The sequence below is a fragment of the Hydra vulgaris genome, chromosome 12 (genome assembly GCF_038396675.1).
Source record: "Hydra vulgaris chromosome 12, alternate assembly HydraT2T_AEP".
In the NCBI taxonomy this organism is placed as follows: Eukaryota; Metazoa; Cnidaria; class Hydrozoa; order Anthoathecata; family Hydridae; genus Hydra; species Hydra vulgaris.
In genome coordinates, this window is record NC_088931.1 from 44,685,768 (window position 1) to 44,757,856 (window position 72,089).

General features: G+C 28.1%; 2 protein-coding genes across 2 annotated transcripts; one reads left to right on the forward strand and one right to left on the reverse strand.

The window, feature by feature from the left end:
- Positions 1-7,651: 7,651 nt before the first annotated feature.
- LOC100206753 (histone acetyltransferase KAT8) lies at positions 7,652-57,433 on the reverse strand. The gene is made up of 9 exons (XM_065813399.1): positions 57,152-57,433; positions 53,130-53,201; positions 32,462-32,637; positions 31,592-31,810; positions 30,985-31,074; positions 24,050-24,190; positions 16,851-16,944; positions 16,269-16,419; positions 7,652-8,010 (listed from the first exon to the last, which is right to left on the reverse strand). The coding sequence occupies exons 1-9, from the start codon at positions 57,369-57,371 to the stop codon at positions 7,800-7,802; spliced, it is 1,374 nt and encodes a 457-aa protein (XP_065669471.1). The 5' UTR covers positions 57,372-57,433; the 3' UTR covers positions 7,652-7,799.
- A 12,006-nt stretch (positions 57,434-69,439) lies between these two features.
- LOC136088144 (dentin sialophosphoprotein-like) lies at positions 69,440-70,162 on the forward strand. Its single transcript, XM_065811807.1, has one exon. The coding sequence runs from the start codon at positions 69,440-69,442 to the stop codon at positions 70,160-70,162; it is 723 nt and encodes a 240-aa protein (XP_065667879.1).
- Positions 70,163-72,089: the final 1,927 nt, after the last annotated feature.

Here is a 72,089-nt window from a genome sequence, read left to right on the forward strand (position 1 = left end):
ATAAGTGCATAAGCATCATTTCAAGCATAATTTCAAGCATAAATGTATAATTTCAAGCATAATTTCAAGCATAAATGTATAATTTCAAGCATAAATGTATAATTTCAAGCATAAGTGTATAAGCATAATTTCAAATTAAAAAGTGTATAAGCAAAAGAGCATAACATAAGAAAATAAAAAACAACATAAATGTCATTTTACAACAATTTATTCCTAAAATTGCAAAAATATGTCAAAAAGGTTGCAAAATCAGTAAATTTTGAACAAAATTTTGAAAAACGATAGTTAGGAAACAATTAGAAATTAGAGCTTCATATTTGGCAAACAGTTCAATGCACATAAAATGAAGGGCCTGAACAAAATTCAGTGCTATATTTCTAGTAAAAGTTGAAATTTTTGATTTTTTTGGCAAAAGCATCAAATTTTGGAGAGTTGGCTATTGAAATAAAATAGTAAAATGTAAATAATTCATTAACTACTTTAATTTTAGCATATATTTTGGTTCAGGCCCTCCTTCATAATATGTAGAACATGTCCTGAAAATTTGAAGCAAAAAACTTAAGTCATTCAAAAGTTATAACATTTCAAAAATTAAAAATTGCACAATAAAGTGAATTCAGAAAAACAACAATAAACATTTTATAACTAAAAAAAATATCAAAAACTTCCAGATAAGTATTGTTCAAAAGTTTCCAGTTGTTGTTCTTCCTCTTGCCAACCCTTATTAATGACTTTTAAATGTATTCTTCTACTTTTTTTTTTAAAAGAGTCTTTTTATTCATACTGGTAACGCGTTTTTGATCCCTACAAAATGAGGACACTGTGGATTTTACACCATTTTTAAGGTTGACTACTCTCTGAACACCAACAGTTTCCTTATTAAAATAAAATACAGCTGAGTTCACTCCCAACTCAAATAAAGCTTTGTGAATAAAAATGCTTTTGGGCATCTAGACCATATAATACTATTAAGGCCCTCATCAGAATTCTTTGTTTGACCATAAGTGCATTTTTTCAAAAGGTTGTCATCACTCAATTCTTTAAACTCTTTCTTAATGATATGGTATATCCATACTGGCAAATTAACTTTAGGTATGTAAATGCTGTGACCTGAAGAGTTTTCTTTCTTGATTACACTAACTGAAACACGCTCAACATTTTTGTCTTCTTTTAGGGTAGGTGTTTTGGTCCACTGGTTGCCATGAAATGCTCCTTTTCTTTTTAAACTTATTTTTTTGTTGCTTCCCATTATATATAATATTCTAATATTTTAAAGTATATAATATAAAACTGATAAGTTATACTAAATAATAAAAAAGCTTTTTAATTACAACAATAAATTATTAGAAGATAGTATCTAATGAATCATGCAAAAATAACAACTTCCCTACAGTTATATTCTAAACTTTTGTCAAACCATGCTGGCCTTCTAAACTAATGCGTAACTAACTAAATTTGATAAAAAAAACTTAAGTCAAGGCAAAGAGAGAGGGCAATTATAAACATAAGTTTGTGTTGTTAGGGGCCGTTGCTATGGAAAGTTGTCTGGTAAGGTCTAAATAAAGTGAAAGATATCTAAAAATACTCAGGATATATCAAAACAGATTCCAGAAACGTTTACAGCTATGTTGAATTACCATAAAACAAAAGTAATCTCAAAAACCAACTTTTGAGATTACTCCCTCGTAAAAATTTAGTTTTTTTTAGTGGTGAACCACCTTAAAAAGATTTTAAAACTTTTTTGTAATAAAAAAGATCTTATAATATAACAGAAAATCTGATTTCCGCATTTCAAAATGAAGTTTTCGCTAATAGAAAATAAACTCGAACAAAACTTATTTTATTTACTTTGAAGCACGGCACTCTTTAATTAATAGACCGTGACACGCAAAACTTAGGAAAAAATGTAAGGGCCGATATTTCAAAAATCAATATGATGAAATAATATTTGTTTTAAAACACAACCGTTATAAAAAGCATTAAACGACTTTTCTTTAGTATACACCTCATTGTGGAAAATAATACAAGTTTTTTGATCATCACTTAAATTATCAAAAACTTCTTTTAAAAAAAAATTATCATCAGATCTCGATACTTTCGAATTGTGTGTTAATATTCGAATAGTTTAAAAGGTAGTTTAAAATCATCACATAATTTTTTATAAAGTATACAAGAGGTGGCAAAATACTCAAATGCTCTGATGATTACACTAAGACTATACTTATTTGTGTTCACAAAATTAATTTGCTAATTCATAAGTATTTCTTTACTGTTTGGTGTTAAAAGGTTCAAATATCGCGAAATTTCTTCAACTTTAGACCATTACAACATTAGACACAGTATGTACTTTTCTTTTCACACCATTGAAATATGATTCAAACTTTAAATGGCTATCAAATTTAATTAGAAATTTTGGTGTCGCGAAATTAATAAAGCCTGTGGATTATACACAAAGTTTACTATCTGAAATGAAGGCATTAATTTCTACAGAAAATTTTTTTTATCAAAACTTATTTATTTATATTGTCCAAAAAATAAATCAATCTCGTCAAAAGAATTTCGGCTAGAGGATAATGCACGTTTAGTTGATCTTAAAAAGGGTATAGATGTTGGTATTTAACTCAGATAAACATTGGGCCAAATCGATGGTTAATTTTTTTGTCTTCCTCTTTCTTTTACTTTAATTTTTTAAAAATTTTTGGGCTAGTGTAGTTCACAGACTAAAGTGTTGCTTGTCACCTTCAAATTTGCATTAGGAATGTATTTTATCCAACTTATTTTCTCTTCTCCGTCTTTGGAAATCTATAAACTGATATTTTAGATTCGTTTGACTTTTTTTTCTGTGATAAATAATTCGTAGAACAGCCATAAACACAACATTTTTTCACCATTATTTTAACAGACTAAATAAAGTAGATACAGGGTTGTTATCTGTCAAATATGTCTGAGACATATTTTCTGCCGACATAAAATATGTCCCACATATTTTCTATCGACATATTTTGACATAATTTTATGTCTGAATTATTTTCTGCTGACATAAAATATGTCAGACATATTTTCTGTCGACATATTTTGACATAATTTTATGTCTGAATTATTTTCTGCTGACATAAAATATGTCAGACATAATTTCTATCGACATATTTTGACATAATTTTATGTCTGAATTATTTTCTGCTGATATAAAATATGTCAGACATATTTTCTATCGACATATTTTGACATAATTTTATGTCTGAATTATTTTCTGCTGACATAAAATATGTCAGATATATTTTCTTTCGACATATTTTGACATAATTTTATGTCTGAATTATTTTCTGCTGGCATAAAATATGTCAGACATATTTGCTATCGACACATTTTGACATAATTTTATATCTGAATTATTTGGTGCTTGATATTCTTGAAGAAAAAATCAATCTAACAAATTTATTGCGCATTTCAACTTAATTTACAGAGTTAAGTGAAAATAGTTTAACAAATTTGTTGCTTTTTGGCAATCAATTATGCTTCATAAAACTTTTACTTTAAACCCTGTAAGCAAACATCAGTTGTTTCATAAAGGTCTTTTTCTGCCCTTTTTAGCGATGTATCATTTGATAGTATTGACTAATATTGACTAGTATTGAGGCATCATTTGATAGTATTTGATAGTATTGATTAGTATTGGCGCTTTCCCTTATTAGAATGTAAAAACCATCTCAAGCTCAGTTTTTATTACTGAAAGTGGTTTTTATTAGTATGACTAAACTTAAAATTATTTCTTTGATTAAAATAATAATAAAAAAAAAACTTTTTCAGTTATTTTTAATTATTAGTTGATCCTAAAAAAGATTTCATTATGAAAAATTGAATTCAAAAGATTCTATGAAATAAACGGTTCACAGAATTTCAAAAAAATTCGTGCCAAATTAAATAATTCAGACATAAAAATATGTCAAAATATGTCAATGGAAAATATGTCTGACATATTTTATGTCAGCAGATAATAATTCAGACATAAAATTATGTCAAAATTCATTTAAGCTGAAGAATTTGAAATATTTCCCAAAAGTTATATTCAGCTCATTAAATTCATATTAAGAAGACTAACCGGTAATAGTTTATAACCAATTACGAATAATATACTTTTAGTTATAATAGTTATGATTTATTTAACAATAAAATAATTGACAATTGCATTATAACAGCATAATTAACTGCCATAAACTTGCATAAAATGTTTTGAGTGAAATATATATTGGAATAATTATTTTTTTCGTTTTCCTTACGATTTAAAGTCAAAAATTGGGAATATAATTTATTGAATGAATCAACTATTAGTTAAAAATAACTAAAAATGTTTTTTTTTAAATATTATTTTAATCAAGCGAATAATTTTAAGTTTAGTCATATTAATAAAAACCATTTTCAGTAATAAAAACTCAGCTTGAGATGGTTTTTACATTCTAATAAGGGAAATCGCCAATACTAATCCATACTAATCAATACTATCAAATACTATCAAATACTATCAAATACTATCAAATGATGCATCAATACTAGTCGATACTCTCAAATGATACATCGCTAAAAATACTTTGTCAATACTATCAAATGATACATCGCTAAAAAGGGCAGAAAAAGACCTTTATGAAACAAAAGATATTTGCTTATAGGATTTAAAATAAAATTTTTATGAAGCATAACACAGGTCAACAAAAACAAAATTTTTTTCTGGTGCCAAGAAAACAATCTGTTTTTTATGTAGGATTTCTTATTTTGATTTCAAATATGCAACTCATTTGTTACCATCACGTCAAGTTGTAAAGATATTTGGGTTCCAATCTTTAGAATTTGGGGTAAGGTCCCTAATTATGTCGAAAAAAAGTTGTTCAAAAGTATGTCAACCTGAGTCTCAAAAGAAGCGTATTTTCATAGAGATTTTAAAGATGTTATTCGTTTGTAATAAAAAATAAGTATTTTTTGTATTATTGCTGAAAAACATTTTGTTGACATTTTTTTAAGAGTCTTTAGCATTTTTTTAAATAATTTTTTTGCCAAAAAATTTTAAGGAAAAATTTTTATGTTTTTTAAAATCTCTATACTATCTTCTAAAATACGCTTTTTTTGAGACCCAAGTTGACATACTTTTGACAATATTAGGGACTTTACCCCAAATATTAAAGATCTGAACCCAAATATCTTTACAACTTGACGTGATGGTAAAAAATGAGTTGCATATTTGAAATCAAAATGTGAAATACAATCCAAAAAACAAACTGTTTGCTCGGCACCAAAAAAAATTTTTTTTTTGTGTTGACCTTCAATTATAATTGATTGCAAAAAAGCAACAAATTTGTTAAACTATTTTTACTTTGCATTTCAACTTAATTTAACTCTGTAAATTAAGTTAAAATGCGCAATAAATTTGTTACATTGATTTTTTCTTCAAGAATACCAAACAGCAAATAATTCAGATATAAAATTATGTCAAAATATGTCGATAGAAAATATGTCTGACATATTTTATGTCAACAGAAAATAATTCAGACATAAAATTATGTCAAAATATGTCGATAGAAAATATGTCTGACATATTTATGTCAGCAGAAAATAATTCAGACATAAAATTATGTCAAAATATGTCGACAGAAAATATGTCTGACATATTTTATGTCAGCAGAAAATAATTCAGACATAAAATTATGTCAAAATATGTCGATAGAAAATATGTCTGACATATTTTATGTCAGCAGAAAATAATTCAGACATAAAAATATGTCAAAATATGTCAATCGAAAATATGTGGGACATATTTTATGTCGGCAGAAAATATGTCTGAAAATATGTCGACAGATCTGCCAGACATATTGTCGTAACAACTCTGAGTAGATTTATAAAAGAATCAAACAAGCGGAAGACTAAAAAAGCTTTTTTAGTCTTCCGCGATCATTTTATTGAAGTCAATATCCCCCATAATTTTTTCTAAATTTTGCGTGTCACGGCCAGTTACTCAAAGAGCGCCATGGTTTGAAGCAATGGTTATTCTTAACTTTTATAACATCTCAAAGTTCTAAATAATATTTTCATTAGGTTTCATGATGTCATGTTATAACCATCATACAGGTTCATTACAGAATATAATAGAAACAATATCAACTTAAACATTTTTTGTGAAAATAGTAATTGATCAATATTTTTTTTAATTTTATATTTTATAAAATATCTTTAAAATATTTCTTATATGATTAAACTATTCCAAGCCCAGACACAAATTTTTAAATTAACGGTTTCGTAATCATTTCCCCGCTGGTAATTTTCCCATTTTTGAGAAACTTTGTGATTTTTAAAATTCTTAAGGCATTTCAAAAAAAACTTCCTAGAGAATTGTTAGTTTTACAGAGTATTTCTTAACGGGTGATGCGGAAGTTATCGGACAAAATAAAAACGTCAATAACTTATTTATAAATAAAAAAACAAACTACTATTATATTTTTTTTAAATAAAGCATTTATCTTTTAATAAAAATATATTATTTTTTATATGAAAAAACACCACCATCTGTAATTGATCTCAATTTTGCTCTGACGCTTTTCATATGCGACTGTAAAAAGTTTAAATCAATTTCTTGTAGTTTTAGTTTAATGCGATCAATCAAAACTTGCTCTGTTGAAGCTTGCCAATCTCCCTCGTAAACCTTCTGTGCCAAATGTCCCCAAAAATTTTCAATTGGTCGTGCTTGAGGCACATTTGGGGAATTGGATTCTTTATCAACATTTGGGGAATTGGATTCTTTATCAACGTAATATAGATTGATGAATTGGTCGCTACAACCTTGGAAGTGCAAAACAATGGCTCGAACATACCACGGTCAGATATGGCTACCCACATTAATAATTTTTTTGGAAAATTCTCTTTTTCTATAAAACGAACACTTTCTGGGCATGTCTTTTTGTTGTTTGTTTAGTATCCAGAATTTCCAGGCATGTTTCTCCCTGCAAAACAAAAGTATTTTTCGCCATCGATGACTAGAAGCGATTTTGTGTTATAGAGTTGGTTAACTAGTTTCCTGCTTCTTTTCTTTGCCTTTATTTGTTGTTCTTTAGTGTATATTGGAGTCTTTTCACGTTTTATATATTTAATATTCATTTTTTTTAACTGACGACCAATTGTCGATTGATTTAATTCGAATTTAATATCTATTTTTCTCTGACTGACCCCTTTTCGATTGTTGACAAGTCTCGTTAATTCGGGTTTCTTTTCTCTAGTCCAGGATGTTGGACGACCAGGGCGCTTTCTATCAGAAAACGATTGAACAGTTTCAAGTCTTTTTAGGTTATCATATATTGTACTTCAAGCAAATTCTTCCTTTTCAAAATGATTTACGATTTTTTTTTTTTTTTATATTAGGTTTATTTACAAAAAACATTTTTAGTCGCTTTCGAAAAGATTCTCGTTCAGCTGCATTTAACCTCATTTTAAATAATTGTGTTTCAAATAATAAAGTTTATATTTTATAGAACGTTTATGCCTACGCATAAAACCACAAAAACTAATTATTATGCTCAAATAATGAAATTAGGATTTGTCCGATAACTTCCGCATCACCCGTTAAATATATGGACAACTTTTGCACAACCAAACAATATGAATTAAAATATCATTTATACAAAGTTTATTTCTTACTTCTTATGTTTGTTTCATCACACTTTACAGTAAATTTAATCAAGCTAAAATGAGATAGTCGTTATTTAAAATATAATCTTGCGCAAGCTTTATAACGTAATCATATAATGTAACCATATGACGCACTATTTTTTCATTTTCTTTTTGTATGGCGGAGACCAAAGTAAGCAAACACGATCTACAGTAAGTGGTGGTTTTTTTGACGGAAATGTTTTTAAATGATCTTCAATAAGCCTCGGAGTAACACATATGACGTGCTGACCTTTCCAATATTTCACCATATTTAAGGATTGTAATGTACCAATGCAATCTTCCTGTGTAATACTGGTTAAAACACTAAAGTATATAGAAAAGCAAATGTTTTATACACCTACATGCATTCATATACAAATATTATTATTATAAGTACATAAGTTACAAGTATTATTATACTTATGAATAATACAAAAATTAAATTAAAAAATTAAGTAAACTTTTAATTTGGGTATCGTACTATGGGTTACATGTAGTGCATCCAATACCGAAATCATTTTTCAATACCGCTAATACCGGTATTGTATTTTTTTCCTGTTAAACACGTGCTCTACGTTAAAGCGAGTGACTTTAACGATACTTAAATATATAATCTTTTGACACCGGTATTGAGCTAACACAATACCAGTATTTTGGTATAAAAAAGCCCTGTAATACCGGTCTTCCGGTATCAGTACTACCGGTATTAGATGCACTAGTTACATTATTCCACTATTTTGTGATTTTCTGTGTTAAAGTTTAATTACGCTCTATTTGAAAATTGTATTTCAAACTGTTTATATTCAAAACAATGATAAAGATACCAACTAATTTAAGCTATTTATTAAAAAAAACAAAAAAACAACAACAACAGCAACAACTTTTATCTATATTTTTTGTACTGTTTTGTTTCATTTACTTACACTATTGTAAGTAAATGAAACAAAAGAAATAGTTTACATAAAGTAAAATAAAAAACAAACATAATACAAAAATGATAAGTAGACAGAGCTGGGCATCGCTTCCAAAGTTTTAAAAGCAAAATTTCTTTTGGCGTTAAATACGCGCAAAAAGTAACCATACATCTTTTTACTTCATCTGTTGTATCGTCATCTGTGCTATATTCATGGCAGATGTAGCTGACAACTGACAGCTTGTAATAGGGATGCACAAAAGAATGTAAACATCGTTCAAATGTACACCTTATAGAACTGGATTGTTTTATTCATATACAGCAAAACATATAGATTATTATGTTCTTTGATTGATAGATATTTTAACGCATCATACACGGAGATTATACTGGTGGTCAGAGTTTGAACTCCGTCCACTTTCTAGAAATTTCCTCCGAAAAAATCATTGCAACTTTCTAGAAATTTCTTCCAAAAAGAATGGCGTCAAGTTGACCAGTTTAGGATCCACCTACTCTCTCTGTTTTTCCTACTCGACTAAACCAAACCGGTTGAAGGCACTAACATAGTTTGAACAATTGTCTGTAGTTGTTGCATCAAACTGAGGATTAAAAAAATCTAGTTAAAATACCAAATTTCAATTGATAGAAACACTTTTAGCATAACAAAATATTTTTCGGAACAAGAAATAGCTATTTGTTGACAGTTTTAAAATAAATTGCTTCTACACACTCTCTCGTTAATACTAAACTTCTAATGCAAGTAGGACATGGCATGCGAATTGTTTCCCAGGACTACTTTTAACATCTTGACACTTGACTCGTTGAATTTGTTTTTGAGAATAAAAACTACAACTAAAAGAACCTCGCCGTTAAACGAAAATATTTTGAAAAACTGAAAGTAAAAAGAACGAGAGTAAGCATTATTTTACATGAAGAAATATCATATGTAAAGTAATACATTGAATATATTGCGTTGTTTATAATTTATCACTATAAAAAATAGTAGCACTAATGCCGCTTTTTTAAAGTTTTTAAATCAAATTGAAAACATCTGAGATTATTTTGATAACAGGAAACTTTTGTTATTTTGAAAGATTCGTTTTTCTTTCACTTCATTTTCAGTAAAAGAAACAAAAAAAAGAAACAGTCTGTAACTTAAACAACTTCAAATAGTATTTTCAGTAAAAGAAACAGTCTGTAACTTAAACAACTTCAAATAGTATTTTCAGTAAAAGAAACAGTCTGTAACTTAAACAACTTCAAATAGTATTTTCAGTAAAAGAAACAGTCTGTAACTTAAACAACTTCAAATAGTATTTTCAGTAAAAGAAACAGTCTGTAACTTAAACAACTTCGCGGAGTAGCGTTTAAAATTTTTTTTTAAAAGCGACCTTGTTGAAAGAGCAACCAAATAGAAAAAACTCCGTAACCCAATAGAAAGTCCACTTGAGCGGAGTTGCGGACTGAGTCGCGCTACCGCCCCACTCTGTAAATAGGTATCTACTATTTAAAAATCTTTTTAAATATTTATATTTCAGAGTTTAAGGCGCATAGCTTATATTAACACTTTTAAAAGCCGCACTATTGTCATAATGAAAAATTCTTTTTTTTCATTTTCAGGGCGCATTTTATAAGTTATTTTTGATACCTTGCCCTGGTGCAAAATTTAATTTCATTTTGCGCCCTAACGTTGAAAGTCTAAGATCAGCTTGATTGACATTTAAATGACCGAAAATTGGTTCAAAAAAGAGATTGGTATTGATAGTTGATCGATCCTACAGTTACTTAATAAGAAGTTCTTTATGACTTGAAATTTTGACTAGTTTATTATTTTATTAATTCCAGGTACTTCTTTAGAAATAATGGAAAGTGTTCTTGTGGTGGAGTTGTACATTTTTTTCCCCATGAAATTGAAGCAGTTTTTCACTTTTAAGTAGCCTATATTGTTCAAATCAGTCAAATGCGCTTTAGCTTAATATACAAATGTAGTTTAAACGCACAAATACTTTTATCTTCTTGATACAGTTTTGAAACATTCTAACCACCGTTAATTAATTTTTACTTGTTAACAACAAAAGCGTTATATCTCATAACAAAAAAAAAAAAGAAAAAAAAAAAAAAGTGAAAATCAGTCTTAAAAATTAAAAAGTAATTATTTCAGTCACTGATAAAAACAAAAACTTTCAGTGTAAACAGGCTTTAAAAATCATCAACCTAGTACATCTCGATTTGTCGAAAACATAGTTATAAGAAAGATATAGTTTGGAAGCAAACAATAGGGCATTGTTTTAACTCTTTCATACTGTTTTTTTTCGTTTCCGGACTTCCGAACATGCACAGAAAGATTGTTGTTGTTAGAGTTTGCCTGTTATTCTATCAAGTTCTTTTATATTTTCATTGAAATTGCTTTTTCTTCTATGCCTGGTAAAAATTGTGCAATATTTGGTTGTTCAACTTTAAGAAGACACAAAAGTATCAGCATTTTTAAAGTACCTACCCCAACTAATGATGCAAATAAAAAATGGTGTAATGACCTTATTAATGTAATTATTCGAGACAGACTTATTGATGATTCTTTGAAAAAATGAATTAATTTTTTCAACCTATATATTTGCGAACTCTACTTTACCGAAGATTAACTTTGGGTATATTCTTCTAGAAAAACTTTAAAGGATAGATTGCCAACATTAAATCTCCCTAAGATAAGTAATCCATTGCAGCGAAGTTCGCTATCCATTACAAAATGTGAGGAATTTCTAGTAAATCAAGAGTTGATTTCTCAAACTACAATGCCATGTTACAAATCTTTTGATGATTTTACTAAGCGTACTTTATCTCTCTATTAGTGATTTGTGAAAAATATCTTTGGATGATAAATTAGCAGTAATTACTTGTAATTCGCCAGAACATGTTTTACCTAAGTATGAAATTTATGTTGATGAGTTTTTAGATCATTGTATACGAGTTGTTGGTTTGATGTTACCAAAAGATCATTATCTGTACCTTCAACATAAAGGATCTTTTTTATATGTTTCATCATCAAAATTTATTATTCATAATGAAACTTTTTTTTTTGTCAAGGTATTGATGTAAAAAATTTAGACTTAATCAACCAGAATTTTAAATTTAAAAAACATGTTATACCTAAAAAATTTAATTATTTGGTTTTTAAGCTGCTTTCTTATAAACCTAGTTTAAATCAAGATGAGTTCTATTGTTCACTTAGTTATAATATTTTGTTACAACCCGAGAGCTGTAGTACTTCATGCCATTCTCTGCATCTTAAAATCACTTATGAAGTAAACATAAAAAAAAAAAACTTCAATTCAACCTGCAAAGCTGAATGCTCCTCTTAGATTTACCTCCTCAGAACGAATTAAATTAAGTTTGCAACAACAGCGTTTAAAATGCAAACAGCTGGAAAATCGCATAGAAGATATGAAAACAGTTTTAAATTCAGAAAGAGAAAAAGTGAACTTAGAACTCAACCAAGACCAAAAACACTGTATTCTAGTTTTAATTAGAAAAATATTTTAGACTTCATGAAGCTATTTTGGAATGAGCAGCAAAAATATATTAAAGCTTCTAGTTCTTGTAGTCTTAAGTACCATCCAATGATAATGAAATTTTGTCTTAATTTAGCAATTAAATCTTCGTCAGCATATTCTGACTTGCGCTTTGATAGTAAAACTGGCTCAGGATATTTAGTTCTTCCAAGTTTATGCACCTTGAGAGACTACAAAAATTATATACATACTTCAAGAGGTTTTAGTCATTTAAGTCATTAATGATCTTGCAAATAACACTTTATTACTTTATTATTTTGTTTGATGAAATGAAAGTTCAAGAAGATTTAGCTTGGAATAAATACTCCGGTGAGTTAGTTGGATTTGTAGATTTAGGAGATATTCAAACTAACTATGCAACACTAAAAAATGTGAGAGAGATAGCATCTTATGTATTAGTATTTCACGTTAAAAGTATAGTAAATCCACTTTTCTATAGTCTAGCTACACTTGCCACAACTGGAGTGACATCATCACAACTTATGCCAATATTTTGGAAAGCAGTTCGTTATTTAGAAAGTATAAATTTAAAAGTCATTGCTGCAACTGCACATGGTGCATTTCCTAAAAGAAAGTTCTTTAAAAGGCATAAGAAATTAGATTGTGGTTCAGAGAAAGACATATATCGCACTAAAAACTTGTTTATTTATGATAACAGATTCATTTTTTTCTTTGCAGATGTACCTCATCTAATCAAAACTTCTCAAAACTGCTTAAGTAATTCTGGTTCTGGATGTAAATCACGCTATATGTGGAATAGTGGATTTTTTCTTCTTTGACATTTTCCAAATTTTATAATTTTTATAAGAGAGAGGTTTAAAACTTGTTCCCAAATTAACTTAAATTAAATTGTGATCACTTTCACATAAACTTAACACCATATTCTGTTATGAGAGTACGTCTTGCATCCCAAGTATTGAATGAAACAGTAGGAAATGTTTTAAAACAGTTTGGACCACCAGAAGCAGCTGGAACTACAGAACTTTGTTTAATGATGGATATATTTTTTGATTGCTTAAATGTAAAAAACAGTGTTGAATATATAACAAAGAGAAAGGTATTTTTAAAGCCTTATGAATCAGTAGACGATTCAAGATTTGCTTGGTTAACTTCTTTCTTTTTAATTGTGGAAGGAATCTATAGATGAGCAAGAAGGAAGTTTTAACGAGAAAAAATGTTTATTTCTACACAAACTTATGAACGTTTGCAAATTACAGTGCATTCATTTAAAGAAGTTGTAAAATTTTTACTTGAAAATGGTGTTAAGCTTGTTTTCTCTGAAAGATTCTGTCAAGATGATCTTGAAAACTACTTTGGAAGGCAACGTGTAATCGGTCGCAAAGATAATCCATCTATCAGAGATTTGGGCTTAAATGACAATACAATCAAGTCACAGTTTTCAGTTTGTCCAGTTACTGGTAATGTTCAATGTAATGACAGTAATATTATGGATATTGAAAATATTCCTTACCGAAAAAAAAAAGAAGGTCAAAGTCATTCAAATTAGAAACCAATATTGAGTGCTTCTATTTCACATTTGATGATAAATAAGAAAATAAAATAAAAAAGTTATTTTAAAAGCATTATTTGTCATTTATGATGGTATCTATAAAAAATTGGCATAAAGGCAATGTATTTCTCTTCAAAAAATATCCCTGAATAATTGGATTTTTTTGATATAAAAAAGGGTCTTCCATTAAGTACTCTTGCATACTTAATACAATGGGGTGGATATAAAAGTGGTGGTGGGAATTTTTTTAATGTTTTAAAACATATTTTGGTGAGTAGATTTTGTAATAAATAATCTGTACATATGTAGAGATAGGGTTATTTTGTTTAAGTCTCACAGGGAACCAATCAAGGCAGTAAAACAAAAAATTCTCTAAATTTAAATTTTTAAAATTAAATCTAATCTATTTAATTCAGTTTTAAATTATATGAATTAGAGTGAAAATGAAAAGTGAGTACTTGAGGTTGCGAACAGACAGAGGAATTTATGTAAACAACAATAAAATTATAATAACAACATGCTAAACATGCAAGAGAAGGCCTAAGTACTAACTTAATACAAATACCTCAAATGTCTTTGACTAATTTTTCTTTATTTTTAAAACAATGATCAAGTTTAAATTAAAAAAAAATTTTTGTTTTAATCTTAAAAACAAAAAGTATTTATAAACATAAATAAACATAATTAAGTCATAAACATAATCAATAGAAGTTTTTTTAAAATGAAGTTTGAAAATCGAAATCAAATTGCTTTTCATGAACTAAAAATACTTTTCAATCAAATACAAAGAATAAAAGCAACTTTTAATCAAATACAATATAAATAAAACAGTATAGTGTAGTATTATATAATACAAAAAACTAACCCTAAAGTTGATTTTTATTAATCTAACAACACAACAAATTTTTTAATAAATAAAGCATCTTAATCATATTATTAAACAGAGTTTAAATAGTTGCTATGCCATTGATGTTTTAAAAAGATATGTGGCTATGAAAATAGCATTTTATGTTTAACAAACTAATTCAACAAACAACTAACTCAAGTTTTTTCTTTTTCATTTTATGTTTCTCAATAATGTCTCTGGCATAAAGAAATTAATGAACTCTTAAAAACAATGTAAGTAAGTGCTCTAGCAAATTCTTAATAACTTCAGTAGATTCTGGATCATTGGAAACTTGTTTATAAAAAGAAAGTACAATAAAATTTGTTGACATGGACCTAACCAGATCTACAGGATCTAGTTTTGAAAAAACTTGTGTTTTTCTGCAAAAAATATTCTTGCATGTCAGAAATAGATCTTGAATTATATTGTTCACTTTCAATAAACCTTCTCTATCACTAATATATATTAGAGTCTGAGTATTATCTTCTATAACTCCGCAGTGCAGCAAAATCGAAACATACTGTTGGCTATACATAGATGAATTTTTACTACTTTGAAATTTAGTATACAACTTTTGAAAAATATATCCAACAAGATAATGTAAACTCTTTCTCTCTATATCAGTAACTTCTTGAGTTGTATTTACAGTTTCAACAAAATTCAGTTTTACACCAGTAAGAAGATATTTCAATGAGTAGTGTGTATTACCTAAACTTATATCGCATAAGTGTGAAGCTAGTAAATTTTCATTTAACAGTTCATAATACTCTTGATAAAATAAATCATTATTGCAGTTAAATTTTTCTATTATTGGATTTAATTTTTTAAAAAGATTTTCAGCATAATTTATTGATAAATCAATTTCTTAGATAAAAAGTGCTTTCTTATATCAAATGGAAGACATATGTCCCTTTCAAATAAACTTGCACATTCAGCTATGCTTTTCAGTTTTGGCGTGGATATTTATTTGAAAAACTTTCTGTATTATTATTGTTTAAAGAACAACTATCAAAGTTCTCGAATATACGGTTGGATGCAGTGTGTCTCTGATCGTTTTGTATACTTTTGGACACTGATTACATGCATGTTGCTTGAGATTTTCTCTATAGATATTAACCTCAGAAACAATAGAATCTATATCTGTAATTATTTCATTGTTTAAAAATCTTTCTTCAACTATTTTAAACAAACCTTCCAAATCAACATTTGCCTCAAAGTCACAATTAAAACTTGCCATTTTTTAAACTTATGCAGGCTTGCCAGGTCGCCCCATAGTTTTCAAGTTGAAATTAAAAAACAATAGAAGCGGTCCATGTTTCCAGATTATGAATTCTTATGACTTTATTATATATTTTATCATAATTTCAATAGTATTTAATAGCATATTGAATACTATTGAAATTATGATAAAACAGCTGTTAGAAAATGTGCATTTGACCACAAGCCACGCAAGAATGAAATTCTTCATCAGCCAACAAAGAAAATGGGTTGATAAATTTTTTGTATATGTCATGTTTGTCATGTATTCTTTACTATTTATTAGTTCTAATAAATAGTCAAAATTACTAAAGAAAAAGAAAACGAGTTGTAGTTAAACAGTTAGTTTTTGTATATGTCATGTTTGTCATGTATTCTTTACTATTTATTAGTTCTAATAAATAGTCAAAATTACTAAAGAAAAAGAAAACGAGTTGTAGTTAAACATACCTCAAATCCTTTATTGATAGAGTGCCTGATGAAGTTCGCAAAACATCTAGTAAAACCCATGTCCAGTAACTTCTGTAGCTTAATTTGCCAAGATCAGATAACGGCTTTTCAGGAGAGCCAATCAGTCCTTCAATTTTTGATAACTCATAGCCTAAAATGTTTTTATACAATCAGCCCTTCAATTTTTGATAACTCATGTTTTGATAAAATGTTTTTATACAATCAGCCCTTCAATTTTGGAACTCATAGTCTAAAAATTTTTAATAAATTCAGCTCTTCAATCTTGGATAACACCTAGCAGAAAATATTTTCATACAATCAGCCAATTTTTATAAATAAAAATACTTAAAATAAGTTTTTTGAAAATTGTAATTTTGTAAACTAATTGAAAATTTTTGATAATACACAGCTTTATTTTTTTTATAAAATCAGCTATTTAATTTAGGATAACTCATAGCCTAAAATATGCAAATTTATAAAAACAGCTATTTAATTTTGGATAACTCATAACATGCAAATTTCTAAAGAAAACTGAAACTAAATATTATTTAGTTTCAGTTTAATATAGCTAATACTACTTACTAAATGCAATTTGAAATTTTCCATAACCTTTTCGTTGATATGGTGGCAGTGTTAAAATACAAGCGACATTGTTACCTTCAGGTGAATCTTTCTCCTAATTATATTTAACTTTTATATAAACAATACACACACAGAACAGTGTAACATTTAAAATACATGGATGCAAAGTTGGAGTGTGCAGTCTGTTTTGATCCTAGTCCGGTGTCCCAGACATCAATTAAAATTTTTATGACTTAATGACTCCAAGATTTTTTAAACTTCTAAAAATAGCACAAACGTAATAGTTCACACTGCATACAGAAAGTCATGCAGCATATAAATTGTTTACAATTGCAGAGTGTTTATGATATACTGTCTATGGCATGTGCAGCTTAAAGAATTTTTCTGACTGACTCTTGTCTGACAACTGTAGTCCATACAGAGACAAATAAAAAACTTAGAGGTAGAGAATGGAATTGGGAGTAAGGAAATGGCGAACATGATAGAGAGCTGACCTTAGCAGATGCTAATTTTGCATGGAAGCCAGTAGTGAATAATAATCCGGTGAATGGAAACATTTAGGAACAATATTGCAATAATTGTTAGCAATAAATTTGATGTTAATTTGAAGTGAGATTCAAGATTGACTAACTGTTCTAAGCAATTTAAAAGCAATAACTTTTTGTCATGATTGGAGACTGAAGTATCAAGTTGTGATGTAAGATTTTCAGGAAGATAGAAACTCGTACCACAGAAAATACTGAAAATAATGAGTGTTGTCCTTAATCACAATATTAAAGTTGTCAAGGACAACTTTAATACTGCAATTAGAAAATAAAAAAAATTTAAAAATCTTTAAAACTTTCCCAGATACACTTTATAAAACACGCTTATATGGTGTACCTCTCAAAAACCTAGCTAATAAAAAAGAAAAACTATTGGATGATAGGTGTTAGAGTGTTTTCCAGAGTTTTTCAAAATTATTTTGCAAGAAATAAGATTTAACAGATATAACTTGACTTGATCATTGTATGACATCCTAAGCAATGAGGTTTGCAGTTGCCTTAGTCCTGCTTATTAACCATAGATCATCCAGATCATATATTAAAAATCCGGAAAATTGTTTAGGTAAAATATCCGAAAAAATCCGTAACATATTTTCCCTTTTTTTACTCTTAATATTGCTTTCAGCTAAGTTGTTTCAATTTATTTTTACAAACTTTTTTTAATTTTTGTATAAGTGATGAGTGAAAAAGCTTAAAAAACAAATATATTACAAAAATATACACCTAAACTAGTATGTATGGAAAACGTTTTGGATATCCGGAAAAATTAAAAGTTGAGAAAAATATCCGGAATTCCAGAAATATCCGGAAAAAGATAATTCTTGATTAGCCCAAAGTTGTAACAGAGGGGTCCTTATACAACTTCAACAATGCACACCAAAAGCGCTAACAGGGACGCTATCTATGGCAACATAGCACTGTTAATACTCATAATAACATTTTACAGTTGCTGATGGAATCAGCTTTTCTAAGAGCTACCACAGAGTTCGGGAAACTTTACTAACAGAAGGCCTCAGAAACATTGAGTTGTTGGAAAAGTAATTAAAAAGAGAAAAATACTCATGCTATCTGATCACATTTCTTTAAAAGCTTTTTATAAACTTGTTTGTTTAACAATTTAAGAGTCTTCAGGAATAATTTTAATCAGTTGTTTTTTTAGGGTATAGATAAATACCTGGAATTTTGATCAAAATAGTATGGTATTTTTTCCCCCTAAAAATTAATATAACCATTGTTTTACAAATAGAAAATTCAAACTTTGTTATTTAGATTCCTAATGAAGTTTACTAATGTATATATATTCCAAATTAAATTAGAATTAATCATTTTATATATATCGAAAATTTGTACAGAACAAAAAAAATAACTTTCAACTTAAACTTTCAACTTTAATCCATAACTTTTCATAGCTACAATTTTACTAATTACAAAACTCTTATATACCTACAATAGAGAACATCAGAAAGAAAAACTCTTATATACCTACAATAGAGAATATCGGAAAGAAAAACTCTTATATACCTACAATAGAGAATATCAGAAAGAAAAACAGGCAGATGAAAGTGAGACAAATGAAGTAGAGCTGGGTTCAGATAAAATTTTGACTCATTTCATAATTTTGATTTTGGGCCAATATCAAAAAAGAACAACCTTAATTCAAACTTTGACAACAGCAATAGATCTGCATGCTGGTAGTATTAAGCAATACTTTAGTAAATGTTCTGCAGTGTTATGGGCCTACATATGTATAAATATATGTATGTATGTAGGTATGTATGTAGGTATGTATGTAGGTCTGTATGTATGTATGTATGTATGTATGTATGTATGTATGTATGTATGTGTATATATATATATATATATATATATATATATATATATATATATATATATATATATATATATATATACAAACACACAAACACAAATATACACACAGATATTATGCTATAAAAGTATCTTCTATATAAATGATCGTAATAGCAAATATCATATCAACCATATCTATCGGTAGTTAGTGTAAAAACAAAAGAGTATAAAAAACATTTTGAATACTTTTAAAAATTATTTTATTTCAGCTAAAAAATGTATAATGTAAACTTTTTAAATATGTCAAACACCCCCCAAAAAACTAGAAGTAATTCAGCTCCTTAACCGGAAATAGTAAAAGAAAATAGACACCATACAGGTTTAAGAAAAAAAGGAATTGCTGTCATTTGATGCTAATTTTATCTCAGAAGGAAATACATAGTTTACTATTGATCTTAACAAAGTTAAGCAGGCATAAGGAAAGATTGGAAAAGCGTTGACTTCAAAACTTGAAAATAAAATAAACAATGTTTCATTCTTTTTGATAGTAGAAAAGATGACATTATACTGTGTGCAGTAAGGTTGTCTAGGATATGAAGTGGCAAAACTTTAAAAAGTGAAGTTACTTCACATTATACTATCAATAATATGATTCTGGAGTCTCACCTATAGCCTCTGAATGTGAACATGAGGTACACATTTTGAGTTAATAGTTTTAAACTTTTACATTATAAAATGTTACAATTTTAATTATTTTATAAAAATGACAGTAATATGGATTTAATCAAAATTATACATTTAGCATAAAATTAATCAGATACACCAGGCTAAAAAAAACCCGATTTAATGTATCACAATCATACATATGCAAAAATTATCAATAAAAACATCTTTACTCATTACCATAAACTGAAACAACTACAAGTACTCTGTCGCAAAAAGCAGTTGTTTGTTTGAAATGCTGTAGATAACCTTTAATTTTTCCAAAGAAAAAAATTGATATTAATGATGAATCATACATTTATTTAAGCAACACCATATTTCTGGAAACGCTGGATTCCATATTTTTGAAACACCATATTTTTGCAACACAACATTTCTGGAAACGCTAAATTCTACTCTTCTGGCATAAATGGAGCACCAAATGATGTAAGGTTAAAAAGAAAAGACAAATTTAAGCCAAAATTACTCGTTTGGATTGCATTTTCGACGAAAAGAATCTCTCATCCTTACACCGGGCTCCATAAGAGTGTTTTCAGCAGATCCATGATCTTTCAGCAGATCTTAATAATTATGATAATTATCTTTTGGAAAAGTTGCTGAGCTATTGCGAGATTTCTTTAAGCACTATGACAACTTTGTGTTTTATGCTCAACAATCATTTAATTTCAGTTTCCAGAACTAGTATTGGTTGATCTTTATCCAGGACCATTAACTATTCATCTTTAAACTTTGCAAACAGATTGTTTTCAGAGCCTAAAATGTCAAAAACAATATCTTCCATACTGCACCATTAACAAGTTCCAGTGATAACGACAAACTAGATAGAGTGATTTTCTATCTGGATGTGCTCCTATTAACTTTATAAACAGCTTCTGTGGTTATACCACTATTTCTGACTTTTGTACCAAAACTAGAGCTACAACTGTCTGGCAAATCCTAAACTGTTTTTATTGTCTCTATGACACTTTCTGTAATTTTCGAACAGTTAAACATTCTTGTTTGCCAAGGTGTTAATCTTGATTTATCAAAATCATCAAAATTACCTGCAGCAGCTTTTAATAATGCTAATAAAATCATTATAGTTTGTCTGACAGCTTAGGAGGATCAGCCAACTCCTACTTAAAACACCCCCTGCCTCGGGGCTCTTGGTTAACTAAAGGCTAGAGATGGTGCCTCAATAAAAATACTCATCGTCAGATGTTAAACACATCCGGCTACTGTCTCGTAGAAGACCTCCTAGACAACTACTTAAGGGGTAAACAGATCCTATCTATTGACCAGCCTCACACACCTTCATCTATTAGGCTGGCACAAATGTATTTATAATACATTGTTTTCAGCTAAAGATGTTAAATGCTGGACCTTCTTGACTCAATGCACCGGTTTCGCTTGTGTCTATGTTTTTATGACTAGGCAACTCATTCTATTATCTCCTAATGAGTGTAAAACTCGGTTTTATGGTTCTGAGGCTTACTGGTAGTCAGGTTTCCCGAACTCTGTGGTAGCTCTCAGAAAAGCTGATTTTATCAGCTTTTCTGAGAGCTACCACAGAGTGGTAGCAACATGGCACTGTTAGTACTCTGATAGTTTACAGCTGTAAACTATCAGAGTACTAACAGTGCCATGTTGCGCATGAATGGTGTCCCTGTTTGTACTTTTAGTGTGCATTGTCGAGGCCACATTTGGAGCACTTTGCTATCGCTTAGGGTTTATTAATAATAATGGGGCTAGCTTGAACTATTAAAAAGTGTACTGAGTTCGATCTATGCATTGAGTCAAGTTCTTTAACAAATTTAAAAATGATTAAAGTACCAAAAACTATAAAACACAAAAAACCATCATTATCACTAAGTTCTCTAAACTTATCATTCACTAATATTTATGATCTTCAAAGTAACTTTTCTTCGGTTGACTCTTATCTCTTGCAAAATTTGCCAGACCTACTTGTTTTTTGTGAGACTAATTTGAGTTTGGCTGTCTCATCTTGTGATCTTAGTGTTGATGGTTATCTTCCTTTAATTCGTAAAGACTCCAATAATCACATGCTTGGCCGACTAATCTTTTATGTGCTTTTATTTAACACCACTTCACTCCATCGCCTTTCTCTTTGTTCTATATCATTCTCCTTTATCTCAAGAATGCACTCTATTTGATGTTATTTCTGATCAAATTGACCAAGCCCTCTCTCTTTACCCATCAGCCAATATTGTTATTGTTGGTGATTTTAATGCTCATCACACTGAATGGCTTGGCTCTAGTGTCAGTGACTCTGCAGGCGTTAAGGCCCACAACTTTTGCCTTTCTCAATCTCTAACTCAAATTGTCAACCTTCCAACTCATTTTCCAGACAACCCGAATCATTTACCTTCTGACTTGTCTTGTTTCTGATTCTAGTCAGTGCTCAGTTTCTCCACATTCAATCTTAGATGCTTCTGATCACGGTTTGATCTCTCTAAAACTTCTCTCACACTTCTTCATCATCAGAATGCTCCTATCATCGTACCTCTTGCAACTACCTTAAAGCTGACTGGGTCTCTTTCCATGATTTTCTTTGTGATGGCCCTTGGGTAGAAATCTTTTGTCTTTCTGCTGATAAATGTGCTTCTTACATAACTTCTTGAATTCAGGCTGGCATGGAATCTTTTATTCCCTCTTATCGAAGTCTTGTTTTCTGGCATGCTGGAAAGCAGCATCTATTATCCTTATTTTCGAAAATTCTGGAGAGCGATCTGACTCATCTAACTACCGTCCCATTAGTCTTCATCCTATCAAAAGCAAGGCTTTTGAATCTTTAATTAATAAACCCTTAATCTCCTATCTTGAATCTAATAACTTACTTTATGACCATCAATATGGATTTTGATCTTCTCGGTCTGCAGCTGATTTGCTAACAGTAATAACCGATACGTTTTATCCTAGATTAGATATAGCTGGAGAGGTTAAGACTATTGCACTTGACACTTCTAAAGCTTTTGATAAAGTATGGCATGCTGGTCTTCTCTATAAGCTTTTTTATGGTGTACCAGGTAACATCTTTAAGATTGAATCCTTCCTTTCCAATCGTAGTATAAAAATTGTCCTCCATGGACACCACTCTTCTTCATATCCTGTAACTTCAGGGGTTCCTCAAGGTTCTATCATTGGCCCTATACTCTATTTAATTTACATGAAAGATCTTCCAGATGTTCTCACATCTAAGGTGGCATTGTTTGCTGATGATATTTATTTTTGTCTTGATAAGAAGCCAACAGATCATTTGTCATCTTAGAAACCTTTTACTTGAAATGTGTAAGATTAAAACTTCATAAATGAAAATAAAGTGTAAAAAAAACATCAAAGCAAATCAAAGATTCACCAAGCTTGGCACCTTTGCCAAATGTTATTTTATAAACATATTTTATATATATTTAGTAGTTATGCTTATCAATGATTCAACACAGGCTGCATTTAAAGTAATTCCTATTTCACAAGTTTTCTATGCAAATCTTGAGGGATTATGAATGTAGGTTCAGAAGTACAGTTTTTCGCTAAATTATTTCTTTAAGGAAAAAAAACCTGAAGTCCTATGAGTCTATAAATTTTGACCCTGAAGTCCGGTGTACCTGCAAATCGATAAAACTTTGCACCCTTGATATAACTATTTTAAAATATGTATATACTTTTATAACACATGCACACACAAAAATTATAAAAATACATATTAAATTAAAAACAGTATAAAAATACACATCAATCAAAATACACATCAATCAAAATACACATTAATCAAAATACACATCAAATTAAAAACAGTATAAAAATACACATCAAATAAAATACACATAAAACTAAAAACACTATAAAAACATACATCAATCAAAATACACATCAAACTAAACCTAAAATGTATTTTAATTGATGTGTATTTTTATACTAAGAGTATAAAAATACACATCAATTAAAATACACTAAAATTAAACTAAAAATAGTATGAAAATAAAAATCAATCAAAACAAACATCTAACTAAAAACAGTATAAAAATAAATATCAAATACGCATAAAACAAAAAATAGTAAAAAATACACATCAATCTAGGACTATCGTTTAATGAACTAATTTTTAATTAAAATAAATTAAACTACCTTTGAAAAATATCCCACCATATGCGCCCCTTCTTTATCAACCTCTGTCAAAATATAGAAAAGGAATGGCTCAACATCAAAATAAAGCGTTTTGTGATCAAGAAACAGTTTAGCAAGTAGACATATATTTTGGCAGTAGATCTAAAAATATTAAACACTTTTTTGGTTAAATATCTGATACTAAACAAACAAACAAAAAAAAAGCAGAAAAAATAAATGTTTTTATAATGAGAAATATCTTTATAAAAAATAAGAGAAAAAGTTAAAACAACAATTAAAAACCCATAAGAAAAATGGTAAAGCTCAAATAATTTTTTAAGTTTTCAGGAAACACTCTCCTAACAAAGCAAAAATATTTAAAAATTAGGAAATAATATATATATATATATATATATATATATATATATATATATATATATATATATATATATATATATATATATATATATATATATATATATATATATATATATATATAACATCAAAAAATACAGTTTCTCTCAATAATGATAATTTTATTAAACGAGAAAGGTTTGCTGGGTTATGGATACCAGCATCATCAGCTTGTAAAATATGACAATTTTTTAACCGTTATAGTTTATATAAAATTGTTACTATTGACATCAGCGGTTAAATGGCTTAAAAAATGTATTGGTTTTTTTTAATTAAGCAACAGATTTTTTTTAATGATAGTAATTGTTCAGTGCTTTTTTAGATTTCAGATCCATATTTAGCTGTAATTTCTTAGCTGTATTTATTAGCTTTATTAGCTGTATTTCTGTATTTATTAATAGCTGTATTAGCTATATTTCTTGATATTTTAAAATAATATATATGTATGTATGTATATATAAATATATACATACATACATACATATATATATATGTATATATATATATATATATATATATATATATATGTGTATATATATATATATATATATATATATATATATATATATATATATATATATATATATATATATATATATATATATATATATGTTTATATAATTTTAATACAGTTATTATACAAAAAATACAGTTTCTTTCAATAACAATAATTTTATTACATAAGAAATTTTTGCCGAGTTATGGATATCAGCACCACCATCATAATTATCGTTAAGGATATCAGCATGATATAACTTGGTGATAAAATCATTTTAAAGTTTGATCAATTAGAAGTCATTTGGCATTTTGTTTAGTTTTTTAATCTAAGCGTGAATTGTTTGTAAACTTTATATATATATATATATCTATATATCTATATATCTATATATATATATATATATATATATATATATATATATATATATATATATATATATATATATATACATATATATATACATCTATATATATATATATATATATATATATATATATATATATATATATATATATATATATATATATATATATATATATATATATACATATATATATATATATATATATATACTTCTTATCTAAGTAACAGAACAATGGTTACATACATAATTGTTGTCTCTACGGAAAAATATATTTGTTTTTGGAACATGTCTGAGCTAGTTTTTATTACCAGAAGATAATATAAATCCTATGTATAGATGTTAAATCCATCATAGGTACTTTGAAGTAAGGCTGGGTTAGCTGAAATGGCTCAGGAATAGATTTTTTACGTTGATGTCTAGTAATATGACTAAAATATATAGATATGATTACACACATAATTGCTGTCTCCACTGAAAGATATGTTTGTTTCTGGAACATGTCTGAGTTGGCTTTTAGGACCAGAAGATAATATAAATCCTATGTATGGATGTTTAATCCATCATAGAAAATATGGCTAGGTTTATAGAAAACATGGCTAGGTTGGCTGGATGTGGTTCAGGGATAAGTTTTTTACGCTGGTTTCTAGTAATATGATTAAAATATATAGATATGGTTACATACATAATTTCTGTTTTCATTGGAGAATATTTTTGTTTCTGAAACATATCTGAGCTAGCTATTAAAACTAGAAGATAATATAAATATGTAGTAAGTGACTGGGGCCCTGGCTCTGGCTAAAAACGAGACTTTTTGCAAATCCCGCACCGGCACCGGCAAAATGATAAGATTTAGCAGGGATTGATAGCCGGGGCTAGAAAAAATATATATAATAATTTTACGCTTATATTTACTATTTATTAAATACTGACATACATTTATATATTTTTAAACTCAAATTTATTTTCAACAAGATTGCAACCAACCACTATTAAGTTATGAGTTACTTTAAAATAGAGAATAAGTTAAAATCCTAGATAACGTATAACTAAAGACTTAAAAAGTTGTAAGTTGTATAAAAAAGGAAAATATGAAGATAAGTAAGATTTTTTTGATGCACAAGGGAAAAAACTGGATTAATAAAAGTTTTTTTAGCATGAAGGGACAGATACAGTAAAAGGATGCAACTTGTTGAATAAAAAGCCAAACAAGAATGAGTTTTGGTTTATCGTTACAGAGATAATAGCTTGCTTGAGCATTGACCATAATTGTATTTGAAGAAAAAAGAAAGAAATGCAATCTTACAACAATGGGAGAGTGGCTCAAGCTTGGCAGATAAAGCAGGTCTTATTACATTTACGATGTGCTTTTAGACTTAGTCTGAGAGTAAGAGGGTTGTTATTCGTCAACATAGGAATGCCAACAACATTGCAATATTTTTTGCAGTAAATAAATGAGTTTTATTGTCTAACAAAAATCGTAGATTTTAAGTCCAGATTTTAAATCCATAAGCCACTGCAAGCTTTAGGTTGTTATAGAAGAGAGATCAGATTTAAAATCGGCTACTTGTTCTAAGCAATTAAAAAGTGAAGTTTTTTAGTCGAGACAAGAGTGCAAAGTTGAGTCGTCAGCAAATAGAGCCACTTTAGATTTCATGAAGATCGTTATTGTAGATAAGAAACAATACAGGAGCAAAGATAGAACCTTGTGGTACCCTTAAAGTTTCTTCAAATAAAGGAGAGGGTAGACCTTCAAGAATAACTTTACTACTTCAGTTAAAGAGAAATGACTTAATAAGCTTAAACCTTTATATAAAGAAACAGAGTGAAGACTAATCATAGGATAATTAGAAAGGTCAAAGTATTTTATAGAGTTTTGATAAATTGGAACCACTTATTTAGCTCTTTTTAAAAGTTTAGCAAAAATTGAAGAGAGTTCTGGAGAACACTCTTTTAAGTTTATTATGGAAATTTATTATGGGGCACAAACTGTAGAAGTCTTTAATTGAGAATTAACTTTAGCATTGAAAGCTAGAGTGATTTGGATGTTTAACAATGGGTTAATCTGTTTAACTGTCAGGAAGAGTATGGCCATTACATTCAAGAGTCAAACTAGAGTAAGAATTCTTTGCAAATAACTCTGCTTTATTCTGGGGAGAAGAAAAAGGACCAGGCCCATGAATTAGAGATTAAATGTTAGACTTGCTTTAGTTAATGACATTGTTGATGACTAACCAAAAGTCTCTAGAACCTAACGTCTGAGATAAGATACAAGATTTAGTAAACTGAGAATAACTGAGCTTAACACCAGACAGCACTTTTTTACATTGGTTTCTTGCAATAATAAAAGGACATTTGTTCTTAAGAGAAATGTTCTTGTAAAAAAAATGATTGTTTAATAAAGCAACTGCTCAAAATGGTGAAAAATGTGGAGTAGAATGATGCTTGACTTAAAATTGAAGAGAGTTAATAAAAGCTTCCAAACTTTTATTCCATAAGAAATAAAAGCTTCCAAAATGCATTTTATGCATATTATGGATTTAAACATATGTTTGCTATTTATTTAGATACTAGCATACAATATCCTTTCATTGTTATATAAACTTTTTATTATTTATTTGGTTTAGGATTTGCCAAAAGAGAAGATGATCAGATGGATGTGTGGTGTGACTCTAGCAAGACAAAAAAATGAGGCATAATCTGAGACAGATTAGAAAAAACTTATTGCACAATATTTGTTAGAAAAGATTAAAGTAAATTAGGTATCGGCATGTAGAGAGGTAGCAACTTCAGTAGAAAATGGTAGTGGTAGAAGTAAGAAAACTTTAAGAGAGTGCCTTACATATTGTATGAATGAGCTTTAGTTATGAAAAAAAATACCCTAGATTGTTGATATTAGAGAACAGCGTAAAAGAGGAAGGCTAAAGCCTCATGATGATGGTGATCTTGATGATGATCATAATGACCATGATGATGATGACGATAATAATGATGATTATGATGATCATGTTGATCATAACGATGTTTACATATGCATATATATACAAAATATAACATGAATTTTGAATAAAAAAAATATATTTTAGGGTGTATAAACGTTTATGCAGCCTGAGTCACAAACCCATCCCGAGCCCCGGTTATATTTTATCAAACTCGGCCCTGGCCGAGGACAAATATCAACTCCAGTCACTTACTAATCCTATGTATGGACGTTAAATCCATCATAGGTAATTTGAAGCATGGCTAGGTTAGCTGGATATGGTTCGGGGTTGGATTTTTTACGCTTGTTTTTAGAAATACTTGACTTTATTATACTGGAAAATTCAATACCTACTTTAACAACCATTGGTATGTGTGTATGTATGTATATCATATACAGAATGTTATTGAAAAATAACATATTATGTTAAATTGCTTTACTTGTTTAAAAGCATGCATTGTTAAAAGGTTTATTGAAATTTTAATAAAATTTCATAGCGACAAAGTTCAAGACAGTGATATGTATGTATATGCATGTAAAAAGGTTAGTTTTTAGGTTTTCAGCTATTATACATATAAATTTTTCATTTCCCGCCCAATGTAGTTTTTGACGTTAAACATTGCAGTGGTTTCGTTTACCATTTTTGGCATTGTTAATATGTTTTATTTAAAGTCTATTTTTTGATTGGTTAGCAACATTTGATCTGTGACAGCGTTAAAATGTATGGTTTTGTTGTTTTTATAATTCATATATGTTTCTATATCTAATCGGCTTGGGTTTATTTATATAATAAGTACCAATTTTAGCAACTTGTTGTATTTTTAATAGAGTTTTATCTAACAGTATTTATCACATTAGTAGTGAAGTTGAGTATTTTGTGGTTTTCTATTCGAATATATATTTTTAATTATTCACCTCCCCAAGACCCAGAGGGTCACTACAGTAGAGGAGGCTACTTTTTGTGGTTGCAACCCTCTCTCAACTCTATAACTCCGAAACACGAACCTTGACGAATAAGGCCACTGTGAAAAAGGTGATTTTTTTGCTGGTATTTTTTTGGCAACACTGGTTTTGACAGATCATGTGTGCATCGTGTCTTGTGTCATTGTCAAACTTGTTCAGTTTGGTCTATAATTTAACCATGAATCGACTTACGAACGAACAACAGTTGCAAATTATTGAATTTTACTATCAAAATTTATGCTCGGTTAAGAGAGTGCATCGCGCACTTCTTCAAATTTATGGGCAGTTTGGTTGGCCTACTGAGGGAGCTATTAGAAACCTTGTGACTAAACTTCGAACCTAGTTTACATTATTGGACATTAAACCACCATATGTAGAGTGAGGACAGAAAGAAATATTGTAGCTGTGTTCGCCAGTGTTAGTGATGACCGTGAAATGTCGATTTGCTGCCATTCGCAGCAATTGGGCCTCTGTTACTCCATTACGTGGAAAATTTTGCAAAAAGATTTGAGTGTAAAACCTTATAAGATACAGCTGATGCAAGAATTAAAGCCACACTACCTCCCACAATGTTTAACATTTGGTGAATGGGCGCTGGCAATGTTGAAGGAAGATCCACATTTTTATCGAAAAATTGTATTCAGCGACAAAGCTCATTTCTGGTTGAATGGATACATTAACAAGCAAAATTGCCGCATCTGGAGTGAAGACCAGCCAGAAGCATTGCAACAGCTACCAATGCATTCCGAAAAAGTCACTGTTTGGTGCAGAATATGGCCCAGTGGCATCATCAGGCTGTACTTCTTCAAAGACGGCAATGGCCGGAACGTTACTGTGAATGGCAATGATTACAAACTTTTTTTTTTTTTTTTTTTTTTGTTATTTCACCTCCCGAAGGCCCAGAAGGCCACAACAGATGAGGAGGCTACTTAATTGTGGTTATAACCCTCTCTCAACTCTATAACTCCGAAACACGAACCTTGACGAATAAGGCCACTGTGAAAAAGGTGATTTTTTTGAAATAAAAAAAAAAAAAAAAAAAAAAGGTGATTGTTTTATTTAATAAAAATTTGTATTTAATGTTTACTTATGTGTCCTGTTTTGTTTTAGGTATACTTTAACAATAAAATTACTGTTGACTACGATTTGTGTATAAGCTTTTTCTTCCTAAAATAAATCTGTGTTTATCCTGAACATCTGTTCGCTTTATTTGTTTTTATTACTTATCCTCTTTTATATAAAAAGTTTTTTCAAAAGAAATGATTCATATTTCTCTGTGGGCTTTCATTCCTCAGTCTAGTTCAAACACTGCAGATTACCTGCATCAAATATAAAAAAAACAAAGAATAATGAAAGAAAAGATTGCTATGCCAAAACCTTTTAAATTTAAATTGCTAAGTCGATGTAGCGGCACTCCATTGCAGCAGCAGACTATAAGATAATCAATGTACTGAAGGCTTTCATCATTGATAGTATGTGTGTGTCTATATATATCTATATATATATATATATATATATATATATATATATATATATATATATATATATATATTTAAATATATATACATACTATCAACGATGAAAGACTAGAGCCACACATTTATATAATTATATGAAAAAAATATATAAAAAATTTGTTTCCTTATCAAAATAAGCTATCAACCTTTATTTAACAAAAAAATTTCATCAGGAAAACAGATAAAAAAATTCAGAAAATAACAAAAATAGAAGTTAAATACTTTGTAGTCTTTACCATCAACCTCATAAACAGAAATAGAATCTTTGCGATAAATTTCTCGACCAGGTGGTTGGCGCAACTTACACTTTTCCTAAAAAGGAGGTTAAAAAAACCAGAGTTTTAAATAACTTTTTTTAACAACTTTAAGGTCTCTTATTTACTAAAAATTGCAGTTATAATGCTTACAACTACAAATACAATGGTTTACCGTTATAAAGATTTATAATTATGTGTTTGCAATTATAATAAGTACTAAATTAACAAGTTGGATTTAAGTTAAAACAATAGTTATATAATGAAGTTGTTTTAGAGACTTCTTAAACAACCAATGATTATATAAGTTCCTGAATCTATTTTATATATAGTCTTATTAAGTCCCACTCATGTCCCAAATCAACTGCATTTTACAACTTGCATGTAACAATGCATATAAATTATTTATAAATTGCTTATAAACTGCATATAAATTATGTATAAATTGCTCATAATCTGCATATAAATAATTCATATAACTGCATATAAATCATGTATAAAATCTTTAAAAATTCTAATGTACAAATCTAATTTAATTGATTAGTTGTTTAGCAAATAAAAGTGTACTTTATTACCAAATGACGCCTGTATGTTGCTTCGAACTTCATATATTTAATGCAATATTCACAAATAAACAACTTTTTTTGTTTTGAATATTCGTCAGGATATGGACTATAATACCAAGTATCAATGTCATATTTTCCCATCTCAATAGTGTCTATATATTTTACACGTGTAATAGCTTCATGTTCTTTTTCCAGTGCTGCTGTTGTAGGGTCCATCTCTTCATAACTCTAAACTAGAACACTCCACAGGAAAATTCTTTTTGATTTAACAATTTATTTATGAAAAATAAATGTAGACAAGGTATTTATTAATCAATAACAAATATGCAAACATACATAACAAAAAATTTCAAATAAATTTGTATTTTCAATATAATTTATTTCTTAAATTATTTGCATATGCATAAAAAAAGTCCACTTTTTTTATGAAATGAACCTTTTAACACTATTTTTTTTTAATTTTAATAGAAAATAACTTAGTTTTTTTATATATTTACAACATATATACAAAAGAAAGTTAGGAATTTTAAAATAAGATATCCAATATGTAATAAATATTTGATTTATTATTGAATATTGACCAGCAAAATATTTACATTGAAAGCATACAAGTGTGCCAAATATATAGTACATTCCAGAGAAACTACACAGTCCTATAAGTTTGAGCTTGCATAACTCAAAGCTAGTTACAAAAACATGTCAGAGATTCAACCCCTCATAAGTTAACCAAGCAGTTTTATTAGTGTTATTAATAAAGTGGTTTTATTGCAATTTATGATTTTGTTTTTTTATAAAGGCTATAATGTTTTAGCCATTTTTAAATTTATTTTTGCAAAAAAAAATTAAACACATAACTATTTAATAAAAAAGAAAACACACCTTTTGGACATGATTAATTTCATCATGTTTTCGTTTTTGGTTTCTTGTGATTTTACGATCAATGTTTTCTCCTTCAATTAACACTAAATCAACATTTGGTTTTATTTCCTGTTCAGGAATAGGTCTTGTTCGATCAACACGGTCTTGAGGTACCCATTCATCTAATCTCCTATTACCTAATACAATAATAAGCTCTAAAACAATTTCTGTTTAAGTTTGTACAAAACATTTTTATATCTCCTGTTACCTAATAAACTGCATATATTTCTTTACATATATATAAATATATATATATATATATATATATATATATATATATATATATATATATATATATATATATATATATATATATATATATATATATATATATATATATATATATATCAGGGGCTATTCTAGACCATTTTGGCATCAACCGTATTTGGGCGCCAGCCAAATTAAAATTTGAGGACCTTTTTTTTACTTTTTTTTGCGGCAAATATTGTTTTTTTTTTTGGCAAAAAAACGCTGATTTTCCACAGGAAAATTCTTTTTGATATTTTGGTAATAATATTGGTTTGTTTCCAATTGTTATTGGAAACAAACCAATATTATTTATTTTCTTTTTTTTACATTAAAAAAAATTTCTAAGTTAAATAGTACTAAATTTGTACTAATGACACTGAACCTAATATGCCCATTAAAAAATTAACTAACAGGATAGGCTGTGAGAGGTAGCATCTATGTATATAAGAGATTAATTACTATTAATTATTAAGTATAAATAAATTTTTTTTTTAAATATTGCTTTTTTTTAATCATATTTTTAAAAGATTAACCTGAATTTAGAGTAGTAAATATATAAAAGTACAAATATGATTTGTCAAACAAGGAAAAATTTTATTGTATATAAAACAAAATGTTTATGTTGCAAAACATATTTTATATAAATTTTATTTTAAATGTAAAACAAAAATTACTTTATATATAAAAACTATATTATATTTAAAAATAATTATTTTGTATAAAACAAAATATTTATGCATCAACACACAGCGCCATGGCTAGTGGGTTTGAGGCCTAGAGGTCAAAGCTGCCGCCATTAGCGAGAAACCGCCGCTACTTGCAACTACTTTTTACAACTACCACTTGATTGGCGGCTTAGTAGTTGTGTTATTAGCAACTACTAAGACGGCAATCAAACAATATGTTCAGCCACAGCCAATTTCAAAGTCACTATTGATGTCAGGAAAAAAAAGAGAAGAGTTTAATAACCTAAAGTCCTATTGTATAACTTAAAAGCAACAAGTTATTTGGAGCTCCTTTTTTGTGTGAGTAGCTTTTCGATTAGCTATGTAAATTGTCTCTGAGATAAAGTAATAACAAAACACCCCCTCCTTTATATAATTACATCAACGTCCGCCACTTCTTTCATATTTAAAATACTACATTTTTTATTCTTGGCATATAAATTTTTTTTTTATCGCTCTAACAATTTTCAACTTAAATTAGCTAAATTAAACACAGAGTTTGTATTACTTAGTAATGGATCGAGAAGAATTATGTATTTCACATAACAGTTTTTTAAAATACTTGAACATTAAACTGTGTAGCTCATTTAAAAAAACATCCACAGATTCATCATTAGTATGGAAATACTATGGTAAAATATTGACACAAAATTGTAAAGTTATCGACGATGAACATTATTACAGTAGCCAATGTTTTTTGATAGAAAAACAAAAAGTCGAGTCCTCAGGTGCAGGACATTTATTGAAAATTCACAAGGTTAGAATTTGTACATCAAGCAGTAATTTGAAAAGTCATCTATTTCTTGTTCACAAAATATTAACAGTCAAACCGGCCATTGAAATGAAAAATGATAAACCTTTACGTAGATGGTGCTCTATAGCTACTTCATCAAAATATGATTTATGTCGTGATCTTGTTCTTTGGTTTTCTACAGATATACTACCATTTTTTGATGTTGATAATGAAGGATTTAAAAAGTTTTTGAAAAAACATTGGGTTAAAACTTCCCACAGGTTCTACTGTGAGTCAAGTTGCATTACCTGATATGTTTAAATCTTTAAGGCGATCTGCATTGGAAAGTTTAAAAGATATTGATGCAGCAACAATTTTATTTGATGGTTTGACTAACAAGTACAAAAAAGTTAATTATATGGGTCTGAAATGTTCCATTATAAATGAAAACTGGCATAAAAATTTTTTACTCTGGCTTGTTTGCCTTTAGAAAGTCATACAGGTGAAAACTGTCATAATTTTATCAAAGAGATTGTTCAAGAATTTTTTCAGAGGCCTTGTAGAGATATGAGGCTGCATACTGTGCACGATGGTGCAGCGAATATAATGAAAACATCTAGACTTTTAGACTCAACGGATCCACAACATTGTCTGGCTCATATCTTGCATTTAATATTGACATGTGATGACATAAACAATTGTACTTAAACAAAATGTTTGTTAGAAAAATGCAGATGAATAGTAACCTGCCTGAACTTCAAGTCAACTTTACTTTCAGAGGAATCACACCGTGAAGCAGACATAAAATTATACATTATTCTTCGAATTCTTGCTAAAGTGAAAGACATTGATGATTTAGAACAGCAATTTCCCATTCAAATTTATGATGAAGCAAACATGATTGAAGCAAACAATTAAGATATTGCTTGTAAAGAAAAATTTGATGATAATTTCATAAAAAGTCAGCATAGAAGTCTAAAACAGAAAATAGGCACAAGATAGAACAGTGCTCTCTTTATGATAGAATCAATTGACCAGTTTTAGATCCTGTAGAAATTTTACTTGAGAAATGTGGTAGAGAAGACCTTTGTTTAGATAATGATGAACAAGCCTTGATTTCAGAATTGGTTAAATTTTTAAAACCGTTTGAATTATTTACCCATGTGGTCAGTGCTGGAAATTCACTTTCTATTTTGCCATTAGTTAAACACAAAATACTAAAGCTTCTTTCAATTAATTCTTGTGATTTGAATGAAATAAAAAACTAAGAATATTGCTTCAAAAAAATTGGCCAAAGACTTACGTTGTCAACTTCTGCAAAAATATGCTGTTTTTTAGATCGAGCCACAAAAATTTTATATACAAGATGAAATAAAGGAAAGTTTGTTGGAGAATGCTTTAAACATAAAAGTGAACCAAATGGGTTTAATTCAAGGTATTCTATGTCTATGCAACTAATAACATCAATAAAAGAAGTTTTTGTTTTGGAAAAAATTACTGAAACACAAATAAATTTTGTTATAAAAACTATTAATTTTTTTATGTTATATAATTGTGGAACATGGAGTAGTTATTTATAATTGTTAGACATTTTGAAATATATTATTAACTCATTGAGTTCATCAAGTATCATTTGTTTATTATTGATATCACATTTTATTAAATTTATTTATCTGTTTTTAGTTATATCAGAGTCAGAAAATGCTAAAGATTCAAAAACATGTACTAGTGCTAAGCGACAACTACTTCAAGAAATGAAGAAAAGTGTTACTTCTGCAGAAAAAAATTATCTAATTGATTCGGAAGTAGAGCAGTTTGTCTCTCATACACCTACAACAGATGAAGAAGTGGATTGTTTATTGTTTTGGGAAAATCATCATGCAAAGTATACACACTTAGCAGTGCTTGCAAAAGAGTATTTTAGTATACCAACCTCGAGTGTATCAGTGGAGTTCATGTTTTCATTAACTGATTTTGAATTCAAAAGCAATTTAAGTTCGTCCAACATGAACATGACTCTCTTTATTCATGACAATATCAGTCTAATTTGATTTTTAATTTTAATTGAAAAATAAAAACTGTCTTAATTTAAACTTAAATTTGTTTTCTTTTTGTCGAAAACAATACTAATTTTATTTCAGAGCAATTTGCACAACCAGAAGCCAGCAACTTTATTGGTCAGCCAGTATCAGCTATTTGGTCAAGTTGCTAAGCTTTTAGCCATATGACATAAATGTCAGCCACCAAGATACATGTTCTAAGCATGGCTTCAAACTCTATTGAGGCCCTCTCCCCCCCCCCCTTAAAAAACAAACAAACTGTAATTAGGCCCCAAATTCTTAAAATATTTTCTACTAGCTACTACTAAATAAATAAATAAAAAGTTCTTTAATTTCTAGAGGGCCCTTATTTGCAAATAGGCCCCCGAAATTTGCTCTCCCCCCCCCCCCACCTAATTGGAATGTGTGGGGTGGTGTAGCCACGGCTTTGGTAACATATATTGTGTATAAAAATTATATTTCAATACATTTAATTATTTAAAAAACCTTTTTGTTTGATATATTTTAGATGTTGGACTTTTATTTTACTTTTTTTTGCTAATGTATTTTGTTGAAACTTTCAATGCTTAATGCTTTTTTAATAACAGATCTTAATAATATTTGTAATTATGCATTTCCCATGGAATTTACTTGGCAATAGTCAATGTAAATAGCAAATGATCCTGGAAAAGATAAAAACTGTGGTGGTGATGTAGAAGAAAACACTGAAAAAGTTAACATCAGGGCAATGAATGTAATTATCACATTTTTGCAAATTAACAAACATAACAAACAAAAAATAATAACAAAGGAAAAACAATCAATTAACATAAAAACTTTTGACACTGTTGGAATGTGTGAGATTTATAGCATTAAAGACACTATTTAAAAATTCTCATAATTAAAAAGATTTTTTTTTAAGAAATGATGAACTTCAATATTGATGAGTTTGGAAACAAGTTGGTTTTAATTTTAGAAACAAAACATCAATATAATAATAAACAAGGCTTCCTTGAATGTTTTTGCATGCATAAAAAAATAAAAGCATTAAAAAATGAAATAATTGTCAGAAAATGCAAAAACATTTGCCAATGTTTTAGTGCTTTTGTGAATATTAAAGAATGTTTTAGTGCTTTTGTGAATATTACAGTGATTTACACTTGATACTTTTGCATTTTATTTAGAAAATTTAGTTATTTTTTGCTTCGTAATAATTTTTCGTTGGTTTGAATTTACTTTAAATGATTTTAAAAAAATTGTGATTATTTTAAAGGATTTTTCATTACAAAAAATCCTTACATTTAAAAAATAAAAAAATAAAAAAGTTTGATGTATATTATTCTATATACTTATATACTAAAAAATTTTTGTATTCAAAAGCACTTTCCTTCAATCAACACAAAATTGGTCTGGTCAACAAGTTCATTCAGTATTCCATTGGTCTCAAAATTAATGGAAGAAATTAAATAACAAAACGTCTTATTGGTAAAATATTACCTTGCAATAAAATTTTAAAGTTTAAATTAATTAACTAGTAATGATACATGCTACAATGCAACTTGGTTGCATGAAACACTTTAATAGTTAAGGTGACTCATATAGAAAAAAAAAAAAATTTTAATAGAAGAAATTAGAATGGTTCATAAATATTTTATGTATTATGACATATGAAACTCAAAATTTCATAAAAAACTGAAAAAATTATATTTTTTTAAAACGTTTCAATAAAGTCAGAGGCAAAAGGTGCAAATTTGAAAAAATTCAAAATACTGTTTCTATATCAATTTTGGTTAAAACTCAATTTTTTGATTATAGCTTTGTTATATTATTATCATTCATTTCTACTAAAAGTATGAAAAAATAATTAAAATATAAAAAATGGGACACAATACTTAAAAAAATCACAAATTTATACATAAAAAAAACATCAGATGTTGAGTTACAAAAATTTATAAAGCTATTCTTGATCATTTTAGTACATCAGAAACATCAGAAATCTTTATGATTAAGAAAAATGCATTGAAAATTTCGGTGAAAAAGCTTTTCTTAATCTCGAGATATCATGATTTGAAGTTTCAAAAAAAAGAATGAAATTAAAAATTTATAAAAACTATGAACAAAGTTTTTCAATAAATAGAAATTACAAAAAATGAAACTGAAAAAAATGTTTAAGTAAAGTAATAATAGTATTTTATGCAAAATATTTTCTGAACTAATGATAAATTTTGCTTCGAATAGTATATTAAAAAGGCGCTATAGTAGTTTATGGTTCAGCTTGTTTATGAACTGGTTGGTTGACTTGAAATTAACAATGTAGCCAAGAAGCTTGTTCCAAACTAATAAGCTTGGTAGAAAGAGGTAGAAAAAAATTATGACTTTAATTACATTGAATATTTCTCTTCTTAGATTGCTTTGATGCTCAGCTGTTGGTTGACTTTACTGAAAGTATATATCTTCCAATTTTTTTTCAAATTTAAAGTGTTGGATTAGGTCTCCTCCTATATAATACTATTCTAAGGTTGTAAGATCTTACAACCTTAGAATTATCTTGAGCCTGTATTTATAAAAATGTTTTTTTAAGGCATGAGAGATTTTTGCTACCTTTGGTTGATTTTATTTCAAGTTTTATTATATTGTGTTTTGGTGTAAAACACCACGCTACAACTGCGTAGTCCAAATGTGGTCAGATAAAGGGGTCCGTATAAAGATATCTCTCGATGTAAAGATCTTTTATGAAATATTTATCAATTGTTGGCTTTAAAATATCTTTCATCTTGTTGGCTCTTGCCACAGGTGTGGTAACTTGCTGTTTGAGTTTTAGGTTTTTTGCAGTACTTTGGATACCAAGATCTTGTTCATTAATTGTCAAGGTTAATGACATTGTCGTTTGCATATCTAGGTAATTGGTGTATAGGTGCATTGTTCTTGTGGATCTCTGTGTCCTGTACGCATTAATGTACATTTATCTACATCAAGACCCATGTGCCACTTACATTTTGCAATTTTTGCAAATAAACTTACATTTATAGTTAATGTCAGTTTGTAATGCGTTGTAGTCTTCTTCCTCATGCATAGATCGAGTTTGAGCAAATAGCTTAGTACCTTCTTTAAAAAATTTTGATGGTCTGCCCTTCAGGGTTTTTTATATGCCACAGCTCTTGTTGCACAGAGTACCATATTGTATACATTTGAATATATATGCCTTGAAGATTGACATTTTGTTTACTAAGATATCCAACAAGACATTTTGAATGATTCCAGCTAGATACTATGCATCACTATGCATTTTACATGACTTCAACTAGATACTATGCATTACATACTAGGAAAAACTAGTGTACATTTATAAATTCTCATATTGCAATTGTTTTTGTATATTTGTAACTATGTCTTTTTTAACTAGAAATAAACATTTGAAAAATTAAAATAGTACAAGAAACTTGAAATATAATCGCTGAAAATTATTTGAAAAAGTGAAAAAAATATATGATTTTTGTATAAATTGGTTACTCCCAATGCACAGTGGATCAGATGGTAGACAAAACCTTAAAAATAAAATCTTTACTCTACTCAAAACCATATAACAAAACATATTCATAATATTCTATATTACTATTTAAAAAATTGCTTTGAGTATAACAGTATCTTTTAAAACCGCTGAAATCAGTTGCAGTTCGATGTACTTTTTTTTAATAAAAAAAAGCATGAAACTTTTAATTTTTATTCAAAGTTATAGTAACAGTAACTTTTAAAAGACTATGTACAATTAGTTTATATATTTAAATTATTTAACAGTATAGCTTTACAAAAAAATATAAAGATCAGCATTTATAATACACTAGCTGACCAGACCCATAAAAATACGGGTCTTATTAAGTTTATTCTACACCAACCTCCTATACTTTTTATTTATTTATATATCCTATCAGTCAGGACTCATAAAAATACAGGTCTTCACCAAACCGACTATTTCTATACTTATCTATTCCACACATTATTCCATACTTATTACTTATATATACTTCAATATTTTTTAGTAAAATAACTCATTATAAAAAATTGCTCTAAGAGCGGAAAAATTAAAAAACTGCATCTTTTTGGCATATGTAAAGCTTATAAGAGATTTATAAAATGATTGGTTTTACTCCTTGGCACAATTATTCCTCGACATTGTGGTTTTGTGCGCTGTCATCTGTGTTGTTTCGGGGGGTTCAAATCCATCCCAAAGCGTAATAAATTTTGAAATTTTTTCAATCTTGCTCTATACATTTATAGCAAAAAATTATATATACCAAAAATAACTTCTGATTGTTAAAATAAAAATTTAAAGTTTTCTCATACAATACATATATTATACACAATCATTCAATATACATCTGGCAAGCTTAACTTATGCAAAAGGCATTTATACTTAAATTAACCCTATTAAATATAGCGGAACTAAGATGATGTAGTTTTAGCAAACAGAAATTTTCAAGAGAAAGAAAAGTCATGACAAATCTAAAATTGAAGTTTTAAATTTTCCGCTTGGAGAAGACATATTTCATATTTTTTCAATCTCGCCAATTTCTTTAAATACAATAGCATAAATACAAAAATTCAAAAAAAAAACAGTTTAAGTAAAACAGACTTGTAATTATTAGAAAAGTTTTCTTATACCCTGTATAAAACGTTATATAAGTGGATTTTTTACATTTGCATATAACATATTTGTTTATTGTTATGTTATATAATAGATGCTATGCAATAAAGCTGCGTTATTTATAGAACCCGCTTGAAAGTTGTTGATTAATTGCAATCGGTATAAGAGTTTATAAAATGGTTTCTTTTTCTATTACATGCTTAAATTCGATATATTTATTGCAAAAAAAAAAATGTAGCAAAAAAGACTTTTAATTGTTAAAATAAAATTTTAAAGTTTTTTCTAGCTACATAATTTTTTTCTTGTTTTTTTGCCACTGCAACAGCACCTTCTGGAATAGCAGGACTGTCTTAATAGATTTTTTTTATTAAGTTTTAGACCTTTTTTTTTCAGACCATCCACAGTTTGTTAGGACTAACTACATGAGCACATTAACTATATAAGTATCTCAATCATGACACATGCACAAGAAATATCTTCCAGTGTTTTTAGGTTTTTAGAATTTTGAATCTTTTTTAAAAATTTGCTTACTTTTATTTGTTATAGTGTATAATATCTTTATATATGTTATGTATATAATATCTATAAAACTTTAAAAGTGTTTTTTTTTGTATTTCAGAAAAATCAAAAAAGATTAAAAAAAAAAAGCCAGTGGTAGGATTCCAACCACAGCTTTTTGCTTCAGAAACTCAGAGCTAACCACTAAACTGTGAGCTAACCACTCAGCCACACAGGCATGTTGAGTGATGTACATTTTAAAACTTTTTAACAAACCAAAGTCTTTATAAAACGAAAATAAATGCTAAAGATCAAAATTAAGGAGATGTTGCTGCAATGCAGTTTTTAAGTGAAAAGTAAAGCTGTAAAACTTGATATACGTTTTAGTATGTTTTAACATTACATAATTTGAAGTTAACATAAGTTACATATTTGCATACACTTTCATTCATGTTTTCATATAAAAAAAGTGCTGTGACTCTTTCTCGTCATTACCTCGGTTGCAATGGCTGACAAGGATATCCTGTTAAACAGGCCTAAAGGGGCACTAATACAACTACTACTACTACTACTACTACTACTACTACTACTACTACTACTACTACTACTACTACTACTACTACTACTACTACTACTACTACTACTACTACTATTACTAAAACTATTCTGCAATAATATAGATTAGGATAATATAGATTTATAAACTGGCTTTAAAATAATGAGCTTTTAACATTAAATAAGCCCTCCCGCGAAGCGCGTGCAGTTGCACGCCTTGTGTGTCCATGCTAAAAGTAATTTGTTTAGACAACTTGACCACATTTTTATATAGTAAGCGTTTTAAGAATTCGAGGCAAAATAAAGCTATAAGAAACTAGAGAATAATAAATAAGCAATATTCGAATAAAAGAACCAAAGACTATATGAAATAGAAAGTCTAAATAAAATAAGCTAAAAAAAAATCATTAATAAAAAAAAGAAAATTGTTGTCAAAAAATGATATACCTAAATATTAACTGTTTTTGTTTCCTTATTTTTAGAGCGTTGGTATTGTATTTTCCACTACCAAAATTGATACAAGTCGAGGAAAAAGTAGATAAGAATATAACGAAAATAAAAATAACTTTTGATTTACAATTTTTTTGCAACTTTTTTCAGTCAGTATATAAAGGAAATACTTTATATTGCGGTAGAAACATGGACAATTTTTAAATTTGTTTTTTAAATGTCTTTGCTAAACTTTACTGTTTTTATCAATGGACAAGAAAGAAAGAAAACTAATTGCTACTTATTTGTGAAATTTTTTATTTTTTTTAACAAGTTTTTTATGTAAAAAAATGAAACCATGCTGGTTTCATTTTTTAACATGAAAAACTTGTTTCTTATGGGCTTGTGCATTTTTAAATTACTGAACTTTCCTAATGAAATTTTTAGAAGCCTATTTAAAACTTTTATTTAAGTTTTTAAATACATTTTTTTTAACAAAGAAATTGTTATGTTCATCATCTCTAGTAATTCGTATTAACATTGGAAATAGGGCAATATAAAAGAAACTAATTCAGACACACAACAAATTTTGTAAATACATTTATTCAAGAAACTATATTATTCTTTTATTTAACTTATTCCGTCATTAACAAAATATATTAATCAAATAATATTTTTTACAAATAAATAATAATTTATTTCCTTATTTTCCTATTATATAAGTATTGAGAAAAAGCGTCAAATATAGCAAAAACTTTATTAAAAAAGAAAAGACATAAAAATGAATAAACGTAATAAGCGTAAGAAAAAAAATTAACAAAATTTCTTATAGTTCTAGCGTACATAGCAAATTAGTTTCTTAATTATATGGACTGATAATCATGAATAAATTGCATATCAAAACTTTCAATTGTTGTTAAATTGTTATAAAAGATTTTTTAACTTGATATTTCGTTACAATTTTGTTTCCTTATTTAAGAATTGTTTTTTTTTTCTTAGTAAATAAGTTTAGCTTTTTGCTAAAGCAAGAAGTGCTTGGACTAGTAAATGCAATATGTATACAACCTATTTGAACTATTTACTGTTTGCCCAATAATATAATATTATTTTTTTAGTAATAATACGAAAATCTGTGACATTCATGGACTACAACAAAATTAACTAATTCCTAATGATATATCATTCCTTTTATTGATATTAACTCTTCTAGTTTAATTCAATATTTTCAAGTGTAGATATTGAATTAGAGAATTCTGAGTACAAAAACTTAATTTTATAAAAGTATACCTTAAAAAGTGGATGGCTGCAAACAATGATAATACTCATTTAGAGAAAAGGAATAAAAATTAGCTAGTTAAATACCTACTTACCATACCTACATACACCAATATACCTACCTACATACCATACCTTACATACAATACACCTACCTAAATACCATACCTATATACACCAATATACCTACAGTACATTAAATGCTACATCATTAATTTATGAAGTTGAAATCCCTTGTTACTCTTTTAAAAAAACTTGTAACAAAACAAAAAACAAACAAAAAATACAAAAAAGTTGCACCACCCTTGGCTTTTATAAGCGCTGCACTTCTATTCGGCATACTTGCATAGTATTTGGAAATAAACTGTGTGATATCTGGATTGTGATACCATACATGATTAATGCGTTTGATTAGGTCATGTTTGTTAGTTGTGGTGACCTTGTTTACTCTGTCTTTCAGATTGTGCCATATCCCTTCAATTGGGTTCATATCAGGACTACTTGCTGGCCAGGACTACATGCCGGCCAGGGCAACACTTCCATACCGATGTCAACAAAGTAATCCTTAATAATGTTTGCTGTATGGCAGGGTGCCCCATCTTGCATGTAAATGCAATTCCCATCAGGAAACCAGTCCTCTAGTTGAGGAATCAGACAAATTCTTGTCACTTTCTTGTACTGTTTCGCATTCATCATGCCATCTACAATGTATAGACTCCCCGGTCCTTTACAAGATATCACGTTCCAAATCATGACTTTAGTCAGATGTTTGACCTTCTGCGCTAAACACTGTGGAAGAAACTTTTCTCCTGGTCATCTTCTTACATAGCGGCAATGGTTGTCCAATATTTCCAGTGTTGATTCATTCGAAAAACATACCATAAACACACACATATACAGTGAATTACACAGACTACCATTATAGACTTACAATTGTTACAATTATTCTCATTCTAGTAATTCAAATTTCTAGTTATGTTAATTTCATTTAATTTGTTTGTTGCTAATCAAATTTAAAAATTATTTTGCTGGCAGTATGGAAGTACATTTAGACAACTCACCATTTTTCAGTCCTCTGCTGTCCACGTGGCAAATTGTTTGGCCCATAATAATCTTTTCTTCATCATTGCAGCAGTCAATTTCGATTTCTTTCTTGGTCAGTATGCCCTCAAACCAGCTTCAATTAATCTTCTTCGCACTGTGCTGCTACTAATCTGAACACCTAAAGTGTTCATTTCAACCATCAATCTGCGTGATGTCATCTTGTGATTAGATTTAGAAAGTCTTGCCAAAGCTCGATCATCTTGTTGTGATGACATCTGCTTTCTTCTGCATTTTCCTTTACGTTTTAGAGTACCAGTTGAGCCATGCTGCATGTTTTTTTTTATGCTTGACATGATGCTCTGAGTCACCCCACATTTTAAAGCTATTTTGTACATGAAGTTGATGGTCTAGTTTCAAAACCTCAAATCAAGTCATTTCTGGTAGCCTAACTTCTTGCAAAATGATCCCTGCCTAATTGCAAATAACTGAAAAATTTAAATATCCATAACGAAGAACATTACTAACGTATTTTTTTAAATTTTTAAAGTACAAATCTAATATGCAGGCACTAAAATCTCACAGTAATGCCCCAGGTATGATATTAATCATAATACTTATTTACTATAATGCATTTTAATGACAAAAAGTACAAGGGTCATTCCATGCCAAATTGACCAAAATTTTAGGATGTGAATGTTAAAAAATGTGAATGTTAAAAAGTAAATGGATGGGGGAGGGGGATAGGACAGGAAAGAGCTAGGGCTATTTAAAAATTGAGTTTAATTTAGGCTTAATTAAAGACTTATTTTTAGTACTGATTATGAAATACTTTTAAATTCATAAATACTTTGTATTACAATTTATAATACAAACTAAAGTACAACAATAACTTTATTTTTATTGTTTTTAATGTAATTTTTTTTTTTTAGGTAGCCATTATGGAAAAAATGTGATATTCAAGAATTCAATGTCAAAGTTTTTTTAAAGTTAGTCTGGAGTTGTATACAATAAAAAAACTAGAAGGTTTTCTGAAATTTTGTTTATAAAATATGGAGCTTCAAAGTATGAACAAATCATGTTTTTGCTACTGAAGTTTTTATTTTTGGAAATATCAGAAATTTCAAATGACCATATCTAATGAACCATAGAAAATTTTATGCTGAAATTTTCAGGAATTGCCTTTCTCATGGATAGTAACTAACCCACTAAGTTTCATTAAAATCTGAGGGGTCCATGTTAGACCTTGGTCCAGTTGGCATGGAATGACCCACAAGTAAAGTTTAATTTAAAATTTTTTTGCAATTATCGTAATAATTTGAACAGTATTGTCCAAGACGAAAAACCGCACACGTTTCCTGGGGAGGCTTTAATATTAATAATTACAACCGCTTTAAATTAAGGAAATAATTACTTAAATTACAAGAAAAAAATTCTTACATAATTCTTTCCTTTAAAAGAAATTATTATTTACATCAATGACACTTATCATACTTATTGACAATATAGATGAGATTTTATTTGATGACACATTACTAGAAAAGATTTTTACTGCTCCTCAAAGGACTTTTCTCCCTTTTTTAAGATTTTCCTCTGACCGGCCCTAACTTTTTATTTGTCAATCATTTCAGTTATCATATCTAAATTTATATATATATATATATATATATATATATATATATATATATATATTATATTCATGTAGGTATCTTTATAAAAGCTTTACAATAATTTTTTTAACATTTTTATGCATTTTGACAGTAATTTTTATCTTGGAAAATGCTGATATTTTCATGCAATACATAAGTCAAACCCTGTCCTACTGCCATGTGAGATTCACTTCCTAAGCAAAAGCTGGAAGGAGTTTGCTTCTTGTCATCAGTACAATTTAAAATCGGTTATGCCTATAGCAATATATGCATATATGCATATATATATATATATATATATATTTGTGTCTTTTATATAGATGGAGATTCTGTTTGAATGTTTAAGTGTTCGGTTTAAATATTTAAAACTGTTTTGATGCAGTGTTAGCTCATTAACTAACTAGACACTCTAACTTTAAAACCAATGCTCACCCTTATTTTTAGTATTCTGTTAGATGTAATATTTTTCCTAATCCATTTCCAAAATATCAGGCCCAATGTTTTAGTACTGATTTGGTACTGTTTGCAAGATGTAGCTACTTTTAATTACTTCAGGTCAGGTTCATAATCATCATGATTACCCTGCTAATGGTATTATGTAACCCAGTACTACCTGCCCCATGCTGCCTTGTAGAGTGTACTCTATCACCTTTCTCTTTGTTCTTTATCCTTCTCATTCTTCCCAAGACTGCACTCTTTTAGATGTAATTTCTGATCAAATTGACCATGCCCTCTCTCTTCACCCCTCTGCCAATATTGTTGTTATTAGTGACTTTAACACTCATCACACTGAATGGCTTGGCTCTAATGCCACTGATCTTGGCTCTAATGCCACCCTGCTAGCACTAAAGCCTATAACTTCTGCATTTCTCAATCTCTTACTCAGATAGTTAACTTTGTGAATTGTTTTTCTAACAATCCTGTTATTTACCATCACTCCTTGATTAATGTCTGGTCTCTGATCCTAGCTTGTGTTCAGTTTTTCCTTTCTCTCCTTTAGGTGGTTCTGACCATGCAATGATCTCTTTAAACCTTTTTCACACTATTTACTACTACCCTAAAACTGACTAAGATTCTTTTGGTGATTTTCTTCATGACGATCCTTGGGCTGAAGTCTTTTCCCCCTCAGCTGAAAAATGTGCCAGGAATGGAAGCTTTAATTCCTTCTCGTCGGTTCCAAGTCAAGCCTCATTCTGCTCCATGGTTTTCACCCTCTTGTGCAGCTGCTATATCTAATTGTAACCATTTTTTTCATCTTTTTGAAAAAGAACAACTCCTTTGAGAAAAAACGACTATTCATTATTGCAAGAAATCAATGTAAAAAGGTGCTGTCAGATGCTAAGCTCCATTATTTTCAGTTCACTAAATCTCGTATCTTACCTGAGAAGTTAGGCTCTAGAGACTTTTGAAAAATCTTCAACAGTGTCGTTAAAAAAACTAGGTTTAACATTGCATCTCTCATTCATGGGCTGATCTTATTACTACTCCCAAGGAAAAGACAGAACTATTTGCAAAGAACTTTTCTTTAAATTTGACTTTTAAATATTATGGCCATACTCTTCTTCTATTCCAATTAAACAGGTTAACCCATTATTAGACATTCAAATCACTCCAGCTTCCATTGTTAAAGTCATAAGGCTTGTGGTCCAGACAACATTCCTATCATAGTCTTACAAAATTGCTCTCCAAAACTCTATTCAATTTTCTTTAAAGTATTTAATAAGTGCTCGACTGAGTGTTGTTTTCCTGCCTGCTGGAAAAAGGCATCTGTTGTTCCAACTTTCAAAAACTTCGGTGAACATTCTGACCCCTTAAATTATCGTCCGATTAGACTTCTTTCTGTTATTAGCAAGGTCTTTGATGAACAAATTTTCACATCCCATTTGGTATCAAATAACATAGTGTCAGAGAATCAATATGGTTTTTGATCCTGCATGCTCTAAAAACTTTTATTTGTTTAGTTTTTTTTCCCCACACCTCAATCCTTTGGAACTCCCTCCCATCTTCATGTTTTCCTGATTCATACAACCTTCAACTTTTTAAGTCTTCTGTATATATATATATATATATATATATATATATATATATATATATATATATATATATATATATATATATATATATATATATATATATATATATATATATATATATATGTATATATATTAGAAAATATTTTAATGTATACCAATTTCCAAAATTTTAATTCACTTGTATATATATATATATATTATATATATATATATATATATATAAATATATATATATATATATATATATATATATATATATATATATGTATATATATATATATATATATATATATATATATATATATATATATGTATATATGTATATATATTAGAAAATATTTTAATGTATACCAATTTCCAAAATTTTAATTCACTTGTAATAATGGAAATACTGCCCGCAGAGCTTATGCCAACAAAAAATCAACTGCCGAGATATTGAAAGTTGATGAAACTTTAATATATTATTTTTTATATTCTTTTAGTCACTTTGTCTTCGGGATATGAAATAGATACAACAAAATTTAAAAGCTTTTGCTTAACTGCACTAAAACTATATACCATGGTACTATGGCATATAGTATTCATGGTACTAGATACACTTAAAATTCAGACAATGGCTTCAGAAAAAAAAAAGTCAAAATACAATATAAACTAAGGATTACAAAACTGCAGGCAGGCAGGGAAAGAATAAAAGGAAAGTAGATTAACTAGCAGACAACAAGTTTGAAGTTTCCTTGAGCACAGACAGTGACATCCTGCTAGATTCTGACTTTTATGCCTCTTATGAAGACCAGGAAGATTTCAAAAGAAGTACAATTAGTATTTAACTCAGGATCACAAAAGAACTGTTGTAAGTGTTTCTTTGTCTGAAGCGACTTTTTACTTGGCATCTTAAAGATTGAAAGTATCAAGGGAAAGGATGAGGTCATTGCTATTCAAAAAATCCTCTAATACTATAAGCTTTCAGATCAGACCATTGGTGAATGTGCTGACATAACAGTCAGCAACACAGACAAGAATAAAGGAGCCATAAAGAATATTGTTGATCGTGCTTTGGGAAGGCTTTTTTCTCTGGCTGATGTGCAGAAACTACATATTTGAGTGTCATGTCATGAAACTTGTTTTTGACACGAGAAAAAGTCCAAGCAAACAAAAAGAATGTCATTTGAATGGTCACAAGATGCTTAAAATGACTGATAAAATGGCAATGGTCAAAGAGCTAGGCATTCATTTGCAGTAGAATTCTATACCATAGCACTTCAGAGAAAACACTTTCCAGAAAAGCAAAGTCAAGTATCTTTACCAGCTTCTGGTTTATTTCCTGAGCACACATATATTTAATTTATCCTTCAAACACCCAGGATCTCACCATGATCAGGGTGTTTGCAAGCCTGATGGCACCGCATTTAACACAGAATTCCCAATTGGTTTAAAATTTCTAATGCTTCAAAAGATCATAGAAAAAAAATTTTATATCAGGCTCAGATTTATGATGTTACGCTAGACACATAGAATACATAATAGTATGCACGACGTAGAATATATAATAGTACACCCAACAAAGAAATAAATTAAGTTGATCAGTTTTTATTTTAATGTGGAATAAAGTGTTGTCATTATCAAGCAAGATTGTTCATTCAAAAGTTAAAAAAAACTTTAATTTGTTTTTAACTTTAATTGACATCAGTCTAATTAAATCTAGTTTAGATTTTTCAATATGTTTATGAAATTAGAATTTTTATTTATTTTTATTTCTCAAAAAGTCTTTATTTACATTTTTACTTACTTTTTACTTTACTTAACCTTAAGTTAGGAAAGTTACAAAAACTTTTGCATAATAATAAATAATAACTAATAAACTTTAAAATAAGTTATTAACGTTTTTATATTAAAAGAATTAAAAATACTTTCAGTTAACTAAATTTGCTGATAAAGTACACCGATAATAACAACAACAAAAAAATCAAAATTGAAACTTGCAATGAAACATACCCTTTATGTTATATTTGCTTAAAACAAAAAAGATGATTTATACATAAATTTTTATAATATTTTTCTATTTTATTTTCAAATGCAAAAGTTTAATTTACAGAAACAATACTTATAAATACAAAAATCAATTTTTTTTTAAATTTACAAATACAAAATTTACTTAAATTTTGTATTTGTAATTTTTTTTTTTTTTAATTTAAATACCTAGTATGCAAAATATTTAAATGAAACTCCCTTGCCGCTATCGTGAGGTGAACGAATCTAACTTTGTCCCTTTATTGCTTATTTAAACTAATTTTAAAATAGCATATTGCAACGAAAGTTCTTTTAACTAACATTCTATTCTATAGAAAATTTTTTCATTTAAAAGCTATCGATTTAAATAACTTTTTTTACTGCTGACAATATTTTAAAGCCTTAAATATCATATTTAATGCAATTTTAAATCACTATAAATTTATTTAAAATTTACACATAAAAATTTATTTAATGATAAAATTATAATATAAAATTAGATAAACAAAAATACGAACATCTATGTAAAATAGTTCAAAAACTTTTTTAAAGCATTTTTTTACCATTAGTTTTAAGAAGTTGTTTCAGCTATTTAAAAAGTTACAAGAGGATCGCGGAAATCATAAAAAAAGTTTTGTTACAAATTTAATACTATCAAGAATTTTTTTCTTTACATTAATAACTTTAAAATGAAAATAAATATAAAAGACAATATATGTAAATAATAGTTAAAACTTTTTAACTTTGCAAACAATTGTATTTTGTTCTTGTTTTTTTTTTTTTAGCACACCTAAGTTCCCAATATTGCAAAAAACTGTATAAAATTTTTCCCTGGCTAACAACCTTGATGAGATCAGATTTATAAACTACTGTCTCTACCTGCTGGTGCTGCACATCACACAGAACTATCGCCCAAATGATTCAGAGACAGTAGTACCTGCTATTCTCAAGTGAACAAACATTGCTAAAATATACTTTGTGTTTTTCATGAATATTCAGGTCCTTTGCATTGACTTTAGAACTTTTAAGAATTTAAAAACTTTTTCAGTTCCAAATGTTGAATGACTTAAAAGTCTATGCTACAAGCTACACTTGATATATATCTTTTAGCTTGTTAAAAAGCCTGGAATCCAGACAGCCATTGTTCCAATGTCATCTTTTGATAATTTTTTTAATAAGCAAAGTTGCCTTATATTTTCGCCTAAGTTACCAGGAAAAAACTTTTGTTGTGGAGAGTAAAAGGCATAGCAGCTAGTGAGACAGAGTCTTTAAATCATTTTTATTTGTTTCTACTTGTTTTCAGCCATAAATGATTGGCCTGAAAGTTACATTAAGTTGAACCAAGATTTTATTGAAAGATTTTATTAATTGAGATTGCATAAAAACACTTTCTTTACCTTAAAGTTGGTTTTAAAACTTTTCACTGAAAGCTACCTATACATTATGATAATGGTTTCAAAATAAAATTTTCGAGACATCCTAATAGTTATGCTATAATCACAAGACAATACCATCCAATTTGAAAAATATTAGAAGTGACATTAGAGGCCCAAAATAAAGACTCTAAGAACTTTTGTGAACTTTTTATCAGAAACAACCTTGAGAAAGGATACAAACCAAGATTTGATCTATAGGCTTCTTGTGTACAGTGATCCTATTATAACATCTCTAAGAAAATTAAAGTTAAGTAACAACCAAAGTTTGCACAAATTTCCCAGAGAAGTTCTAGATTTGCTGAGAGAAAAATTCAAGCAATGGATTTAAAAAATAAAAAAAATTACATATTTATATAGAAAAATGATAATTAATCTATAGACTTGTTAATAATGACCTGAGCGCCTGATGATTTGATAATAAAGTTTTAAATCTGTTGATAAATTTTTATTTATTCTTGAGTGTGAAATTATATTTGTAAAGTTTATTCTACCAGTTTTTTTTTAATGTTTATTCCACCAGTTGAGCAGTAATAATTGCTATATTACTTTTGTTTACCATTATATTTTTAACACCAGTATAAACACATAGAAGAGTTTATAATTCAACTCCACATTCTAAGTAATAACTTGGAGTTAGAAATCTTGTAAATTAAATTTCTAAATACCCATATTTAGATGTTTAATTGGATATTCCAGTGATATAACCACTGAAATATACAACTTGTTTTTGGTTACTCGGATTGCTCTGTGGATATGGACAGTCAAAACAATTATTTTATTATAGATTTTAATTAAGTAATAGATAATATTAAAAATGATTTAACAAACTTTATAAAACTTGAAAAATACGGATTTATAATTTTTTTAATTTTAAATTAGTTAAGTTCTTAAAATAATGTAATAACATTATTTTACCATTATTTAGAAATTTAATTTATAAGGTTTCTGCTATTTTGTGTCCCTACATGTGAAAATTGCTATTTTGTTGTTTGAGTCTGGTTAACACATGCCCAAGTTAAAATCACATCACAATTATCAGAAGTTATCACAATTATCACAATTATCAGAGTTTGAGTCTGGTTAACACATGCCTAAGTTAAAATCACATCCCAATTATCAGAATAAAAAAAAAAAGATTATTTACCGGAAATAAGAAAATAGAAATGAGAGGTTACTTTGCAATTATCAAAATTATCAGTCACCTCCATTATCAAATTCATCCCATTTGATGATAACTTTTTCAATTTTTCCTGATGTCTTTATATACTAGTCAAGTTATTATTATTATAAATAAACTCATTTAATACTCTTAACTTACATCCTTGATAGTGAACATAATATTCTATCAGTCCATCAGCTTGCTTTCGACTGTGTATTATTTCAGAAAGTTCTAAAAAATAAACATGGTTTATTTTGTGATTTTAGTTTAATTAGTAAAATTATATTATAATCACAAAACTTAATACAATTTTTTTCACTCATATAAAACAAGATTTTGTTATAAAAAAATTATTTTTTTTATAACAAAATCTTGTTTTATATGAGTGAAAATAATAAAATAAATTATCATTCTTGTTCGTATAATGCCGATACTATCTATTGTGCAGATTACACATTCAAATTAAATAGAATGTACATAGATATTTATGTAAAATAGTTAGACAGCTTTAGTCACTGCGCTTTAGCTAATAATTAACCTTTATAACTAAAATATTTAGACTTTTCAACTTGTTGTGTTTAAAGAGTGAGAAAAATACAAGAAATGGAGTTTATATCAAAGAAATTATCAAAATTACCCAGCTATCCAAACTCAATATCTTATCCACACAACTGTTATGAATAAAGAAAATAAATCACAAGTAATTTTTAAAGTTTTTTTATATAAGAAACTATATGGTTACCATTCAAACATCAAATAACTGAAGTGGTACTTCAGAATTCTTTTAAGTATTTATTAAGTAAACATCTTTTAAGTATTTTACTCAAAATCTTTACCAAATAAAGATTGCATAAAATTTGAAATACTGAATTTGATATTCAAACCTTGTCACCATTTGTCATTGTTGTACTTGTTACATAAGTTTCAAGATGATTATAAAATAATAACTATGTGAATGTATACAAAAAAAAATTGACTTATTTTTTTGTATATATTCATATCTTTTTCAAAAAATCTGCTGACACGTGGTACCAAAATTGGTACCACGAACCAGGTTTGACTGATAATAGTAATCAATACGTTCATCTTATTTAGTAATCTCTAAGTGAGATGAATGTCAAAACTAATATTGAACTTCTTTTATTACCATGTGCAAAAATCAGTACTTTGTAAGTACCAATTTCTTTGAAACTACCAATTTCCGTACCAATTTGAAAACAGAGAGAAAAAAAACAAACTTAGAATACCAAAAATATGAATGGTGAAACACTAAGAACCTATTCATGATCTACAATACAATGTTAACAGATTTTTATCATACATATTAATAATTCTATATTGTTACAAAACATACACATTCATTTAAACAGGGGTCCTACCCTCATTAAAAACAACCCAAAAAATCTCTTGGAGGTGTGATTCTATAGGTAAAAGAAATCACTTAAAAGCAAAAATTAAAATATTTTAATTATGTATGCACGAGAAATTTGTACTTAAGGTTTCTGCCTTATTGCATTAAAAACTTCATCAATCAAATGTGTTTCCATTACTAAAGATCACAAAAAAAACCTTTTTCTTTTATCTTAAATGTTGCAAACATCTCCAACCAACATTCCTTTAGGGCCAAGTTTAATTTTTCTTTTCTTCTTTAATAAAAATTGAAATTTGACTGCAAAAAAATTGAAATATGTTAGTGCCAAATTTTTGTCGCTGAAATAATGTAAGCAAATAAATTGACATTTTGTTAAAAACTTGTCTTTGTCAAAATGCCTAATTCAGCAAAAACTCACAGTGATTACAAAAAATCTGCTTGCTTTTTGCGTTTGAAGAAAAGTGATCACTTATTAACTGATTTTTTAATTGAAAGAGCCAAGAATATTTGTATATGTAATTTTGATTTCAATTATGAGAAAATTCCAAATGGCATTTGCAATTCTTCAGAGACTTGCCCAAAAACATAGTGAATTGCAAGCAATGCCTTTTTATAATTTTTTCAGAAAGTTTCAATTTATAAAAAAAGCTTGCTTCGGAAAAATCTCATAGGCAAAATTATGTCAAAGAATTTCAGAATTCAAGCATTCTTACCTAGCTCTTGGAATTTGCCACTTACAAAAGGACAAGTCATTTTTCATCACTTTAAGGAATTTACTAAAAGAATGAAACTGGGCTGGAAGTTTTCAGTGAGGAAACCACTGAATCGATGCATGCCAAATTCAAGATCTACTGAAAAAGGTATAAAAAGCAACTTTTTTATTCTGATAATAGATCATCTAGATCAAATAGTTTAAAAATTAATTTAAAAACTTTGATTCATAAGTAAAAGTTTTTAGAGCATAAAGAAACAATTACTGAACAGATTAACAGGCCAATTTAGCAAACACCACATTTATATAAGCACCTACTAGGTGTTGCTTTAATTTAGGTTTATTCAATGCGAAGTGGAACAATAATCTCTCTCTCTCTCTCTCTCTCTCTCTCTCTCTCTCTCTCTCTCTCTCTCTCTCTCTCTCTCTCTCTCTATATATATATATATATATATATATATATATATATATATATATATATATATATATATATATATATATATATATATATATATATATATATATATAAATATATATACACACATATATAAAATAATATATATGTAAAATAAAAGCATGTAAAAGTATTTTTCAGATTGAAAGCAATACTTTATGATGTAGTATTTTCAAAATAACTTCAACTCTATAACATTTTAAATATTAGCTTATGATTATGTAATTTTTTCATTAAAGCAAATAAATATTTAATGTGTTTAGAACTAATTAATAAAGATTACTATATCTGAGCTCTTTGTGTTGTATTGATAAAGAATTGAATAAACAGAGCCAACTTCTTAAACTTAGTAAATTTAAAATCAAGTTTAAAACTTTAAAATTATAAGATATAAGTTAAATTACTTGTTACTCTAGATAAACGTCTTACATTAGCAGCACAGATTGACTCTACAATACATGAATGTAATGGCACATTAGGTGTTTTAGAAAAAGCATCCTCAATACTCTCGAAATAACTACTACAAATCCCATATACAGTTCTCGAAATTAGGGTCGGCATTTGGCAATTTCAACTTAATTGATGACCTTAAAGTGTTTGAGGTCAGCAAAAAAATCGCTGACCTTGTATCTATATTTTATGGTAAACCATTGTATCAATTTTTGTTTGCCAACCTGATGCCAATCTCTAAAAGTTTAAGGTTAGCAATAAATTGCTGACCTTATTTTTCCTAAATCTGAGGTTGCATATACTGTTCTCAGTAGAAGTAAATACTCAAAAATTTAAAAGTGAGTCACTCACCTTTAAAAATTAGATGTTATAGAAAAGAAACCAGCAAGAATTATATCTTATGTGCCAAGAAATACTCATGCTAAACTATACACATACTGAAAATTATACACAACTACATATCTGGAAACTGTTATCCAGCAACAAAATATAATGTTTTATATTTTGTTGTTGCTAAATTATCATAATTATTTATAATCACTGATTTACAGTTCATGATATGATAAGCTGAAAAAGGATTAGTAGCCAAAGGATACATCAAATTAAATAATTTAAAGTCAGCACATAGCTGAGGACAAGATTTAAAACAAAGTAATTAAAGGAAAGGTAAGGGAATAATGACATAAAATCCAACTCTTATTAAAATAACGAGAGAGAAAAATAAACATTAATAAATTTACACAAGTAAAAGCCACAAAACTACACATGAAAGAGCTAAAGCATTAATAAAATATTCACTTAAGTCAATATAGAAAAATTAGTCTAACAGTTGTAATATCATAAGAATATTACTTTTATAATATCAAATTCAGGTATGTATTGAAATTCGTAACGGTATTTTTTAATTTTTTGATGGAGTGCTGAATCAAAATTTTTACTATTTTTGACAGAAAAAAATTAGTGGTAATAATGTATAAGCAAATATTTTGTTTTGTGGTTTTTTAAAAGTAATTAAATTAATTCTTTTTGTAAATAAATTTCCTATCAAAATAATTAAAGCGCGTACAAGTTACGCACGTTTTCTAAACTTTGAAATTTTTTTAAAGAAATGTTTTGTAAAATTTTATAATTTTTAGCAAAACATTTGATTCACCGCTCCTTGTTATCAAATTTTAAATCAACTATTAACTAACGCCATTCCTCTGAATCACTTCTTTTTACAAAGCAATGCTCGCCATTGTGCTTTTTGTAGGATAGTTTCTCATACTGATTTACTTCATTTGATGTGTCATCTTTGTGAGTAACATAACTAACATCATGACTTAGCATAGGTTCAGATATTAATAGTACTTCTTTTATATTTGTATATTCCTCAGTGTCGTTAAGACTCTTCTCAGACATTTTTTGTATCATGTTTTGAAATGGTTTAAAAATATCAATCCAAACTTACAGACGGCAAAGTATGTTTACTTAAAATAATTAAATTAATCCAAAAGTACGGCACAGAATGCAAATGACACGGTAAATGCAAAATTACCGAGCTTTTAAATACCCGGTAAAATAAAAACTACTTAGTACCAGTAAATTATTGAAATAGTGTGTAATGTTTTCTAATAAAATGTTCAAAAATTGTATAACTCTAAAAATATGTTTTTATACTTTTATTATAATATAACATCAGTCACAAAATAAAAATGACATAAATGTCGAAGAAAGCGAGAACGAATCATGGGAAGACAGCGAGAGAAAAATTCAAGAAGCCTTAAAATCCAAGTTTGGTTTTACAAATGATTTAGAGATTGAAAGGGCGCATCGAACAGGAAAGAAATGAAAAAGGAGTTAAAAAGAACAGAACAATAATAGTAAAGTTTCTTAATTACAAAGAAAGAAACGCAGTTTTTGAAAAACTTATCAAACTAAAACTTTGGAATGAAAAACTATATGTTAATGAAGATTTAAGCGAAAGAACCACGGAAATTAGGAAAAAGTTGTTTAAAGAAGTAAAGGAGTTTAGAGCCAAAGGTAAATTTGCTAAAGTTATTTACAACAAACTTATTACGCGCGTTTTTTAAATGAATTCTTTTATTTCTAGTTATTTAAATTTTAAAAATAGATTCTAATTATCAAAACAATTTTAAATCGCTATCATTTAACTTTTTTCAATCTAACGACTTGATGCTTGACACTAATTCAGATCCGGATCTAAACTATTTTAGTGATGTAGGAGCTTTGCGAAACAATTGTTCCTATATCTATAACAAAGAAATAAAAAAAGTTCTTTCTCGGGATCGTTTAAATGTTATTCATTTTAACATTAGAAGTCTTAAAAAAAAACTTTGAAAATTTGTGTTGATTTTGAATTGAGGAAACTTCAAATACATTTAGTATAATTTGCTTAACTAAAACGTGGTGTGAATTTGATGACGCTAAATCTAATTTAAATCTCCATATTCGAGGTTTTAATTTGATCCCACCAGCCCGTAAAGCAAATAAACGCGGAGGTGGTGTACTCTTTTATACAACGGAAAATTTGAGGTTTTTTAATAGGCCTGAGATGAGTATTTCTGATGACAATAAAGAAATTTTAACAATTGAACTTTTAACCAATAGTTCTAAAAACATACTTAAAAGCTGCTGTTATCGCCCACCATCTGGTCATATTGAAAGTTTTAATGCATTTTTGTGTAATGATTTTAAAAAAAATAGTTTTAAGGAAAAGAAACTAAATTATATAATTGGTGACGTAAATTTAAATTGTTTTGAATATCACGTTAATAACAACATTAAAAAATTTTACGATGACTTATTCGAACATGGAGCAATTCCACTAATTAACAAACCTACTAGAGAAACCTCAACTTCAGCTACCTTAATTGACAACATTATAACAACCGATATCTTTAATGAAACTCTTAAAAAAGGTATAATAAAAAGTGACGTTTCTGACCACTTCCCTATTTTTTTCTCTATCAATATTGACAAAAAATTAATACAACAACATAAAAAAGTCATTATCAAACGTTTTTTCACCGATGCAAATCTAGCATTGTTTAAGGATCAATTATCTTTAATAAATTGGAACCATATTAACAGTTCATTTGAAGCTAATAAAGTACATTCTTTCAAACTTTCTATGAAATATATGATGCAAATTTTCCAAAACGTGAATTTATTATAACCAATAAAAGTTTAAAGTCACCATGGGTCAATAAAGATCTTAGGAAATCCTCAAAAATAAAGCAAAAACTGTATATAAAGTACTTAAAAAAACCAACACCAGAAAATAAAGTTATTTATAAAAATTATGCTAAAATGTTTGAAAGTCAAAGAAAAAAATTTAAAAAAAGATATTACTATGATTTACATGAAAAATAGAAATATAATTCAAAATGCACATGGCAAATTATAAGTCAAATTACTGGAAATAATAAATTAAAACTTTGCTCTGTGCCTAACGCTATAAAAGTTGATGGCGTATTTTTATATGAACCCAAACAAATAGCAAGATAATTAAATAAATATTTCGTGTCTGTTGACCCTAATTTAGCTAAAAATATTCCAAATATGATTAATCCAATAAATGATTACGTGTTTCCACTAATCTCTAATTTAAATAAACTTGAAGTATCTTCTTCAGAATTTGAAAGTGCTTTTAAAATGCTTAAAACTAATAAAGGAGTTGGCCCTGATGATATAAATTGTAATATAGTCATAGATTCACACGATACCATAAAACATATTCTTTTTAAAGTTTTTAAATGTTCTATAAATCAAAGAATTTTCCTCGATCAATTGAAAATAGCCAAAATAACGCCTATATTTAAAGGAGGTGAACCATCAAATGTCAGTAATAATCGACCAATATCTATCCTCTCTGTTTTTTCAAAAATTTTAGAAAGAATTTTGTTCAACCAAAGATCTAATCATTTTGCTGTTAATAATATACTTTACATAAATCAGTTCGGTTTTAATATAGAGTTTTAGAAATAACTCTACTGAACATGCAATAATTCATCTTACTCGTATTATAACTGATTCATTCGAAAAGTCAGAGTTTACTTTAGGCGTCTTTATAGACCTATCTAAGGCATTCGACACAATTGACCATGAAATGCTGTTTAAAAAACTTGAGCATTATGGTATCACCGGTAATGCTTTAAAACTACTAAAAAGCTATTTAAAACGACGGATCTTCTTCACAAGATTATCTAAATATAGATTATCTAAATATAACCTGTGGAGTTCCACATGGATATATACTAGGGCCCTTATTATTTCTAATTTATGTTAACGATCTCCATGAAGTCTCAAAATTAACAACTATAAAGTTTGTTGATGATACAAACCTATTCCTATCTAATAATAAAATCAATAAACTTTTTTATGATATGAACCTTTGAACTAACAAAAATATTTGACTGGTTTAAGTCAAATAAACTTTTACTCAACATTGATAAAACTAAATGGATTTTCTTTCATCCACGATTTAAAAAACATTTACTTCCAAGTAATGTGCCTCTTTTTCATATTGATAATATTCAAATAAAAAGAGTAACTTTCACAAATTTTCTAGGTATCATTGTAGATGAAAATCTATCATGGAAGAATCACATCGGACATTTATGCAACAAAATTGCAAAAAGCATTGGAGTTTTATATAAAGCAAGAAGCATTTTAAACAAACATTCATTAACTCAACTATATTAATCTTTTATACATACTAAATTTAAATTCATTGACAGGTTTTAACTTTCATCGAATAATCTTTTATTCTTTGAAAGTTATGATCATGTAAAGTTTAAAACCATCTCATTTTGGGGAGGGTAAAAACTTTATAGAGTTATATCGTTCGAACTTTAACAGATTATTAGTTAAGAATTAAAATCTTTCGTTTTAATTCTTAATAATTTATGTCATATTAATTATGCTAATATTGCATGGGGTAAAAAAGTAATTTTCTCAATTGAAAATATATTTATTTACTTTTAATTATACCCAGTTTTGTCATTACTCATTTTTATTTTACTTTTATACAATATTGATTTAAAGTTTATGTGAGAAACTATATTTAAACACCATTATTTGAATTTTGTTAAAAGTTCCACTGACATTATTTGTACAGTAGTCATTTATTATTTACTTGCTTACTTTAATTTTTATTTTAATTCGTAATATTTGTAAATAATTTGTATTACGAACGGTATATCTTTTTAATATTGAATTTAATTTTGTAATAAAAAAAACATATAAAAGATAAAAACAAAAAAATAAATAAATAAAAATAAATAAAAAATAAAAATTGATGTACGTGAATGGATGTTTATGCAAATATTGTATGTATGATGTGGTTTAGTATTTTTATCGGTGGAAGCGTAAACGTAAACGCACCAACATTTGATAAATTCTTTTGCACAATCTTTGGACAACCTTAAAGTGCATTTGGATGTACCTAGTGCAATCATATTCTTATTATTTTCGTTTATTAATTAATTAATTAACAATTAAGATTAGTGTTATTGTAAGATACATTTGAGTAACAAGAATCAGTGATCGTATAGATGCGAGTAAGATGCGAGACGTATTTGAGTCATGCGGTTCAGAAGAATTGGTATTTTAATTCAAGCCATAAAGACCATAACTAAAGAAAAGTTTAAAATTTGTATTTATTTATTTTTGTTTTTTTCTAAAATCTAAATTAAGTTCAAAGTTCTACAACAGCGGTTCTCGGTGACAAGACCTGTATGGTCTTCTTTGAGTATCCGCGTTCTTTATCTTTATTCTTTTTTTTTTTTTAACGTATTGTTTGCATGTAATTTTTCTTATTGATATATTTGACAATATTGTATTAAATATTGTAATAAAGAACAACAACAACAAAAAATGTATCATTAGTAACGTAGGCAGGGTTGGAGCATATGAGAGCGAATGATCCTATTTGAATATATTAAAATCTGGTGGCGCTTTTTTAATGTAAAGTTGTTTCAGATTTTGCATAATACAATATATATTGTAAATTGGTGATGTGTAATGTGAATTTATTAAATTTAAGCTTCATTTTAATTTAACAAATTGTGAAAGCCTTTCACAATATTTACTTAATGCTTCCTTTTTTTTAACTACAAAAATACAGTTTACCATTTTTGTAACTTTTTAAAGTAAAATCATATGTTTATGCTTTTTTCGTAGAATACTTTTTGTCTTATATAAAACATTTTGTTATGTTTTAAAAAACAGATATTGTCTAATAACCAATATAAAAATGAAAGATGGAAAATGTTAGCATAAAGAACGAAAAGTTCTTGCTACCGTAAGCACCATCATCCCCGGTGTGAAATCGGCTAGCGAATAACTAGCTATAACTGTAACGTTAAATAGACAGCGATTTGGCCACGAGGATTGTTAGCTTTTTTAAATTAGTGAAAAGCTATCGATATTTGTAAAGAAAAAGACAGCAATTTGGCTACGAGGACAGCTAAAGACCCAGCTAGTTTCATATCATAATAAAATCGCTGTCTGAAAAATTTTGATATGAAGCTATCAACCAGTTATAGATTTGTAGATATTTGTAGATAAATATGAATTACACAACAAACATTTTTTTTAAATTTAATATTGATAAATTTTTGTTTTTGGAATTTAATAGAAATTTTAAATCGTTGTTTTACTGCGTAATTACGCACGAATGAAATTTATAGATCGTGCGCATTATTTCAAAACAATAGTTTAAACCAAAAGTAAATAACTCGTACTATTTTTTGAAATTAAATAATAACTACAACAACCTTTAAGGTGGTAGACCACTATTAAAAATCGAAAAAATCATTTTTTCAGTTTTAAAGTTTTTAAGTAATATAATTATCTTAGATTACGAATTTCATATTGTTTTATATAAAAATAAAGCTAACCCTATTAAAAATCAGTTTTTAATAATGCGGTTTAGGCATTTTCATAAATTTGTCCGTAGCAAAGGATTGCTTATTTCGTTGCTATGTAGCAAAAAAGGAAGTTATCCAACAAAATACCTTAAAATTAAGACAAAAAAACTTTATTTGTGGTGACTGCCAATCCTAAACTACTTTTTGTTTATTATTAAATGCTTTTGGTGCAGTGTGTTACATGGGTTTTAACGGATTTCTCTAGTAAATGTCTAATTACTTTACAACAACCACAACTTTCTTCGGCTAATTTTCTGTCTTCTATACTTTAGTTAAATAATAACTGAAATAATGGGAAATAAAGATAGAAGAAATAAAAAAACGTATAGCAAGATACGCAGACTCTTCAGAGGAAACCAACATAAATCATCAAACGTTGTAGCTGAACAAAAATCTATCTAATTTAGAAGAATTACAATTCAAATGTAGCTCTGCAAAAAAAAAAAAATGAAGATATTGTCATCCTGTCAATTGTCACTTTTTATTTATTTACTATAAACAAATATTTAATTAAGTTGATAAGAGTTAAAATTGAAACTAAATCGCAAATCAAAAGAAAAACTTTTTTTCATGTGCTTTTTTTAAATGTGTTTTTCTCAGTTTCAAATTTACGACTTTGCGGTAATCATCTCTTGATTCTCTTAACTGATTTTCATAAAATTTTCAGGAGTTGTTCCTTTAGTTATTATGGATGTCCCCTACCACTTTTATTGCATAATAATAACTCGATAAAAAGATATTAAAGTTTAAATATGGTCAAAAATGTCCTTTTTTTGCTATCGAAGTGTTTTTTTTATTTAAAAAAAAACTGTTAAATGTTTTTCTTTTGTTTTGGTATAGGATCTTTTTCATTATATTAAAAGCAAGTCTGAAAAATTTCAAGTTGATATCATACCTAGTTTTTGAGATTTTCACCGCAACAAAATAACCCTATTTTGGGGTTTTCGGGACCAAATTTCTTAAGCCATTTAATATTCAAAAAAAAAAAAAAAATGTCATTAAAATGTAAATTTTAATAAACTTATAAAAATAATTTCTAAACTGTAATTTTTGAAGGATATTTTTTTATTAGTGGTCTACCACATTAAGGTGGTTAAGAGCACAAAAAGGACACTTTTCATAAAAGATTTAAAAAATAGTTTTAAAAATATGCAGAAATGCTTCACTAAGAGAAATGAAATGTTTTTGCAAAAAAAAAATTTGAAAAACTTTACCAAAAACCCATAATGGCGCAAAAACAGTGTAAATTAAGATCTAATTTTTATGTTTTCAAATCACGTTAACTTGAGTTAGACTTAAGAACCATTAATCAAACTTTGCAGATCTGTTAATGAACTTATTTTACTCCATTTAACAGATAGAATTAGTCCTTTTATATGTAAAGATATGACCTTTTTTTTAAGATAAGTTAAATTTAGTACGATTTACAAGCAGTTTAAAGAAGTTAAAACTAAAAATAATGAGTTTTAAAAATGATTAAATAAAATCTATCTGTCAAATGAATTCTAATGTTGTTAGGAATATGTTCTGAAAATTTCAGAACAAAAGCTTTATTCAATCAGAAAAAATCATGTTTTGAAATCTTGATAAAATATGAAAAACTCAACTTGCAGAAAAAACAAAAATAAGTACAAAATAAAGAAAAAATCAGATTTAAACAGTAAAATCATGTTAAAATCCTCCTGAAACATATGAGTCTTGAGGTTGCTTTGCTTTAAGATTCTTACTGAATCCTTTTTTTAAGGCTCTAAGTTTTTTTCTCTGTTTCTTTACCGTTATAGTAGTCTTAGTAGTAACATTTAAAGTTCATTAAAGATACAGAGGTGCTTATTGATGAAAAACCACAGCCAATTTCGCGGAAAGCTTTTGCAGAACGTACATTTACCCCGTATGTATTTCGACCTTTAGTTTCCCCCTTCTTTATCTCTGGGGAAGTATTAATTATTTTATCCATGAACAATTATCACAGTTTATTGTTAGAACATGAGAGAATCTTTGTCTTTTTAAAATATCATCTTTTACAACAATGTTGCAAAAACATTCTGAACATACAAGAGTTTGCAAAATGCTTTCAAGTAAGTAAAAATGCACAATAATAAAATAGTCTTCTGTTAGTGGAAAAGAATTAGTAGAAAAATCAGTTATTGTTTTTGTTTCCTTTCACTTGAGATATAGACTTGATACAAGAATCTTCGAAAACTTTAACATTCTTTGGAACTATGCCATTCTATGCTCTCTTTTTTCTTCCGCTAATATTTTGTTTATTTGTTTTTTTAAAGTTCATTATCTTTCTCATTTGTTATTTATGATAGATCTTACAACTTATTAATAATTAACAATAAATCTCTAATACAATACTAACAAAACTAGGGTCTAATACAACAATAACAACATGAATCTTTAAATCGTCCTACAGCAAAATTCAATTTCTTTAAAAGCAAAGATGATAAATAAACAATTACAAGCATGATAGACACAACAAAAAGACAAATTAGCTTGCAATTTTGCTCAACATATATAATAAACGAGGGTATGTTTGTGGTTGCTACGGTGTTGCTAAGGTAAATAATTTTGCAAATGAAGATTTTTAACACATTTCCAAAAATAGTTTCAGTTCCATACTTACATCAAAAGAAAGAGAATAACATTTTGAATAAGATAAATTAAAATTTTTTTTTTTCATATTTTGATCAAAAATTTGTAATTTAATTGTGCTCTACCACCTTAACATAATATAACTTTTATAAAATAAAAAAGGTTCTCTTAAAAAATGTCATTAACAAAAAAATGCCCTCAACTTACTCTGTGACCTCCCAGCATTTGACCGTGGTTAAAGAGGGCACCACACAGTGGGAACATTCCATCAAAATAGCTTGCCAAATATATAATAATTATTTTTATGTGGATATTAGCCCTGCATTGAGTGATATAGAGACTTAATTTTTTAAATTTTTGTGTTTGACCAGCTCATAGTCGCAGAAAGGAAGAGGGAGATACAGATGAGCGCTGAGGACACCAGTTGGATTTTTTATATATGATATTTTCGGGTATTGTCAAAACAATCGAAAGTTTCCAAAATGCCCCAAACTTAAGCTTACACTTAAGTCAAAATTTTTTGCAAAAAAATTGCGGTGATTGAGGTCCGGGATCAAAAATACCCCAAAAATACCCCAAAAAGTTTGCCTCCACTCCAAATTTGAGGACAATAAGTTCAAAAAAATTTATTTGTTGCTATCTTATACTAAATTTAAATGCATTGACAGGTTTTAACTTTCATCGAATAATCTTTTATTCTTTGAAAGTTATGATCATGTAAAGTTTAAAACCACCTGATTTGGGGAGGGTGAAAACTTTATAGAGTTATATCGTTCGAACTTTAACAGATTATTAGTTAAGAATTAAAATCTTTCGTTTTAATTCTTAACTAATAATAAATGATAGTAATAAAACTAATAATAATTGAAAAAAACTAATAAATAAACTTTTAATAAATAAATTATTCTTGCTTAATAAATAAATAAAGTATTCTTATTTAATAAATAAAGTATTCTTGTTTCCGAACTCCAATGAATTGCGCCAAATCACTGAATTTTTTTAAATATTCTATTCAATACTTTTTTATATATTTAATAAACTTTTATAGTAAGCAGAGGTGATTTTATTGGTGTGTGTGGGCAGAGGCGATTCTGCGAATAAAATGAGGGGGAGGAGGAGGAATTGGGACAAATACCCGACTAGCCGACTAAATTCGTAAAAAAAATTGAAAATTTTTCATTAGTTTTATTACTTCCACCTATTCGGTACATTTTAAGGATTCACCCCCCCCCCCTTTTTTTTTTTTAGAATCGACTTTAATAGTAAGCATATAAATATAAAGTTATACAGTGTACAGATTATACAGTTTTGTACTTTATTCCCCTACATTTACATATAATTCTAGATTTTTGTCAAGGGGGTAGTACAGTAATTAAAATTGAAAAAACCATTTTTTCAAAAAATCATTTTTATATCAATAAAGTTATAATAGATTCCTGATTTTTTCTTGGATTGCAAAAAAAACTTTGTTATCTGCTTTTAGTTTCAATTTTCATCCATAGCAACGCTTCAATTTTTCCGTTGCTATGCATTTTTGAATGACATTATACCACAAAATGCAATAAAAACACCTCTATACAGACTGTATAAACAAGGTTGTTATTCAGCTATTGCTTCTAGACTCTAGATCGTCGGTATCGTATAAGTCGATACCGAGAAGAATGATCACGTATTGTGTGGTATCGCTTATGTACCAATGTCAATACTATCAGTATTGCTTCGATACCAAACGATATCGATAATAAAAAAAATCGTATAGTATCGCATGGTCTCGAATCGAGAAAAAAATTAAAATGTGACTTTTTAAAAATTTTTATTAACAAAATACAAATACAATTGCTTTTTAGAGATTAAATTATTGTTTTTTTAACAATCTACACTACTTTGGCTATCGTTCATTCGTTGTTTTTTCCTTTGCTGTACTTTCGCTGTTATTTTAGGATTTTCTTCTATTAATATTTTAATAATTTTAGGGGCATTTACTGTAAATTTTACATTTACACAATGAAAATAAGTTAAATAATTTCAGAAATATCATTACCAAAAAAAGACCCGTCGATAGGCGTGAATTTTTTTTTTTTTTCCATTTAGTTAGTAGGTATCTATATATGAAACAAAAAAAAATTCAGAGTGGGCAAACTTACAACCTGGCGGTCAATTTAGCACACTGTGCTTTGAGCGTTCTCCCTAAAAATCAGTCGATTTATGAATTGTTGCTCCACCAAATAAATTAAATTTTTATATATTTTAATATTTAATAAACAATAATAGTAATAACGTAAAAACGTAAAAAATAAACTGCATTATTAATTAAAAAAAATTTTAAAAATCATATCCTTTGGAAAGACTTGAACCTAAATCTCCGGATTATTAGGGCATACCTTTATCCGCTTGGCAACGCAAGCTACTGCGTCAGAGAGTTATTATATATAAAAACAATTCAGGCGGTAATCAGTTTAAGGATTATTTCCCGGCATTGCCGGCAAATATCTTTTGAGATAAAGTATAAATAATACTTAGTAAATACCTATATTTTTCTTAAAATAATACCAGATTAAAGATGCCGTAAAAGGCATAACGAGTGAAGATTATTTTTCTTTAATAACTAATGTTATACTTATGTTTATTTGTTTAAAACTAAAGTTTAGTTGTTGAATGTTGAACACAGAACGAAAGACCAGACGAGAAGTACGATACCACGAGCTTTAATGATTGCAAAAATATTTCCTTGGGGATTAATTCCGCATAGAAAATATTTGCCTGAATGGAATAAAAATCCAATAGAGTTAGAATAATGATATTAGAAACTACACACAGCAGATGCGGACCCATTGTTCTAGGGGGGTAGTCCGACCAAAAAAATACAAAAAATAAGATTTACGTTTTTTTTTTAAAAAGAACAACTGTTTCATTTGATCATTTAGAATGATTTTAGAAAGGTTAGAAGATAGTTTGCTAATAAATATATTGAATGGTTATATAAATACTTTTTTTTTGAGAAAAATAATAAAAAGTTGAATTATAATTTTTTGAATTTTTTCTTATTTTTTTAAATTTATTAATAATATTTTGAAGTTTGATATTTCTTAGGTAGGGTGGGTAGTAACCCCAAATACCGCCCCCTTTCCTTTTTGTTTGCCCCTTACACACTGTTTAACATAACGTCAGTGAAACTGCAAAACCTCGTAACAGCAACTTTTGGGCTTTTATATTTTATTATTTAAAACGTTTCTATAAAGTGGTATCCATGTAACTGCAAAAGTTCTTAACAGTCCGACCAAAGAATTACACAGAATTTATCACGTGACATAACCACTTAATTACATTAGCCCAAAATGTGAAAGCAAAACCACGTATCATCAATAACAAAGTATTTCTGACAGTACTTTTGATGGTTAAAGTAGTGTGCGAAAAATCGTTCAAAGATAATTTCCTTTATCAACGTAAATCGTGACAAATTTTTATTTTTAAACGACTACAAGAAACGTAATAACAATATAATAAATAACAAGTGAGTATAATTTAAATTATTTAATAATTAGATATTTCTGAATAATTAGAGTGATTATGACGAGTTATAATGTGCAGCGCTGATACGTGATTTTACACTTCTATATATTGCTGATACTTGATTTTGCAGTTAAACCACAAATTTAGAATCGCCACATGGTCCGATGAAATTAATAAGGTTAATGGATTTAGTTAGATTGCCAGTAAAATATAATTTTCTAATAAATATAATTAATTGTAAGCGCTATTTTTTGTTTTTATTTGTTTACTATTATTTTGTAAAAATACATGCCTAAAAGTAAAATCATATTAAATCTAATTTATTATTGAAAAAAATCTGATAATCACTTGATGTTAGTGTAAATATTATCTAAACTGTAAATTTATTTTCTTGTAGTCTTTTATGTATTGTTATTGTAGAAACATTCACGTGGTTACAAAATGATGTTGTTGGCGAATTCGAAAAAAGTCAATCAACCGACTCCAGCCGTCAGTGAAACTGACTCTGGAAATAAAAAGAATCCAACATTAGACTCTTGCGTGGTTCGTGAAACAAGTGCTAGTGTAGATTATGACATGGATGCTGTCAACGACAAGATTACTATAAATTTGTCATTAATGAATGTGACATTTGGGGATATAGACACAGCTAACATGTCTGATTTAATCAACTTTGAGTCAATTGATGGAGTTTTTGGCTCAACCGAAAACCAGGATCATAGTGAGCTCTCGACACAACACTTGTACAATTCTGAAATTGTTACGGTAAATGATACCGGTGCAGAAAATGAATCTAGTGATCCCAGCGATCTTCAAGATTTTGGTTCAAACTATTCCGATGAACACGAGTCCTCAGAATCCTCCGACAATGATGAATCAGATGTGGAAAATTCACCGCTCTCTTCTGGTGCTGCCTGCGTATCTGTTAATTCACAAATGTCGGCAACCAGTCACTGTTCTCCTCAACCCGGCACTTCTTCGAATAATCGCGTGACCCGTTCATCAGTTCATGTGAGTTCAAATGATCAAGAACATCCCCCAAACTTTGAAATACAACCGTCAACAACAAAGAAAACAATATGCAAACAAGGGCGAGCTGAAACAAATAACTGGGAAAGAAAACGTAATGCTCTAAAGCGAATGAATCAAAAGCTACTTAAGTAATCGCAAACAATTTGTTTATAATAAAGAATCCTCATCGCAAATAATAACGAATATAACATGTGGTGTCCCCCAAGGGTCCATACTTGGGCCACTGTTATTTTTATTATACATAAGTGATCTTTACAAAGCTTCTAACTTAACGACCTTAAATTTTGCGGATGATACGAATTTATTTCAGTCGCACGAAGACATAGATATACTTTTTAGTAAAATGAATAATGAACTAAAAAGAATATCATACTGGTTTAGAAAAAATAAATTATCTTTGAATACAGATAAAACAAAGTTTTTACTTTTTTACCCTACCTCTAAAAAAAAGAGAACCCAAAATATCTTGCCTGATTTATTAATTGACAATACAATCATAAAAAGAGAAAAAGTTATAAAATTCTTAGGAGTCATGATAGACGAAAACTTATCTTGGCATCAACAAATTGATAATATTTCCATGAAAGTTGCTAAAAGCATTGGAATTCTATATAAAGTTAGATATATACTAAATAAACAACAACTAACTCAACTATACTATTCATTTATTCATTGCCGTCTAAACTATGCTAATATTATATGGGGAAGCGCTCACAAAACCAAACTTAAATCTCTCTATCGGCATCAGAAATACGCAGCTCGCATAATTAATTTTGCAAATCGTTTTTCAAGCTCAACACCACTTCTTATAGAAATGAAAGTTTTAAATATATACGAACTAAATATTTTTAATATTTTATGTTTTATGTTTAAATGTAAAGAAAATGTATCTCCTAGTGTATTTACAAATCTCTATAATTTGAAACCCAAAAACAAATATGAACTTCGTTGTAGTAAAACTATTCAAGAGCCATTTTGAAAAACAAAAATTAACCAGTTTTGTATTTCTTATCATGGTCCATTTCTCTGGAATAAAATAGTATTACCTAACTTTGATTTTTCTTTCAAGTGGTCTTTTCCTTCCTTTAAAAAGAAATTAAAAAAAAAAATAATATTTTCAACACAAAATATATTCATCTATTTTTAGTATTTTAAGTTTATATGATTTAATACATTATTTTTGTTTACTGTATGAAGAATATAATTTATACAAAATATATTGAATGCTTTATATTATATATTCAATATTGAGAATATTATATACCTATATTATAAAATATTATGTTAAACTTGCTTAACATCTGAAGAGTATTATAACGCATATGTAATTTTTTAATGTACGACTTTTTTTATATATAGATTGTAAAGGGCTTCATGATAAGATCATGTGATCTTCTGGAAGTCCTACCAGTAATATATTCATTGTAAATTTACCTTGTTCATATTATTCTGGAAAATAAAAAATTACACTAAAAAAAAAAAAAAAAAAAAAAAGGATATAAAAGGAGAAGAGTACAGAGGTCTGAAAAAAAACCTTGATGGTAATTTTGTACAATCAGAAGTAAAAGCACCACGCAGTATAGGTCCTGCGTGTCAATCTAGTCGCTGTGAAAAAGCAAAGAATCGTTTTTGTCAAAGCTTCGATGAGGGAGATCGAGGAAAAATTTTCTCACATTTTTGAGGCAAAATGGACTGGGGAATGAGGCGAACGTATATTGCGACTCTCGTAGAATCGATGGAGCCAAAGCGAAAGACAGCCGAGACAACGCGCCGTAATTCAACTCTAAAGTATTTTTTAAAAAAAGACGATAAAAGATTTCAAATTTGCAAGAAGATGTTTCTTGCCACATTAGGAATGCGCGAGTGCCAGGTTCGTGACTTGGCGCAGTCCAGTCTAGATGGTAGTGGTATGCACGAAACCCTCAATACAAAAGCTTTACCAAAGAGAAATCGTTGTAATACTCCAGCTGATAATGAGAGGAAAACATTTCTACTGACTTTTTTGAAAATCTTCCCACTCTTCCATCTCACTACTGTAGAGCTTCGACTAATAAACTCT

Bases quoted from the DNA above. Each gene is read 5' to 3' on its own strand.
- LOC136088144 (XM_065811807.1), top strand. From the start codon at position 69,440: ATGATGTTGTTGGCGAATTCGAAAAAAGTCAATCAACCGACTCCAGCC.
- LOC100206753 (XM_065813399.1), bottom strand. From the start codon at position 57,371: ATGATACAAAAAATGTCTGAGAAGAGTCTTAACGACACTGAGGAATAT. The intron at 53,202-57,151 runs GTTAGTTAATAG...TTTATTTTTTAG, and splicing joins AAGTGATTCAGAGGAATGGC to AACTTTCTGAAATAATACAC. The intron at 16,420-16,850 runs GTAAGTAGTATT...AAAACATTTTAG, and splicing joins AAAATTTCAAATTGCATTTA to GCTATGAGTTATCAAAAATT.